Source organism: Stylophora pistillata, chromosome 6 (genome assembly GCF_964205215.1).
Source record: "Stylophora pistillata chromosome 6, jaStyPist1.2, whole genome shotgun sequence".
Lineage (NCBI taxonomy): Eukaryota > Metazoa > Cnidaria > Anthozoa > Scleractinia > Pocilloporidae > Stylophora > Stylophora pistillata.
In genome coordinates this window covers 30067594-30139350 of record NC_142524.1, presented here as the reverse complement: position 1 = coordinate 30139350, position 71757 = coordinate 30067594, and the positions used below count along the sequence as shown (strand labels likewise).

General features: G+C 39.3%; 3 protein-coding genes, 1 long non-coding RNA gene and 5 pseudogenes across 6 annotated transcripts; 3 read left to right on the top strand and 6 right to left on the bottom strand.

Moving 5' to 3' along the window:
* Positions 1–6958: 6958 nt before the first annotated feature.
* Positions 6959–8170, bottom strand: LOC111325508 (uncharacterized). The gene has a single exon (XM_022929333.2). It carries the CDS (start codon positions 8168–8170, stop codon positions 6959–6961), a length of 1212 nt encoding a protein of 403 aa, XP_022785068.2.
* Positions 8171–8915: 745 nt separating this feature from the next.
* Positions 8916–13654, bottom strand: LOC148729332 (uncharacterized; annotated as a pseudogene).
* Positions 13655–23732: 10078 nt separating this feature from the next.
* Positions 23733–25414, bottom strand: LOC148729331 (uncharacterized; annotated as a pseudogene).
* Positions 25415–27630: 2216 nt separating this feature from the next.
* LOC148729330 (uncharacterized) lies at positions 27631–29211 on the bottom strand (annotated as a pseudogene).
* Positions 29212–53604: 24393 nt separating this feature from the next.
* LOC148729329 (uncharacterized) lies at positions 53605–55928 on the bottom strand. Its single transcript, XM_088724745.1, has 4 exons — positions 55876–55928; positions 54903–55075; positions 54288–54711; positions 53605–53756 (listed from the first exon to the last, which is right to left on the bottom strand). The coding sequence occupies exons 2-4, from the start codon at positions 54906–54908 to the stop codon at positions 53671–53673; spliced, it is 516 nt and encodes a 171-aa protein (XP_088580871.1). The 5' UTR covers positions 54909–55075; positions 55876–55928; the 3' UTR covers positions 53605–53670.
* On the top strand, positions 55241–55676 carry LOC111340676 (uncharacterized). Its single transcript, XR_002695778.2, has 2 exons — positions 55241–55335; positions 55641–55676. It is a non-coding gene; the product is annotated as an uncharacterized LOC111340676 (long non-coding RNA).
* A 187-nt stretch (positions 55929–56115) lies between the features above and the next one.
* LOC148729328 (uncharacterized) lies at positions 56116–58341 on the top strand (annotated as a pseudogene). Its single transcript, XR_015988582.1, has 5 exons — positions 56116–56297; positions 56398–56583; positions 56663–56861; positions 56951–57176; positions 57706–58341. The product of XR_015988582.1 is annotated as an uncharacterized LOC148729328 (transcript).
* A 479-nt stretch (positions 58342–58820) lies between these two features.
* LOC148729327 (uncharacterized) lies at positions 58821–61747 on the bottom strand. Of its 2 annotated transcripts, none has more exons than XM_088724744.1 (5): positions 61466–61747; positions 60896–61128; positions 60237–60412; positions 59817–59897; positions 58821–59328 (listed from the first exon to the last, which is right to left on the bottom strand). In XM_088724744.1, the coding sequence occupies exons 2-5, from the start codon at positions 61120–61122 to the stop codon at positions 59093–59095; spliced, it is 720 nt and encodes a 239-aa protein (XP_088580870.1). In that variant the 5' UTR covers positions 61123–61128; positions 61466–61747; the 3' UTR covers positions 58821–59092. The 2 variants fall into 2 exon arrangements, with proteins under 2 accessions (XP_088580870.1, XP_088580869.1); XM_088724743.1 differs by having other exon boundaries at positions 61478–61746.
* A 3858-nt stretch (positions 61748–65605) lies between these two features.
* Positions 65606–66394, top strand: LOC148729326 (uncharacterized; annotated as a pseudogene).
* Positions 66395–71757: the final 5363 nt, after the last annotated feature.

Sequence of the window (71757 nt, the reverse complement as noted above, 5' to 3'; positions counted from 1 at the left end):
AACTACAAAATGCATGCAACACTTTACCAGATATAATGCATATTGCAAGCTTAAGGTCATGAGAGGCATCACTCCTTTTAAAACTGTGAGAGCATTTGGCTTTAAAATAGAACCCTCGTTGATCACCTTTGGTATAATTTCGTGAAGATACTTATCTTAAGAATGGTCTGTGCTTTCCTCAAGTTGGTTGGAACGCTTGTGCTCTCTTTGTTAGTAGTAGTAGTAGTAGAAACTTTATTAAAGTGTCAAAAACCGTCTAGCCAGGGAACAAATCCCTTACTAATTTGGGGACACCAATTAGGGGAGAATATACAAACTAAATACAGTAGTAGATAAAATATCTATAGTTAACTTATAAAGAGATTTATAGTAAAAAATACACAGCAAGTCAAAATGAACAAAGGCTACAGCCTGCGCAGCCATCATCTAAAAGTTCACTTATATTGAGTTGGCGTATCTTGCTTTTAAACGACGTTAGGGTTGTGACGTCCCTGATACTCTTGGGTAGTTTTGTCCATAGCTTAGGCCCTAAATATCTAATAGAGTGCTTGCCATAGGTGACTGTCTCATACCTAGGTATAGAGAAATCTGCTTGCCGCAGATTGTAATTACTATTTGGTTCTTTAAAGATGTTACTTATATATGCAGGGCACAGTTTATGCTTTGCTTTGTACATAAGGATGCACAGATCCTGTAAGCGACTATTTAGTAGTGTTGGCAGATCTGCCTTCTCTAATAGTTGTTCATAACTAGAATTATTATCCTTGAAAACCGCTCTAAGTCCTCTTTCTTGTAGTCTTTCAAGCTTTTGAGTGTCACTCGCTTTACAAAAATGCCACACTAGGTGACAGTACGTGAGGAATGGTAATATCGCGCTTTTGAATAATATTAACTTAGATTTCATAGGAATTAAATTACGTAGTCTCATTAGAACACCAATTCTCTGGCTGGCTTTTTTACAAATAGAGATTACATGCTCAGAGAAATTTAGCTTAGAATCTAACACTACTCCTAGAAGTATGATATTATCTTTAGTTTCAATCACAACATCATTCACGCAAATATTGCTGTCATTTTGAGTGGAGCCCAAGTTCAAAACTTGGTACTTTTTGAGGTTTCCCGCCAATAGGTTAGAATTGTACCACGTTGTTGCTAAGTTGGCACTATCCTTTAACTGGGAAGTCACAGCTGCCTGGTCTGCTCCTGCGTGGTAAATTTGATGGTCGTCGGCATACATAGACAAGTTCGCTGTTAGGCAGTAGGATAGGTCATTCTGGAAAATATTCCATAACAACGGGCCAAGCGCGGAACCCTGAGGACAGCCACGACTCACGAATCGGCTCGAACTAACATGACAGCCGATCTTTACTTGATATTTCCGTTCATTTAAGTAGCTGTTTAAAAGTTGAATAACGCTTTCCTGAAAACCGTACGCTTCAAGCTTGTTCAGAAGTAGTGGTGGATGTAACGAGTCAAATGCCTTTGACATGTCAGTTGAAAGTATGCTCACAACCTGTTTTCGATCCCTTGCCTGTCTCCAATCTTCTACTAAATTGATCAATGTTGTTTCGCAGCTGTGAGCTTTGCGATAAGCGGATGAGTGTTGGTAAATGCGATTACCGAAGCCAGAGTTGATCTGCGCTCCAACCAACTTCTCAAGAACTTTATTTACACATGGTAAGAGAGTTATGGGCCGGTAGTTTTCCTTTGCATTCCTGTCATCCTTTTTGTATACTGGGGCCCAATGCCCATACTTCCATTCACTAGGCCATGCATTCTTGTTAATACAAGAATTGAACAAGGTGGTTAGTGGAGCGGATAATTCATTAGCACCTATTTTTAAAGCCTTTGAAGGAATTCCATCAGTGCCGGTGGCTTTGTTTATGTTCAGCGAATCGAGAACAGCAAGGACTTGTCCCTGTGTAACCAATTCGATTTCGATGGTCTGAGTGGAATTCCTATTTTCATGTTGTATCCTCTGAACACAAGGATGGTCTCTAAAGTCCTCTATTGACTTTCTTTCAATCGCTGTACCGCCAATGCCATCCGCCAAGGTAGCAAAATGCTCAACCAATTCCTCAGCCACTTGTTGTTGATTTGTTATCATACTGCCGTTTATTTTTAAGTGGATGTCGTTTCTTTCAGTACAGCTCTTAGAGCCCAAAAATGGCTTGAAAGTTTTGAAGAACGCCTTGGGATTGATTTTCAAATCGTTTGACTTATTATACCAGTACTGTTTGATGGCGATTCTTCTTTGTTTAGTGGCCTCGTTTCTGGCTTCACGTCGTAATTCCCAATTTTCTGGTGTTTTGTCTTTCAAGTACTTGTCATTTGCTTTGCGTTTAGTTCTAATCGCACTTTTCCAATGAGACGTCATGTAGGGCACATCTTTATCACGCACACGCATTTTTTTCACAGGTGCCACTTCGTCCAGTATATTGTTCATAAGTGCATTCCACACGTAAACTTGATCGTCGACGTCATCAAACAATTGTCCAACGTGCCATGGGGCAGAGGACAAAAGCTGTTTATAATGTTCAGGGTCAAAGTTCTTATAGCTCCTAAATGTGATGACCTTTGGTTTGTTGTGATTTATTTTCTGCTTCAGGACACCGTAAACAAGGTCGTGATCACTTAAGCAAGGATGGTAATTACCAGATAGCTGGAAGCTATCCGGTCTATTAGTGAGAAAAACATCTATTAAACTCTCTGTTATAATTATTCCACGCTTTTCTATTCTTGTTGGCTTAGTAATTAGACATTCAAAACCTTGTTCAACTTCCAAATCGAGAAGCAGTTTACCTTCAGGTTTGTCAGGGCGAAGTCTGTTCAGATTTAGGTCGCCAGTAACTACAACAAAATTTCCGTTCAAGCTTGCCCAGTTACAGACATAACTGAGTTCGCTTTCCAACAGTGTTCGATATTCGCCACACAGAGCTCTCGGGGGACGATAAATGCCAACAATTACCATATTGTCCATATCTGTTTTGATTTCGAAGGCAATTATTTCCAGTGTCTTAAAGGATTTATCAGGTTTAAGCTGTGTCCTGACTAGCGATTGAGATATTAAAGCCATAATTCCACCGCCGCCCTTTTTCCTATCATTTCGGTAGAGGGAGTAGTTCGGAACTTTGAACTGAGCGTTGGGATAGCTCGCGTCGATCTTGGTCTCACTTACGAACATTATGTGGGCGTTGATTTTCTTGATTAGTTCGGTCAGTTCTTCAAATTTATTTTGGATGCTGTTAATGTTCAAGTGGGCAATTAAGAAATCCTTATTGTGATGTTTCCTAAAGAGTTCTAGCTGATCGTTTTCAGAAGTAATTTCTGTGACATTTCTATAAAGAAACTGCTCGAAGGCCGTATTTTGAGTTGTTTCCGCTTGATACTCCTCGGCTGGAATTAGTGTATCACCTTCAGAAACTTCTTCAAAGAAGGAGTCCGTTAGTGGCGGTAGAGCACAAGCTGGACAGGTCCAATCAATATCAGGCTGGTCTAAGTAGTACTGGAAAATAGTCCGAGACATATTGAGGCATTTAGCGTGTGACCAGTTACCACATGTGGCACACAAGATGGCGTTTTGGTTGTTTCTAACTGCTTTGTGGCATTCACTGCATGGGTATTTCAACATAGACTTCTTTCCTTTCGGGCCAGGATTTATGGCCACGTCCCCGCACAGAAGCACATCCCTTTCCAGATTGAAGCTGCTTATTCCTTTGACCGTGTGTAGGACCCTCCGTGAAGTAAATCGTTTAGCGCGAGGTTTAAATCTTCTGTGGTTTGTCAAATATGAGACGAATTCAGGTGCAATAAACGTCTTTGAGACGCTTGTAGCCTGGTAAGACCTTAAAAAGTCACCACTTATACTCTCTTGGATTAAAACTGCTGTTCCAAGCAGGAGTACTAGAAATTGTAGCGAGCTCGCCCAGGTCGGTCCAGCCGCCATGACAGTCACATGTGCATTGTTGGCGAGTTTTTAACCAGAATTTACAATGTGCTCGTCCATTTCAGCCTTTGTGAACAGTGGCATTTTCTCAAGAGAAGTACCCCAGTTTTCTTCGGGATATTTTACCGATCGAACTCAAGGCTCGCTGGAACAGTTACTAGTAGTAGACTTGGTCAAAGAAAGTTTTCTTCGCGTGTACAGTTGCACGTTGTACACTTCCACGCTGTTCTTGTTGAAGACATGTGGAGATTAGGGTTTATGGGAAGTGCTTCTTGACAAGGTTGAAGGTTTTTAACAACGTTGGTTTGGACATTTTTAGTTATGGGGGGTTGAAACAGATGATGTTTCTATTTCTTTGTGAGGGTGTGATTGATTTTCTTACAGTAGTGAATGTTTTTGTTGAATCTACTTGATGCGAGGGCTTTGTCCTAGAGAGGCTTCGCTTTGTCAAACGTGTCGAATAATTATTTAACGTGTTTATTCGATGACTCGTATTCACAACTGTCCTTAATCAGAAAGCACATGAGTAATTAATTTAAAAGTCTTGTGATCAACTGTCAATCATAAACGTCCTTTGAACTCTGTACAAACAAAACAGAAAACAAAACCCTCTGGGAGCTAATAAGTTTCACGACACACTCCCCGGTTTGGGTTACATTCTCAAACAAACATACAAAATTTTGAATGCAATTTCGTATTAAGTGCGAAATCCTCGCATGAGTTCACCCCTCATCGCAGCATTGCGACGTGGTCTAGTGTTCGCAGAAGTGTTCAGAGTATCACGAACAGGAGAACTGCTTGTCGGTTCGGCTCCGTACTCTTCGATTTGATTAATGTCATCGTTGCTGTTGACTTCAAGTGGAAACAAATGTTTGACACTTTGTTTTAACAGACGAGGAATACGATCTGCACTCGAGACTTTGATAATAGCAGCTCGGATGTTACCATCCTTTCCCGGCAAAAGTTGTTCCACCTTAGCTAATTTCCAGAACATTCTGTTTGATGTATCGTTCTTGAGAATGACTACATCTCCGATGGCTATGTCAGCTCCCTTTCGATTCTTTGGGACTTGTGCATGTCTCTCTCGAAGATTCAACAGATAGATTTTTGTCCATTGGTCGGTAAATTGACGAAGAAGGTGGCGATGTCTTGCTCTTCGTGTAAGCGATTCGTTGATGCTGACGACCTCAAAATGACTGTCGTTCGCAGTATTGGTTACTCGTCGCCCATTGTTTAGGTGCGAAGGGGAAAGTGTAACTCACGCCATCTTGATCGTCCTCCACGTAGGTCAGAGGTCTTGAGTTAACGACCGATTCGATCTCGACAACCAAGGTGTTTAACTCATCGTAAGTTAAGGTGGTTCTGCCAAGGGACTTTTTCATACAACGCTTGACGCTCTGAATTAATCTCTCCCAGAAGCCTCCCCATCAAGGGGCCTTCTCAATAATAAATCTCCAGCTGACACCATTGATGGCTAAGTAACGCAAGACTTCTTTCGACCGTGCAATCTTGACAATTTCCCTTGAGGATCCTCGGAATGTTTTTCCATTATCGGACATTAGAGTTGCAGGCAGTCCCCGACGACTTGTAAAGCGTGTAAAGCGGCGAAACGCTAACAGGAAAGACTCGACAGTGAGATTTGGCGTAAGTTCGAGGTGTACAGCTCTCGTTGAAGCGCATGAAAATGAACAAATATAGCACTTATTGTTGTCGTTTTCAGTAGTCGAATTACCACGTACGAAAAAAGGACCCGCAAAGTCTACTCCAGTATGAGTAAATGGTCGGTCTTCGGAGACGCGAACGCTTGGTAAATCGGAGACATTGTAGCTTGAGTACGGCAGACCTTCGAGTCTTCGACAAGTAACACAACGTTAAGGCACGCGCTTCACGGCCTGTCTCCCTCGTAGAATCCAAAATCTCTCACGAATAGTCGTCAGTGTGTTGTTGACTGAGCTGTGCTTTACTTTGTCATGAGTTTGACGGATTATCAATTCAACATAAGGATGTTTGGAAGGCAAAAGCATAGGATTCTTGTTGTCCGACGATAAGATTGCGTTAAGCCGTCCTCGACATCTTAGCAATTTGTTTTCGTCCAAAAACAGACCAAATTGATCCACACGCCGTGGTTTTGGTTGACACTGGTTTTGTACGAATTTGAACTCATCCTTGAACGAACTGGCTTGTACTGTCTTAATCCAGTGTGACTCAGCTCGGCAAATTTCTATTGAACTAAGTTCGTGATAATCGTCTCCTTTGGTTGATTCTTCTTTCTTTCCGCCCATGCGTGTTGATGTACGTTGCTTTAAGATATCCACAAATCGCAGTACGTAGGCTGACCTGTCGACAATTGATGAATTCGGCGAGATTGACTTCATTTGGGATTTCGTCTCTGGATGTTAACACATGGATCACATTCGGCGAGTTTTTCACAACTTCGGAGAGTGCTGCTTCATTGGTCTCGACCTTAGCTTGCTCTTGAGGCCACTCTTCTTGAGGCAGTTGTAAGAATTGAGGGCCGCCTCACCACATAGAATTGTCGACCATTTCATTTAAGGTCAACCCACGTGACGGTAAATCAGCAGGATTCTGCACTCCAGGACAATATCTCCAATCTTTCTTTGCTGTCATTTGTCGAATCTCGTCTACACAATGTTTGACGTATTGTTTCCAATGCTTATCGTTCTGAATCCAACAAAGCACAGCTCTGGAATCGACCCAGTAATTCACTCGATTCACTTGCTTCGGTAGCGTCTTCAATACGGTTGTCGTGAGTCGTGACAAAATGACAGCTCCAAGCAATTCTAAACGAGGGATAGATTGCTTCTTGATAGGCGACACTCTGGTTTTGCTTGCGACCAATCTCGTCTCGATGCGACCATTACTGTATATACCACTCGTATGTACACGACGGCTGCGTAGGCTCTCTCTGACGCGTCGCTAAACCCGTGGAGTTGTACATCAATCTTTGAAGTTCCAGGAAAAATAACATCTAGGTATTCTGACATATCCCAGTCATTTCAATTCTTCGAATATCAAGTTCCAAGTTTTGTTCATTTCTCCTCGAAGTGGCTGATCCCATTCGAGTTTCTTGCTGCATAAAACTTGAAACAATATCTTTAATTGAATGACGAAAGGACTAAGAATTCCTAAAGGGTCGAAAATCTTGGCAATAAGTTTGAGTACCGATCTCTTGTTGACCGGAAGTGACTTTCCGTATTTGTACAAATCGTCAAAGTTAAAGAATAGTTCGTCATTAACAGTGTCCCAGTTAACTCCTAGAACCTTGACTGTGTTCCCGTCTCTTGAAGTGAGGCTGTTCAAACTGGTACTTGTTTTAGCGTACGACTCGTCATCTTCCTTTGTGACAACGGGACAATCGCACGGTTGCTTACTTGCTAGGGTTTCATTATTCGGCACTTCTAATTTCACAATCTCTTCGATTAAACTTGCGGAGTTGGAATTCCACTTTCTTAGACGAAATCCACCTTCGGCCATTATTGTTTTCGACTTCTTGTAAATAGCAAAGGCGGTCTTTACGTCGTCGTCCCCAGTGATTAAGTCATCGACATACAGGGAATTTGCAAGCATTTTTGTCATTTCCGGTTCGCTTTGTCTGTAGAACCTCCAATGATGCTTGATTGTGGAGCACAAAATAGAAGGCGAAGGGCGTAGTCCAAACACTAAACGATTGAACCTGTGCTGAACCATTTCAGTGTTTTCGGCTGTGGGGTCTTCAAACCAAAGAATTCGAAGCATGTCTCGATCCTCTTTCTTGATTCCAACGTTCAAGAACGCTTTCTCGATGTCGGCTGTAAGCCCAACACTGTTCCATCTGAATTTCGCTAACATATCGAAGATATGTGGGATTAAATTTGGCCCTGTTTCTAAACAGTCGTTTAGTGATCTTCCTTCCCTTGAGGATTTCGCAGACCCGTCGTGGACGATGCGGACTTTAGTTGTTTCTCGATCCTTGCGGACTACCGCATGATGTGGCGAAAAGTGAATCCCTCTATTGATTTTTTTCTTGCCACAGGGTTTCTTTACTCGTTCAATGATTCCGTTTTTTTCCTGTTCTTTAATAATGTTGTCGTATTCGTTTAACAGTGCAGGTTCTTGACTCAGTTTGTTTCGTAATGAATTGAGTCGCGATGAGCACATCTGATAGCTATCGGTAGCGGGCACGCAGTCTTCCTTCCAAGGTAAACCCACTTCGTATCTCTCCATCGTAGCTTGGATCTCTTAAGAAGTCAACACTTTCTGTGGTTTCCACGTTAAAGTGCTACTGAAACGAAATTTTCGTATCTGAAATTTTTGCTCTAACCTGTAGTTTTGAATATGCTGATCATCGTGAGATAATTTGCTTTGGCCAAAAAGAAGCGAAAGATAACTTTTTCAACCATTCAAATCGAAAATTTTACACAAAACCATGTCTGGGCTCTGGTACCGAGCAAAACGGATTGATGACATCACTGGTTCACTCTGATAGCGTGGTTTATTTCACTCACTATTTGTTTGTATTCGTGGGCGAAGGAGATGGAAGACATTGAAGTTTTGTCAAGTGAATCTTCTTCTGAACGAAGCGAAGTTGTCTTCAGTAGCGAAGAGGAAGATGGTGGCGTCTATTTTGGGTTGAACGGGAATTTTGCTCCCTATCAAGGCGAACCTCTCGCAGATAGCCAAGATGCCGATATGGCCGCCGATGAAGAAGACGAGGATGGCAGTTTGCCTTCTGTTTTAGAGCAGCGTTTGGAGGGACAACTCGCTCTAAATGATTGGTAAGGGCGTATAAATGGTTTTTGTACCCCTTTGATAAATCATGGCTCATTTCTATGCCTCACATTTAACAGGTGTTCGTGTGGGAATTGCAACACAACACATTTGGTCGGAGCGCGTGAATATAGATGTTGTCTAGAGATATGCGAGGCAAGGAGGCAGTTCACGTTTATCGGTCTAGATGCACAATGTATTGTCAGTCATTCTGACTTTTCTGCCATGACCAACTGCACCGTCCTTGAGCAAGTCGGACCATTTCTTCGAAACATGGATGGTAGACATTACCGGAAATTTGCAATTCCAGCTTTTGTTTCATGTCACTATCATGAAACAAAAGCTGGAAATTCAACTGTTTACAGGCTAAGAAAATCCATACCAAATTCATGACAGGTTGATGGCAGCTACTGGTAATATGGATACGAGGTCTGTTTGAGAGAATTATTATTATAACGGCACAAACCAGTAAAAAGATTACTATTTATATACAGAGTGTTTTAACAATTGAAGTGCAGGCAAAGGTACATCTTGGGTTACATTATTTTACAGCATTCTACACTGTCATGTTATGGGAGCAGAAAAGTACAGCCAATATCTGTATGGGTAATATAAATAGCAACCAGACCTAAAGATACAACATTTTTCTAAACATGAAGTTGACATACCAACTGTGATCCATTTCCTAGGAGTTATGTTTTCATCGTGTGCACACTTTTCAAAGTTACTATCAAGATGACCTTTATGTTTATTTGAATATGTGGCGCATAAATGATTTCCACTTGGCCAGAATCATGTCGGGAAGGTCAGCTTTTGTTGAGGTTGAGCACCAAAAGATGTGATTTTTTACTCCCTTTATCCACTCAGAAATCACCTCACACCCTTTAAGTTTGCTTGCAGCCAGAAGTTTCTTAACCAGCCCTTTGGCTACATGCCACTGATCAAAGTAGTGCTTTACAGTTGGTTGCTTTTCTCTAATCCACTTTGCGATGCCTCTATAGTGATCGGACACAAAAACTTTTATGGCAAGGCCGACCTTCGTCAAATACTCAAAACAAAGTTTACAGCCTTCCAATTCCATAGCAGTGCTGCTGCCTACTTGGTTTGCCTGAAATCAAAGAGACATAAGTTGTGCGCATGCAGGACAAAAAAATGTTTTACAATAGAAGTGTTTGACAGCTTATCTCAAAGGAATAAATACAGTCTCGGGTACATACAGCATTTCATGTTACCTTAGAAAGTTAAATAATGTATTTACAAGGAAAATCTCAGAGCTACTTAGTAATCAGTTCTCACCTGTAACAACTCAAAGTGTACAATCTTCATAATGGGTGAGCAAAGGAGTGTATAAACCCCATATTTGGGCGAGTGTCCCATCGAGTCAAACCGACCATCGCCTGACTATGCTGGATCTTTGAGCTCCTTAATTTTGGCAATCAACACTGCCTGGTAGTTTTCCCAGTACTTTGAAACTACTGGAAAGAGCAATTTGCTTTGATGATAGAAGAAGGTACGTGATTCGTACACACTCAGGCCCATGTGTTTAAAAACAAGAAGAATTTTTCCAACAGAGGCACCAGCCATTAAGATAGCAAAGCTTAGCATAAGATTTCCTGCTGGATATCTTCCAAGAATTAATGGCTGGCTTCCCTACTTGAAATTTTTTTTGCATGATTGACAGTTTTGGTTAACAGTGACCATGGTTCCACAACTGTCCATCGACACTGGCGGGTTGCTGGCTTTGCAGTTGAAGCAGAAGAGAGAGAAAACTGCAAACAATGCACTGTAAAAAACAATGAACTTTGGTTCATCTTCACATGGAGTACCAGGTGTCATTTTGTTAAAAAAAGAAAGCAAACCATTAGAACTTTTATAACATTTTATAACTTTTATGATAGATATTGTTTTTATTGTGTAGTTTATTTCTGTTATCAGTATCAATATTATTATTATTAATTCTATGTTACATAATACTTCACTGGCATGTTTGTAACAATTTTGGCCATAACACTTGGTAAGTTTAATTCTTCGGTAGTTTTTTTATAAATTATTGAAACTGAATTATTATCAAACATTGTTATTATTATTATCAATACTTTGCAATAATATTGCAACGAACTAGCCACAACATTCTCATATACAAAAAATTATGTGACTTAATAGTAAAAAAATAAAATTTCTTACTTTATAGTATTTCTTGTGCATGGTGCATCCTTTTCTTCGTCATCTCCATCATCGTCCATTTCGGCTTCCTCCTCCGACAATTTCCATTCACGATCAGCGTCACCGAGGTTTTCCTCAAGTGGAGCATCCTCGCTCAATGGGTGAACATCGGCCAGGCTTTCGTCTGGATCATTCTCAGTGTTCGCAGCAAGAAATAATTCACCTGCTTCTTCCTCACTCCAGTTGGAAGACAATGAATCGTTTTGTAGTTGTTTTAGTTGCTTTAAAAAGAAAAAATGTATACTTAGGCCACCTGGATAAAAATGCAATAAAACTAACTCAGATAGCCTGCTGTAAATAATTTTTACCTTGCAGAGACCTTTGTTGATCTTCTTCAGCTGATTTATTTCCATCTGTAATACAACCCTTCTTTGCTTGACTTTCCGACAGGAATCTTGAAGCTGTTCAAAGCGCTCAGCATAGGTTTGGCATTTTTCACAGGTAACAGCAGATACTTCTAGCTCAGATGGGTTTGAAAGAGAATCAATAGGCACCGGATCGGGATCAGGTGAAGAAATTGTCAGATGGGCCTGAGCTTCAACTTGGTCGCATGGCAATGAAAGAGGAGCAGAGCAAATCTCATAATTTTGCTCCAGTCCATCTGGTTCTTCTGGATGAATCGTCATCTGCTTAGCAGCATTTCGAATAATCTATGAGTAAAGAATATATATAAGTCGAAATTGATGTAGTAAAAGACAACTTTCATGTATTTCAAACCTCTCGCACGCACCACACACACACACACATACCTTTCTTCGCTCACGTGGGGTTACAACATTCTCTTGTTGCTTCACAAGATCTTTAGTCGGCACAGCATTCTTTTTCAGCCATCTTTTTGTTTTAAACAATTCAGCATCACCGATATTTAAATCGAGCCGTTGCTCAAAATCTGATGCATTGAAATGTACCGAACAAAGCACTGATGTTTTCGATGGCTGCCAGTCTGCTCGTTGTCTTCGCACAAAACGAACCCATTTGTCACGAACTGCGTCTTCCCGAGGAAACATGTGCATGGATACGCCCTCTGTTTTGGAGTTGTTTGTGCAACTTACATTTCCTGGCCCACCAGCAACACAGTACTTGCCCGAAATCCTCTTCTTTGGCTTCCCAACATGCAAGTCACACTCCATGCTTTTTACCTTTCTTTTCAGAGAAGTACACAACCAGTGACGTCACAGGGCTGTTTTGGCCGCGCCAAAATAGCCGCCAATTTTGATCTCAGCCGGTCAACTTCGAATAGTTAAAAATGTACTTTCCGCTATGCGTTGGCCCAAAAAAAGTACACAGCGTTTGCAAATAACGTTCAAACTTTATTATATTGCAAAAATCTCGGATATGAAAATTACGTTTCAGTAGCACTTTAAGTTGTTCCTTAATTCCGATGGACTCGGTTTCCCAAAAATCCTTAACAGTATTCACAAGTTCGTCGTTTCCGTTCGCGTAATATAATGAGTCTATCTTCCCCGTAATCACCAGATGAGAACTAACCTGTTTGCTCGAGATTTTCTCCCCTGTGGGTCCAGACAAAAGCCAACCAAGTTTACTCTTGACGGCGGTAGGGCCTGATTCGCCATGAACTGTTTCCCCGTTCACTATTTTCCAGTAATAATCAGATCCGATGAGAATGTCTATAGATTCGTCATCGCTTTCGTCGAATTCTTCAGCAAATTCTAAGCCGTCTAGGTGAGGAAACTTGCTTACATCAATCTTGTTCGGCAACGACGAACATATCACTGGAAAGCCAAGAGCGCAAATTTTGATTTCTTCCCAACCAGCTCTTCCCAAACGGACTTTCACCACGTCACAGTCTTGTGTGCGGTATTGCTGTTCTCCAAATGTGTTCAAATGTAGCGTTTCTTTCCTCATAGGTTCGAGACTAAGTCGGGATTTTAACGTGTTGGTAACATAAGAGCGTTGGCTCCCATTATCGAATAAAATCCGACTTTGGATGATTTTGTCCCGTCTTCATTGGTGGCAACAGCTCGAGCAGTTTGCAGCAATACTGTTCCTTTCGTTCCGGAACTAGCAGTTGTTGTTTGTACAAGTTGTGGACTGTCAGTTGCGTGACTTAAGAGTCGAATTGTGCGTTTCCTGCAAATTTCTGTTTGGAGGAGATGGATAACGTTGATTGGAAATTGACTGGTGGCAAATTGACTGATGGTGATTGCCATGGCATCGGCGACAGTTCTTGCCGCATGATCCGCTCTGATGATTGCGTCTTAAACAAACAAAACATCTTCTATCTCTCTTGAGGATTTCGAAACGAGATTGCGGATCACTAACACTTTTACAAGAAGCTGAATCATGAATACCACTACAACAGACGCATTTGATTTGATTTACTCTTGGTGTAGGTCGCTTGCCGTCATAGGATAACAATGTTGAAGAAGTCGGCCTATTCCCGTTCGGTTTTGGTTTTTCTAAGTTCACATTTGTTTTCACACCATCGCTAATTTCACGGGCCTCGACTTCCTGTCGTATAACTTCTAATAGGTCGGACATCTCCCAGACCTCACGTACTGTATTTCTGGCGACTTGAATTCTGATTTCGGGCGGTAATTTAGACATTATCACAGGAATCAACAGACTTCCATACTGGCTAGAGCTAATGCCCAACGACTCTAAACCACGTATATTGATACTGATCCTATCGTAAACGAGTCGAAGCTGAGAGGCGTTGTCGTTAACACATCCTGGAATCTTAAGCATCTCATCCATGTGCTTAGAAATGATGTTCTGTGGCTTGCCAAAACGTTTATGTAATAGGTCGATTGCAGAGTCGTAGTTAGCTTCAGTTCTAGTTAAACCTTGGATTGATCGTGCCGCTTGCCCCTCCAAGAGCGAATGTAGATGATTGAATTTATCGATGTGGGTGAGTTGTGGGTTGATGTGTATGGAGCTATTGTAACTGTCCCCGAAACATACATACATACATATACTTTATTTAATCTCGAATTTGGAGTAGCTAAAGAATAAGCTAGTATCTTCGAGTTACAAGTATAATTCTAAATACTACTAAAATGTAAAATGTAAAATTGTAACATTCTAAAATTTAACTATGAGAAAGAGTCATACTGTAGAATCTTGCGCTTGAAATCAGAAAAGTCAGACGTTCTAAAAGAGTCCGGAAGAGAGTTCCATAGTTTTGAAGCCATATATGAAAAGGAGTGAAGACCATAAGTAGTAGTTTTTGTAGACGGTAGAGACAAAATATAATTTCAGCGTAGATTATAGGATACAGACCGGAAACTAAACATATTTTTTAGATAGCCTGGATAGTAGTTAAAAAACAAGCTCTTGTACAATATAATTAAGAAAGTCTGAAGGCGTCTTTTATACAGAGATTTGGAGTTAACTTTGCTAAGTAGAGAGTCATAGGGAGAATTGTAATCCTGCAAGATAACTCTAAGAATTCGCTTGTTTAAAGTATCTATCTTCTCAGTACTACGTGCACCACAAAAGTGCCATACAGACGAACAATAGTTAAAATGTGGCATAATAAAAGCCTTATACAATCTTAGTAGAGTATCTTCAGAGATAAGTTTACGAAATCTTAGCATTACATTGAACTGGCCATTTATCTTCTTACAAATACTTAATATATAATTATCAAAACGCAACCTATTGTCAATATTTATTCCAAATATATCCAAAGAATCTTTTAATGGAAAAGAGAAGGAGTGGCCTGTTTTTCCCGAGACTATAGCCTGGTGTTTTGTCTCATTTACAATCATTCCATTGCTGCGATACCACTTATTTGCAACTCTCACTTCCCGACAAATACAGTTCTCTAGAGCTACTGGGTCGACATCAGAAGAGTATAACTGATGATCGTCCGCATATGCATGAAATTTACCTTGCGTAACCGAGTAAAACAAGGCGTTGATGAATATGTTAAAAAACACAGGCCCCAAAACACTTCCTTGCGGAACTCCTCTTTTAACATCTTTCCAACTGGAAAAGGTGTCCCCAATCTTGACTCTCTGCTGTCTCCCCGAAAAATAATCCTTGAAGGGTGCTAAACTTCTCTCTCCCACACCATAAGCTTTGAGTTTTGCTAAAAGTAGATTGTGTTGAATAACATCGAAAGCCTTAGAAAGATCCATTGAGACTACCGCAACTAATTCCCCTTTATCGAGCATAGCCCTCCAGTCCTCAATTAACTTTAGCAGCGCCGTCTCGCAACTGTAGAACCTTCTGTAAGAGCTGATGGAATCCGACAGAATCGCTTGATAAAAGTCTCCCAGCTGTGCTATTAGCAGCTTCTCATATATATTGTTGAGTACAGGTAGGACTGTGACAGGCCTATAGTTTTCTTTTTTAAATTCATCACCCTTCTTAAACAGCGGTGTCACCTGCCCCATTTTCCATACACTCGCGTAGCAACCTTGAGCAATTGAGGCATTAAACATATGAGCAATGGGCTCAGCTATCACAGCTGCCGATGCTTTGATTAGTCGCGGCGGTATCATGTCGTGACCACTCGACTTGCTCACATTAACTTCTTTAAGCAATTTTTCAACCTGCACACCGTTGGTACAGTGAAAATCAAAAGAAAGTGGCGTATTGATGTCCCTATAATGTGTTCATGAATGGCCAAAATACTAGGATGATTTTCGAAGTCCTGTCCATAGTCACTGTCATTTATCCGTGCAACACTGTTAGCGACTTGAATAAAGTGATTATTAAAAAGCTCTGCAACGGCATTCTTCTCAGTAATGACAACATTATTTTCTTCAAGGATAATATCATTAGCCTGCTTTGTTTTACCATGTAGGTATGGGCGGTACGCATTCCAGAACTCACGCGGGTTCTCAGACGATGTTGACTTTTTCAAAAAGTGTTCTTTTATCGCTTTCCTTCGTAGTGACGTGCATTTATTGCGATGAATTTTATACTGTTCGTAATTTGTGTGCGTGCGATCTTTGGTAAATCTCAGCCATAATTTATTTCGATGTCTAATGGCCTTACACCATTGTTCATTCATATATGGGACTTGATTGCCCCTGACAATGGTCTGTTTAAGAGGGGCATGCTCCTCCAATATGTCATTGTACAGTTGTTCAAAGGCGAAAAGTTTGTCATTTACATCATCAAATAGATTCATTATGGTAAAAGGTGCTATGCGTAAATCCTGCACAAATTTCTCTTGGTTGAAATTTTTTAGGCTTTGAAAACATATTTTTCTTGAACGCGATCTGGGCGCAACAGACCGCAAGACAGTAAAAACCAGCGAATGATCACTGATTTGAGTATCCACCACACCGGATGTCAAAGTCTTTGTCTTGTTATTAGTCAGGATGAGATCGATTAGTGTCTCAGTTGTTTTGGTCTTACGAGTGGCTTTGGTAATTAAGCAATTAAGATCAAAAATATCCGACAAGTCTAAGAAGCTTCTACCATCTTTTGGAGGTTTGTCTGGATCCAATAAATCCGCATTGAAATCCCCGGCATATAAAACACAGTATCTGAAAGCATCGCCACTGCTTCAAAGAGTGATGAGAGCTCATTAATCCATCGAGATTTCGGTACAGATGGAGGTCTGTAAACACCCACAACTGTTATCCAGCCCTTTCCTAGTTTGATTTTGAGAACCATATACTCTGTTTTAAAGGTGGACAAATTTTCAAGCGACATTCCTTCGAGCTGTTTCACTGTTATAAAGTAAACATCACTTCTAACATAAATCATTAATCCTCCGCCGCCAGCCTGTCTATCCTTGCGACATAAGCGATAGCCATCGATATGAAATTGACTGTCCGGGAAACTTGCATCAATTTTGGTTTCAGAAATAACAAGAACGTCGAATCTTCCAGAGAGTAGCCAAGTTTTTATTTCATAGAATTTGAAACCACCAACACTGTTTACATTAATATGGCCGATCTTGAAGTTTCCACGGTGCTTTCGAGCAATGTTATCAAACTCTGTCCAAACTGATATTACTGTATCGTTTTCCTCTGAGGTTGACTCGGCGTTAGAAACGCCGCTAGAATTTAGACTTGTATTCGCAAAAGGAAGCTGATGTAACAGTTCCAAGCACGACCTACAGGTTCTCGAATTGTTGTTAGTGGACATCATGTGCAGATACTCTTTAGGTAGTACGCCGCCACATTTGATGTGAGTCCACGAAGAGCAGCCAACACACCAAGTTGCTCGATGATTTCGGGCCACAACTCGGTCACACTCAGAACATTTTTTTGTATACAGAGGCCCTGGATTAGTGCTTATATCACCACAGAGGCGAAGTAGCTCTAAGTTAAGAGTAGCTGAGCAGTTGCCGTTGTAATTCACTCTCGACTTCAAGTAGTTACCAGAACGTCTTATCGTCAACCAATTTCGGTACAAAGTACTCCCTTTAATCCATGACGTAATACTGTTTCCATCAAAAGGCACCTTGATTTTTCTTTCGTGTAAGTTGCACTGTTTACCAAGCTCAAAAACGTACGAAAGAGCGAGAAACAATACTGAGATGATAAGTAGAAATTTCACACGTCCAGCCGCCATCTTGTCTCTCTGTCAACTCCTTTGAACTCCTTTGAACTCCTTTGAACTCCTTTGAACCTTGCCATTGTGTAACATCTCCCTTGAATTTCTGCAAAACTAGTTTCGGCAATTTTGCCCTTGGTTGAGTGGCCAGGGGATTAGCGTAATTCGGAGAAATGACTGTGCTAACGTTACTGTTACTTGTTAACTGTAAATTCGTACCTGTAATATCCTGTGAATGCGATACATGGACTCCAGCGTCCGCTGATGGCGTGGGATTGCCGTGAAATGGTTGACTCTCATATCACCAGTTGAACTCTCCGCGATTTGAACGACTTGAGTATTTCCAGAATCCACATTTTCACAAGTACTTGTCGTTTGAAGCACTGACGCCGATTGTAACGGTGTAAAAGGAGCAGTTTCACCATTCGTTCCCTTTACTGAGGAGGCTCCTTTGTCGTTAGAAGTAGAACTCGTGGCTCCCTTAATAGATTGTAGCAGAAACTGCACACGCAGATTGATATCTTCAGATTCCTCTATTTCGTTGGCGATTTCATCCATAGGACAACCTTCAATAATTTCTTCATCGAGAGCTTTGACCAATGCTAGCTTTTCGTTCAATGAATCAGCGATAATCTTTAAACGTTGTTCGTCTATTTCATCAGCGTGTATAAGACCTTCGGCTTCGTTCAGAAGTTTTGTTATCACACCTCGATTTCCACCACGTTTGGCACGGGTACGCGCTAAATTTTCGTCCATTCTTCGTCAGGGTTGAGGTCACTGCCCCACGTTGGGCGCCATTATATCGAATAATTATTTAACGTGTTTATTCGATGACTCGTATTCACAGCTGTCCTTAATCAGAAAGCACATGAGTAATTAATTTAAAAGTCTCGTGATCAACTGTCAATCATAAACGTCCTTTGAACTCTGTTCAAACAAAACAGAAAACAAAACCCTCTGGGAGCTAATAAGTTTCACGACAAAACGTTTCTTTGTTGGGTAATAAGCCAGATAATCTGTGATTGATGGCTGCAGGTATTTGTTTAATGACAGTGGGTGGGTGTTTAGATTTTGTTGTTGTAAAGCAGCTTGTCATTGGTTTTTTTTATTTGTGTGGCTGGGAGAGTCGATTCGTCAAGTTGAGTGTTGGCGCGATAAAAAGTTATCCTTCTGGTCAAGGTTGAAACCTTTCCCCCCAAGCTTGTTGCCAGCTAAACGCAAGCATCATTTCTGAATGCAGGATGATTAGAAATACATTTGAGCTCATCATCATCATTTATGTCCTCATAATTTCTTCCCCTCTCTCGGAGGCTGAATGTATGATAAATGAGTATTACAATACAAGACAATAAATAGTTTATAAAGCGCAACGCTTCTCAAAGATCCAGCGGCGCTTTAAAATGGTAGTGATAGAAAAATATCGTCAATTAAGAATTTAAGTGAATTAAAAAACTAGTGAAAAATCAATGAGAGCAAAAACTGCAACTGCCTAAATAAATGAGTATTGTCCAAAAGCATTACAGTTGACAGTTTTGAGTGATGATACAACCCATTAATTCAAAAGTTTCATGATTGGAAATTTATTAAAATGATGTATTTTAAATGACACATCCCACATCTTAATGGGATAGAAAAGGGTTAGTTTAAAAGGTCTAACAAATCAGAGTTTAACTTGTTTGATGGTGGCTGCATAGTTATGATAACCAACAATGAAAAGAGATTAGTAAATGTACACTCTTTTCAAAAGTTCTGGTTCAGTTAACGAACAATCAAAAGGTTGTATTGTCTGGAAAAGTTGTTGGACATGCAATCATATACATTAAAACAGAGATTTTTTTCCCTCTGCTGTCAGTAGTAATGATTCAGTTAAGGTTCCAGGCTCCTGCTTCTCTGATTTTGTAACTGACCCAGGATGTGGCTCTTCTTCAGATCCACTCTTTTGGTACCATTTCCTATACTAATCAGTCCTTAAGCAACCCTTGATACCCTTTGCCTTTTTCAAAAATCTAAGATCAACAAGTATGCATATGTCCCCTGTTTGTTGTAATTGAATCAGGAAACAGATTGAAAATGGAATCTTGCAGGAAACACTGTTTTTAACAACAACAACTTTTTTTACATTAATTTACAAAAAAATATATTACAAGGAAAATGGAAGAGTACAGGCCTCCCGTAATAACCATTGAGGGCTAAGAAGATAGGGTAGCCTCACTTAGGTTATTGATAAAGAAATATTTTATTTGACCTAAATGTAATTACAACTTATGTTTTAAGAAAATTTGAAAACCCAGTTCTATCAGGGAACCTTTCAATTTCAAAACTTTTTTAAAGAAGTGAAAAGAGAGGATTAAATACAAAAGTTTATTTCCAATTTGCCCAACACTCTGCCCCTCTAGTTTGGAAGAAAGGATAGTGTGTCGCCTCGATCTTGTTTGATGGTTGTTTCTCATGATTCTTGAGGCTTTAAAATATGCCTTCTGCATGAATTCTTCAGGTCCAAATCTTTCAACACCCTCAATCCTTAACAGCCTTGCAAAACCTCTCAACAACACATGGCTGGAACATTGTGCCCTTACCAAAAACAATATACACTAAAAACATTACTGAAGTAAACTCGCTGCAAGAAATTTGCTAAGTGGAGTACTCCTTCTATGGGCTGCATCTATACCATCTATAGGTGCAAAACCGATCAGCTTACAACTAGGGTGGCATGGTTTTGGATTCATCAGGATTCAAAAAGTGACAGCTCTTTGCAGTCATGTTTGCGTTATCTTTATGATAATATTTATATGTGCACGATCCTTCGCAGTAAAGCACTATTTAAGCAATAGTGAAAATCAGACCTGAATTTTTTTCAGGTCTGATTTTCACTATTGCTTAAATAGTGCTTTACTGCGAAGGATCGTACACATATACGTTTCATAACCGCAGTTCATATATATGTACTTCATATGTTTGTTGTTTATGATAATATCTTACGGGTTTATGTCAAATTAATTTGATGGCCTGCTCCCAGTTGGCTTGTTAGCTCAATTGGTAGAGCGCTGCACTAGTATCGCAGAGGTCAGTGGTTCGAATCCCGTACAGGCCTGAATTTTTTTCAGGTCTGATTTTCACTATTGCCTAAGTAGTGCTTTACTGCGAAGGATCGTGCACATATACGTTTCATAACCGCAGTTCATATATATGTATTTCATATGTTTGTTGTTTATGATAATATTGTTGACATGAAGGTGTTTCATCGACAGGTGTTTTAGGTGCCATGCAAGTTTATGCAATTGCAAATTAGGCATGAAATCTAATCCTGCGGCAATCCTACCATCTTCTTGACGTTAGTGACCTTGTTAACACTGTAACTTACATGTTCGCGATCCATCATCAAGCTGCCATGCCTATTTCCTCCTTTTCAGCCCTTTCCTAAACTCTTTTTCTTTAAAAAATCGATAAAACGGTCAACGTTTTGAATTGTACTAGATGCACAGTGTTTGCTTGCAAAAAGCATGACACATATTTCCCTCCTGCTCCTCCTTTGTTCAAATTCATCAACCTGCAGCCAGACATATCTTTCAGGTCTGAGAAAGGGAGCATTAATGTCTTGAAATAGATGGTCAGTAATATTAGATATCAACTTAATCAACTCCTACTTTCCGAGTCTTGAATATTTTCTTGGTCCAAGTCTTTTTTCTTCAGCTCTTGATTCTGGAACATTCTTGTTCTCCATTTTTATCTTAGCTATTTTTTTAAAATATTATTGACATGGAGAACAAGCATTTGATTCCAATATGGTTACAAGACTTCAGGAAAATTGCTGTGGAATAAAATATAGAAACAAGGTTCCAAGCAAGAATTAAAAGCAATGCTCGGCTATTGTCCTGTGGTCAAGAGATGGAAGGTTGAGGTGAGTGATGAAATGGGTTCTGAAAAGCTTGAAGGGAGTGTGAAATATCAAATTCTTCCACCATTAAATATGCAATAGACCATCAGAGGCCTTTTGTTAAGAGGAGATCAGACAAAAAAATGAATGATTCATGAGAGAAATTTAATTTTTGTTATTTTAATTAAAAAACAATAATTATAATAATAATAATAATAATAATAATAAATATTTATACAGGATACAGTGGCAGATCCAGGGGGAGGGTCCAGGGGGCCCGGACCCCCTATAAGACCTGACGCTTACAACTTTGAGACGGGATCGTATATCACTTTTTACTGGCTGATTTTTTTTTAATGAATCCAAGTAAACAGTAAGCGGCCAAGGAATTATAACATGCAACGGCGACTGGTGGGAGGGGGTGTGGGGAGAAGTAATTTGCCTCAAAAGAGTCCAACAGTCCTTTCTGAACCAAAGTTTGGTACCAACCAATCAAAAATTCCTGGATCCGCCTCTGGGATAGCCCTTCAGTGCAAGAGCACTGTTATCAATGTGGCCGGCCTGTTCAAATAACATAATATAAGGATAAAAACTAGAGTAAGATAAGAATGACTACTCAAGTAACCAAATGCCTTATACAAAAAATTGATCTAAAGACTCCCTAAATAGTACCCTACTGCTAATTTGCTTGATTTTTAAAAGTACAAAATTTAAAGGTGAAGCGCCTAAAAAATAAAAACTTTTCCAAGCAAAGTCAAGTCTCACTTTCGGCAGAGCATTGATGATCCCGCTGTTCCTCGTATTAGAATTGTGGGTTAACAATTTATAATATTCTTTGAATGGACTACAAACATTGCCTGTTTGAAAATCTTCTTCTAAGCAGTCATCAGTATTGTCGAGAGCACATAAAAGCTCTGCCACTTCTTGCAGGTCTTCATCTGTTACTGGAAAGCCACATTTCTTACCACCGTGTTTGTCTGGGCACTTGTAAATATGGTCAGGAATTCCAGTGGGAAGCTCCTTTTGCCTATGTCTTCTTATTCTATGGTTATTCCAAACAGAGGTTTTAAATACATCGAGTTTTTTTTGATGACTGGGACATAATATTTATGCCAACATCATCCTGAAAATATCAAAAAAGAAATTAACAACACCATATCAATAACAAAAGCAATTAATAAAATAGATGCACATACATTTGATACAAAACTATTTTCCAGTTAGTATTCTTTTTGGCAGTTCTGACTGGTCTTTGTTTGCATTTTTTTGATTGGCCGAGAGTCAAAACGCAGGGAGCTGCAGCAGTTTTAAAATGTCAAAAGTTTAATTTCCATTGCCTGGTCAATTTCGAAAAGTTTGAGAAAGTGAGTGAGTGAGTGACACCAGCCCTAATATAATATCTCTTTGGTGTGTTCACACCTTTGGGATATTAACCAAAGAAACATGTAATTGTAGTAATATAAACTTAGTATTTTATCACCTGTCAGTTTCATCACTTGGATCATATAATGCCCATCCTCTGCAAGGGTTGACAACTGGGCTTTAAAAAATTTTTCCATACGCTCAAGCAATTCTCGCCACCATCTTTCAATCTTATTTTGTGTTGAGGGACCATACAGGATACTTTCTGTTGCATCTTCCAAATCTCCTTGCCTGCCTCTGAGATAGCTTTGAATGGTTGCCATTTCACCAGTTTCAGTTCCTTTGTCTATTCTTATTCTCTCTGGTAAAACTATGTAACAAGGAAAAAAGTCCATGATACCAAATACAGTTTTATGATCAATTTTAGTAAAATACTAATCACTTAGTACCAAAGCGTCAACCCGGTTTATTCATTGTACTGTACGAACAAACACAGGCAACCTGAGCCTGGACACGCCACACATCTCTTGTAAGGTTTTTGGACATTCCATTTTACCTTATCTTGTGGGGGGCGTTAGGCACAATCTAAGTGAACACTATCGTTTACTTATGTCGCGTTCCCGATGCCGCAGACACGTGGTGTTGTGCAGCAGAGTTCGCCAGTCTAACCACAGTGTTGAACTTTAGACAACTAGCAGCATCAAACTCTTTATTCACTTAAGCTGGCAGTCTTTGTACAGCACAGGCGGTAAATACTATACAACGGATACATGAAGGTTCGATATAAGGAAAACCGAAAGACTACGAAACTAGAAGTGATAAAAATGAGGAATATTACAAGCGTAACTTACATCAGATCTTGACTCCAGGGCAGAGAACTCTTAAGCTCCGTTTGGCTCCGAAATGGTTTCGCTACAATGACTCCTCGCAACTGAACTACTAGCTAATATAAGGCGAATTTAGTTCTTACACTTTGACGTAGGGGAAATAGAAATGAACAGTGCTTTGTGTAGCTAGCTTCGAGTGGATATTCACAAGTCACGGAATAGAAATCAAACAAAGCGCGCTAACAAATTTAATAGAAAGTCATTTAAAGTTTCTTAGTGTCTTTGTGCTGAAAACGGAAGAGTTACATAAGTAAAAAAGATTAGAGTTCGTATCCATAAACGTGACACTCCTCGCCCAAGGATCGTCTATGATCCTTGCTCTATTAATTGCTTGTCCTTTAATTCTCTGCCGTGGTCGAAGGGTCTGTCACTGGTCCTCTACTGGAACCAGCAGGATGAGCTCTTTGATGGGGCGTAGGAACGCTTTCCCTCGACACTCTCACAATCCTAAGTGACACCTTTCTTACTTTGTCATCTGCGCTCTTGATGGCCATCGTAACTCGACGCATAGGCCATTCACTGCGATTCTGGCCGTCTTCCTTCATGAGGACGACGTCGCCTGGGGCCAGGTCTCTTCGGGCGTCGTACCACTTTCTTCTTGGCTGGAGGTTCTAGAGGTACTCTCGGCGCCACTGTAACCAGAGCTGATCTGCTAGGTACTGGACCCTCCTCCAGCACCGGTTCGCGTACAGGTCCGGGGACAGGAAGTTGCCCCGGTGGTGGTCCTGGTGGGCGTGTTTTCATTGTAAGCAGCATGGCTGGTGACAGGGGCTGCGGATCGTTGAGGTCTGAAGGCAAAGCTGCAATGGGTCGTGCATTCACGATAGCGGTGACTTCCGCCATAAAAGTGCTCAAGATTTCGTGCGTTAGCTGTCTTGGTCCTAGCTCGACTAGCCATGGCATCCTGAACACGGCGGATGATCCCGATCTGTCTTTCCCATGCGCCTCCAAAGTGAGGAATGTATTGGTGACTGTTGCAGAAGTTCCTGGAAGAGTCCCCTTTGGCAAATTTGTGTGTACGCCTACTTGAAGGATTCCAATTTGCTTGAGGATAGATTCTCTCAATTGCTGAAACCTCCATCCAGTACTATCGTGATCGCAAGCCAAATTTGTGCGCATATCAGAGGGTAACTTCCCAAGGACTATTGGAACAAGGAGGTTTCTATAGGTCTCGTGTGACCTTCCGAGTGAGTCTAGTCGCCTTACATGATTTTCCATGGTATCGTAAAATAGTTGTAGGCTTGAGAGTTGGTAGGTAGGGTGTGGGAGATCCTGAAGTGCTTGCATGTGTGCACTGATCATTTTGTTCGGTTGACCAAAACGTTCCCTGAAAAGATTGACTGCTTGTTCATAGTTGTCATTTGTAAGTGGAAAGCCAGCCACAACTCTCGATGCGTCACCCACAAGTTGAGCTTTAAGGTAAGTAAACTTTTGCACCCCACCAAGGTTTGAATAGTGTGTACAGCTGCCTCGAAAGAATCCCAGAAGGTAAACCAATGTAGCGGGTTCCCAGAGAAGGTTGGCAAATTTAACTTAGGAAGATGACTACTGTTATTGTGGGGGCTGCTTGTTTGGACTGTTACTTATCTGCCAGGATGTCTTGTCGATTTCCTCCTGTAGGACCTTGGAGTCGAAAATTTCCTTCACTCTGTCGTCTGTTTCTTCGAGTAGAGTGGCGATCTTTTCGTCGAAGTCCCTCAGGATGTTTTTCTTTCGCAACAACTGCTCCAGAATATTCTTCATAGAGATAAGGTCTACTTCTGTTGGCGATTCTTTGTTCAAAATTATATCAGCTTTCTTCAACGTTTGTGTGAGATGGGATCGGTAGCCTCCCCGTGAAGCTTGAATTTTGGGTAGATTTTCGGCCATTCTCGACTGGCTATCGTGGTCACAGCACCAGAAATATGTCGCGAAGACAGAGTTATAGTAAAGGACGACAAACAATCGATCACCGTTCCATTAGAGTGTATTCAAACGATTAAAACGTTTCACAACAATATCAGGTGGTGGCCATGAACGTGAGCAAGGAAAAAACTAAACCATGTGTTTCCCACGTGGGTTACACGAGCTAGACATAATAGCAGAAACCGCTGACCACACGGGTAATGATTACAAATAATCAACTATAATAGGAAATAAAATGTTCTCAGGTCATAATGTTTAATGATTACTCTTTAAATCTTTTCGACACTTTCCTACCCACTCCCTTTGGCGCGTTGTTTGTTGCAAGGTTATGAAGGTTTCTGCCACGATAACATTTAAGGAGGCCAGGAAGCCTGTCTTTGTGCTTGGCAATTGCCAGGGCATGAAAACACAGGTTGTTTCTGGAAAAAAATTAACATAAACATGTTGTCTTCCCACTCTTGTAACAAATCACTTTATGTGGAACAGCAACACCACTATCTAAAAAGAACCTGCCATCTTGGAAGCCTTCTCTGAAGTGCCTATTGGCCATTAAAGCATCTGCCTTCACTGACAGACCTGAAATCTCTTCACTGCTAAAGAACTGCCATAGACTTTTCACAAAGTCTGCAGGGAATGCTCCCACTTGGGATTAGTCTTGGTCTTGATTCTTTAAGAAATAAATAAGAAAAGTCTTTAATAATTATACAAGTACAGAATTCTGAAACTTTAAGAAAAAATGGATAAAACTAAGGCTAGCCTTCCTCGGAACTTTAGTTTTCCCAAGAGCTTTTGTGTCAGCCAAAACCGAAAGCACTATTCAAACGAGACAGGAACAATTGGCCTTATTTATTCTGTAATCAATCTCTACTTGATGAAGAAACGCAAGGAACTTGGCCTTCCGCAATCTCAAGAAGCCCTTCTTATCTGGGATGTCTTCAGAAGTAAGAAAACGCAGGTGTGCTCGAAGCTCTCTTCGTTGAATATAGAAGTCATTTCTGTCCCAGCTAACATGACCCACTTTTTTCAACCTTTAGATCTAAACAGTCAACGGACAAGCCGAGAAGTTTTGCAAGAACAAGTTTGCGACTTGGCATTCAGCAGAAGTCCCAGAAACAAGTGGACAGTGGAATCAATTTTGAAGGTGTCGATGTTGACCTCAAACTATCGGTCCTTCGACCAAGCGATGCCACTTGGTTGGCAGAAAGGTTTAAGTTTTAAAAGGGTGGGAAAAAGCTGTAATAAAGAATGTTTTCAATGGAAAAGAACTGCTACCGCCTGTTGATCCGTATCAAAACATTTACGCAAGCAATTAAACAGCATCAGTCATCAAACTAAATGGCAACATTTTCTGTTTGGAGTCTGCAGGAAGGAATATTTAATGTACATGGATAATGAGGTCAATTGACCACTAAGAACGTGACTTGAATTCAGGCATGAACTTCAAACCGTGCCTTGTAGACACTATGAGAACAGCTTTCTTGTTACTGTTTACATATAGTCAGTTGCGTTTCTGTTTATTTGGACATTGTTCATTAAGTTTGATCAAATTCAGGGACATAAAAAATAACATTGACAAAGGAATAAAGCGTGTCTCACTTAAAAACGCGAAATTAAAGTCAGTCAAAATGCAAAATTTTCGCAAAATCGCGAAATTAAGGTGTCGTGAAATATGCGAGCCTCAAACTCGCGAAATTAACGTGTCGCGAAAATTTCATGGAATAAGGTACTACCAAAAACTGCACCGAAACCTAATAAACCAGTGGCATCAGTACATAGCTCTAAGTTATCTGAACTGTACCAGAGGTCCTCGAGAAAGGAGGACCTGCCATTGAAACTAGTCAAAAAAGACAGCCAAAGCTTCAAGTCTGCTTTGACCTCTTGATTTATCAGAATATAGTGACATGGCGACTGGATCCCAACTGTGAGATAAATTAATCTACGCAAAAATGCTCCACCAGGAACAACAACAGAACAAGCAAAATAAAGCGTACCCGTTAATGATTGAATTTCTTTCAGTGTCACCCTCTTACGAGTAAGAAAGTTAGAAATCAGACAGACATTTGTCTATTTTGTCAAGGGGCAAACGCGCCTCAAAAGAAAAAGAATCCAATTGGATTCCAGCAAAGGACAATGTTGTAACTGGACCCCATATTTTCTCTGGTGCCATGGGAATGCACAGGTCACCACAGGTCAAGTAATAAGTGCAACTGATCCTGGCATAATGATCGTGACTGGGCGATAATTAGAAAATCATCAAGTAAATGAATAATATGATTAATCCTCATCTTATTCCGAGCAATCCATTCGATTGCAGTACGAAGGGTTTCAGATGTTTTACAGCTACTAGGGCACCCTATGGGCATACACCGATCGTAATAATACAAATTTGTCCATGTCGTACCAAGCAAGCTATAATCAAGAGGATGAATGAGAATAATCCTAAACGCATTTTTCACATCGGTTTTGGCTAAATAACATCCGTGACCGGCCGCCTTAATGTGATGAATGGCATCCGCAATAGTCGCATAGGAAACGCTGGTATGAGTTAGAGAGATACCATCATTAACAGAAGAACCCCGGGGATGAGATAGGTGGTGAATCAATCTAAACTCCCTGGGAGTCTTTTTCGGAACAACACCCAGGGGAGAAATCCGAAATGGGTAAAAGGGGGGAGTGAAAAATGGTCCACCTAGACGACCTGCGTGGGGCTCCTTACGAATTTTAGCATCTTTTACATCGGGGTTTTCTGACGTTAAAATTAAATTTTTGGCATCTGAGCAACCAGGGTCACCTTCATAATGTAAAGGAAAACCTTCTGAACCATGATGAAAGAAACTCTGCGATAGACTGGTTGTACCCAGTCAGAAGAAAATCTAAACGCTCAACGTGACGGGTGTTGGCAAATTACGATTTTTTAGGTTGGGACTTGGCAGGCAGGCAGGGGCTGGCTTAAAGAGAATCTGAGCTTTCCTCGAAAATTAAACCTAATTACTGCATGAGGACCTTCACACTTGTAACACAAATGATTAAAAGCGCAACCTAGATCACAATCCACTCCCTTGTGAAATTAAAACAGTACCCCTTCGGGGTACTCTGATTTTGGGGCTTAGGATGTCCCTGACTGATAGAAAAGGATGGTTTCCTAAAAGAATGTTGAGCCCGCGTCCACAATTCCCGATGAATGAGACCCCATGGGAATGACACAGGCTGTGCTTGCCTTAGAAAACGGAAGTTCTCATCATAAGATTTCCAGTCAACACCCCTGGCTGCCAAATCCTGAACCTTTTCCCCATATTTCATGAGGGCGGGGGCCTCATGGGGATGCCGACTAGTGTAAACCCCAACAAAAATATGAAAGCAGCTTAGCCAGGTTTCGATTGACAAGTGCTTCCTAGCCTTTTCGAGAGACTCTAACATAATAAAGAAATTTTGTCCTTGTCAGAATTTTAAATCGTTACCTGGTATCTATTCTCCATAACTGGATTAAAAAGGAAAGTATTAAAATCAAAGTACTCATTATTCCAGATTTTGGCACGGAGCTTCTCTGATACCCTAGCATCTACTGGAAGACTTGAGGATGAGAAAAGCTGAGTGGGTACTTGCGTCTCACCTGACAGAGCTGTTTGCGTAGTGTGTAAGGACCCCTGCATTATAGCTCCCAACATTCCCGTAGTTCTAATAGATGCGCCAGGCACAGGGATAGGGCTGACTGATCTTGATGAGGTGGAATCTAGGGGCAATTCGGACAATGCACTGGGCATAGAGGTGTGGCGGATGGAAATGAATCTGGGACGTAATTAATTATCATTTTTCTTATGATGATCCTATTTGGAGTTGTGCTTAACGAACATTCCAGATAAAGTTCTTTTCATTAAGGGTTGTACAGGGGTATTCTTTTGATGCATAATCAGCTGATTTTCTTTTCTGTATAACTTGAATTTTTCAGCTGCCTGCCTGTCTGTGCCCTGATGGCAATCATACACACGCTTTCCAGTGATGATAAAAGGAACTCCATCATATGTTATCCTTGGTTGAGACATTGGAGTATTGGGATCTTCAAGAAATACCTTTTGTCCTTTCATTTCAACATTCTCTGAAATGAATGAAAGAGGCATTACAAGTTAAGAAAACATGCAGGCATGCATATATTCAATCAATCAGTCAGTCGGTTAATCTGTCTGGCTGTCTGCCTATCAGTAGGTCAGTAAGTGAGTCAGTTAGTCATACCATCATAGTTAGTAGAGGGAGCTGGTTAGGAAGCGCGGCGAACTTCAAATAGCGCTCCTTTTGTTTGCTGGATGAACTTGAACGTACCCTCATCCATGCGTGACCGTGCACACGGTCTTTGCCAACATGGCGGATAGTACGGACTTTAGCGAACTCTATATCTTTGGAGATGATTTTAATGCGATCTTAAGTATTTTGGAAGAAGATGATGACCTAGAAAGTCAATTTACTGATGCTGCTGTTGAAGTAAGTTCAAAATGTGTCTCAGTTAAGTAATAATTTAGCTAAAAGCTGTGGTTTTTTGACTGCAGATTTATCGATGGCGTATTACAGTACAGCGTAATAGGTAACAGTTCTGAGTTTGTGTGTGGGTGTGCAAAGAGTGCTCACCATTTATTATTAATTTAGGTGGCTGATTGTTAAAGAACATTTATCAAGATTTAGATATACTTATGCCCCCAGTGGTCTAAAATAGGGCATGCTTTTGGTACTCTGCCCTGGATATGGGTACAGTGTTGAGATAAAACTCATTTTCCTCTTTAAAAACAGGAAATTTCAATATGCATATATTATTTTGGAGAAAAGCACTAATTTACGAATGTCTTAAGTAGGGTATCGAATTTTGGGAGTGCTATCTCCCTCCAAGATAACATCATACAAAATAATATGGACTTAATTATTTACTTGCGGCATCTTCTTAGCATTCTAAACACAGCCTTTGATACCGTTAACCATTCAATCTTACTAAAAAAACTTGATCATTATGGTATCAGGGGCATCATTAATGACTGGTTTTCCTCGTACCTTCTTGGTCGTACACAAGTGACTAAATTAGATTCTAATCTATCCAACATTAATAAGATCTCGTGCTGTGTCCCTCAAGGCTCTGTTCTTGGCCCTTTGTTATTCTTAATTTATATTAATGATTTTCATCACTCTTCTTCGAAATTTTCGTTTTATCTTTATGCAGATGACACAAATTTGTTGTATGCCGATAAAAATCTCAAGACCCTTGAAGCAACGGTCAATAGCGAATTGGTCAAAATTTCTGATTGGCTCAATGCAAACAAACTAACTTTAAATGCTAGAAAATCTAACTTTGTCATTTTTCGTCCTTATCAACATAAACTGGACCTTACAGTCAATATTCAAATGTTTGATAATAGTACTAATTCTTTTACCTCTCTTGAATGTAAGGATCATATAATATATATGGATGTCTTATTGGATAGTCATTTGAGTTGGAAATTTCACATTGACAATGTGGCACTAAAAATAAGTAGAATAATTGGAATTATTTTCCGCCTTCGGCATCTCGTACCCTTAACCACTCTATTAACTATTTATCGCTCTTTGATCTTCCCTTATCTATCTTATGGCGTGGCTGTTTGGGGCCAAGCTGCTAAATTCTCGTCCTACAAAAACGTGTTCTTCAGCTGATATATTTTTCTGAACCCCAGAGCACATGCGGTGCATTTATTTATCTCCTCAAAATTCCTCCCCATAAATATGTTATACGTCGAATCAGTTTCCTCAATCATGTTTGACGTCTCATGTCTAACTGTACCTACTAACATTAGTAATCTTTTCATTAACGCTACTGAAAAGCATAATCACGATACCAGGTTCTCTTCTTTCGGCAATTTTTATAATAAGCCATCGAGACTGAATCAAAGCCAGGGCTCTTTTGCTAGCTTCGGAGCTGAACTTTAGAACTCCATTTGCGATACTCTTCGTCAACTCCCGAAGAGAGCTTTCAAAAACTCTTTAAGGACATGTTATTTTCGTTCCTAGAGGCTGAGGATTACTATATTGAATCGCCCTTCTATTTCAAAAAATTACTAATTATAAACTGGCTTTATAATTTATATTCTACATTTTGGATATATCAACAAAGTTGAAATGGTAAATTGGCCATAGTAACGATTACAAAAGCTGACGTTTCGAGCGTTAGCCCTTCGTCGGAGCGAAGGGCTAACGCTCCCACGAAGGGCTAACGCTCCCACGAAGGGCTAACGCTCCCACGAACGGCTAACGCTCCCACGAACGGCTAACGCTCCCACGAAGGGCTAACGCTCCCACGAAGGGCTAACGCTCCCACGAACGGCTAACGCTCCCACGAAGGGCTAACGCTCCCACGAACGGCTAACGCTCGAAACGTCAGCTTTTGTAATCGTTACAGTGGCCAATTTACCATTTCAACTTTGTTGATATATCCAAATTATTTCGTTACTCCCACCGACACAGCCTCAAACAGTTTCTTTCGAAACTATCAGCCTATATTCTACATTGTTACAGCGTTACTATTTTCTTATGTTTAATGATGCAGTCGCATATACGAGTTTTAAGTGGCTGTCTTTTTCTGGAAATGTTATTAATTTATGTTTAAGCTTTATTTGTAATCTATCACCACTGTTGTACCTCTAATTCTCGCCCGCCTCGACTAGCTCCTGCTATTTGCGGGCGTGAAGGGTCTTCATGAACATGAAAGTGTTAACTAGATTAATTTGTCATTTCCTATTAAGCTTTCTTCTTATTAAGCTTCAATAAAACTTCGTTCAATAAACTTCGATAACCACAAAATCTCAGCTGTAATGCTTTCTTAGGGTGCGTTTCTTTAACAAAATCTGAGATTAGTGAGAGACAGAATATTGACAAGTGGCAAGACCCCTAAGATCTCCTCGGGAATGACGACTTTCCCAATGAGGTCGGGCCTTCGCCAAAAAGTACGCATTTCCTACTTGAGAGGATGGCAATTAACAATTTGCTGAGGTGAAAACCTTAATTTCCGCCGACGGTATTGGCTTCTTTGAACAGTCAGTAATTAAAAGAAAAAGACTATTTCTAGCGGGTAATTATAACTGCCACGGGCGACTGATTCTTTTATTTTAGGTGAAACAACTCTAACAGTAATGAAATATGATAAATGATAGTATAATCACTGATATGCAGCCCTTTGATTCGCGAAATACCTCTAAAATGAAGATATAATTACTCAACAAAACATTCCTAACATCTACAATGAATAAATGAATTGATTTACTACTAGTTCAGAAATATATGTTTAACGTTCAAATTAAAGAGCATGCAGAAAATTAATTAACTCTTAAATGTTGATTCACAGAAAAAGGTCGTCATTTCTTCGGGAAACTTAATATCGTTTATGAAAATTCCGACAATCTCTACGTAGTCACTGGCGTTATTCCGCGCCAATGTCAGTTTTCCTGTTTTTGCTTGGAGTTTTCATTGACGTTATGATAATGTCACCCTCATGTGAAAACTTCAGTACAGAATCATCATTTAGTCCAACAACTTTCATGTTGGTACGTAAACCAATTTTGTCAAAAGTTTATGTGAAATCTTAATAAATCTATGGCCCCTAAGAACTACGTAATCTTAACATTAAAAATTACTAACTTCAGCGTATATTCTTTCAAAGTATTTACCAACTAAATCCTGTTTTGCATAATTGCTGTGTATCTAATCTGTTAAGTTTGAGATGTTGTAGGTGCTTCAACTGACTTAGCGATACTTTCTCTCCGAGATTAGAGTGTAGACTATTCCCAGGGTAAGGGTAGCACCACTGTAACTAAGCTATTTTTGAGATAATTTACGGTATGTTACAAGGATCGGAATTGTCTGGAAAGTTCGCGAAAGTCAAAAAAATAGAGTTTATTGTAATAGTTATAAATAGTTACTATTGTAATGGTTATAAATAGTTACTATTGGAATGGTTATAAATAGTTACTTTTGGAAACGTCTAGACTCTCTTCGGATGCTTATATAAGCAGCTCGCTAGTCAGGTTGTTGTTGTGATTTGGGACTTCGTACCCTGTTTGTGATCTCTAAGTGATACTGTGTGACAAGTGAAGGGATTTTCCCGTTCGGATGTGAGACTGACATTCTGCTGTCAAGTCCAGAGTTGTTTACCGTGGAGTGCGATACTGCCAAGGAAGTCTTCAGGAGATTTCGCCAGAGAAAAGGACAGTACTTTGCTTGTGGTCAGATAAGCGTAGAGAAGTACATAGTTAATTTTAGTTGGATTGTTCCAAGAGTAGTCGCTAGCTCGTGTTAAGTTATCTCCCGTTGTTTACTTACTTACTTAATCCTCTTCGTGTCGTGAAACACATAAGGCCTCAGCCAAAGAACGCCATTGGCTTCTGTCGGGTGCTTGTCGTTCCAGGTGACCCCATGTCTAGCTGTTTTCCTTCATCTCTTTCTCCACTGTCCTCCTCCATGTTTCTTTCGGCCTGCCTCTCTTCCTTCGACCATCAGGGGTCCATCTGAGGGCAACTCGTTGTAAAGCTGCTAAAGGCATGCGCAGCACATGCCCAATCCATCTCCATCTCCTTCGCCGGACTTTCTGTGTAATCGGTTCTGTTCCAGTTCTTCTGCACAGCTCATAGTTTGAGGTTGTCTGTGGCCAGTATATACATAGAATCCTGCGCAGGCACCTGTTCTGGAAGACTTCAAGCTTGTGACTGATGGTTTTGGTCATCTTCCAGGATTCTGCGCCATACAGCAGAGTGATTTACAGGAAAAGGGCGCTTCACCGAAGAGGAAGTATCAACGAACGATTACAGAGCCAGAGCCTGTCAAGAAGCGTTCACTGGTTGTTGTAAAGTCTCAGCAAATCTCGACTTCACTAGTAATTGCTAAGTCTTGCTAAGTCACGTGATGGAGCGAAGTCTATTGTGGTGAAATAGAATTTGATTGGTGGAATGCAATTCAAGCACGTAAATCGCCTAAAAACGCCTCAAGTCGCCTTAACTCGCCTCAAGTCGCTTTGCTTTTTCTGCCGAGTCGCCTTAAATTGCCAAAAGTCACCCAAAGTTACGAAGTTATGGCTACTTAAATTCCCAGAGTAGACCTATTGGAAGAGGGTCTGAACACCAGCTTTTAGCGGGTGATCTTTGTTGAGCTCGTTTGTTACAGCAGTTAGCATGGGCAAAAACCCTGAGCGGCCAGCATGGACGATAAATAGAGTATTTTATTTCACTTTAAAACCTTAGATTTACGCTAATATAAATTGCAGATGTAAAAAAAAAGAAATTAAGTCTTCGGAACGGTAAGCGTCTGTGAAAAAAGTCGAAGGCTATAAAACATTTGAATAATTAACTAAGAACTTCATGACAGCATGAAAGCGAAGATGAGAAAGCATATGTAGGTGTATTTAGAGTACTGTTTTCGTGACATAAATTTATCATTGATAGCATTCGACTGATACATTTTTCAGATAGACTGTGGAACTACAGAGCGGGTGATAAGAAGTCATTAGCTGATGTTCACTCAACAGGATTCCTACTTGTGAAACTTTGATTGTCTATTTTACCTAATCCTCGCACTAAAAAACATAATACTTTGAAATAGTGAGAAGAAGCGCTTTGCATATGCTACATAGCTACTCAATTTGAGGGATGATAGTTCCACGGAATTCAATAAACACAAACGCAGAACACAAGATGTTTCCGGGTACAAATTACAAACTAACAGTAAACCAAACACCTACCTTCGTTTGTTTGGATTTTTTCCATACTCGGATCTATCCATGGTTCTAAGAGGTCTATCTATAGCTTCCTCTTCTCCTCCTGCCCTTATTAATTTGACTTTGCTTACTATTTGGTTGAAAGTTAAGGTAAAGCTCTCATCTCCTGCGTGATCTAGTACTCCTGCTGCAGCATCGGCCATTATGAGGTTTCCTAGAAGCAGCTTTGCCGTCACGCTCAATTTGGCATCAGCGAGTACACTCATTTCAAAGTCAAACGATTCTCACCGGCAGATTTTTCCTCGAAGAAGCATTCAATAACAATATTAGTACGAACTAAAGATGGATCAAGTTGCGTCAGTTGTGAGTTTATTAAATATATGCAACCTTTTTGGTAGTCTCCCTACAGAATGATCCATGACAAGAATTCCATTCTCTGTTGTGTAACAAATTGATTTGCCTGTGCACATTCAAGTACGGGGGAGGGAACCGGAAAAACATTTCACTGCATTAAAAAAAAACTGAATCTCTAAAATAATAATAATAATAATAATAATAATAATAATAATAATAATAATAATAATAATAATAATAACAACGACTTTATTAGTAGTACTTCCACAAGGTGCCTCTTTGCCTACACACTTTACACACACACTTTATTTTTATTTTTCTTACAAAATAATTTAGATTATGTTGACCCGCAGATAGCAAATTTGCTATTCGAGGCGGGTCAATCATCAACAAACATTATTTACAATATATAAAGAAAATTAAAAACTAAATAATTAGATATTGTTAAGTTATAAAAAGAAGCATAGCTGGCAAATACATCAATAGTTGTTCAATAAAGTATAGAAGCAAATACATTAGTACTGAAAGCAATCGGATCAATTTGTTTTAATTATGCAGTCCTTAAGTTTAGAGGAGATCTTTTCTCAAGATAAGAATCTTCATTATCTAGTATCTGAAATAAAGACGTTTTAATTTGTTTATTAAAGGAATGTTTTGATAACGTTTTGAATTCTTTCGGTATCTTATTCCAAATTTTGACACCAACACGCGAGAAAGCCTTTTTTTGTAGGTTAAGTCTAGAGTACTTTGTACTAAAGAGCTGCGATTTGGATGATCGAGTATTGTAGGTATGAATATGAGATGTTTTAGTAAATAGTTTCAAAATATTAATGGGAGCCCTCTGGTTGTGCACGTCAAACATAAGTTTACTTACGGCTTCATAATATAGGAACGTAACAGGCAGAATTTTTGCTTTGGCAAATAAAGGGATGGCATGCTCTCTTCGATCGGTGAAATAGATTAAGCGCAAAACTCGCTTTTGAAGAACTAAAATCTTGTTTAAATAAGCATTTGACGCATTGCCCCAGGCAAGGAGTCCATAAGTTATATAAGGTAGAATTAATGAATTGTAAATATTTACAAGGATAGTAGAGGGAACGAAGTACCTCAGCTTTGCAATCATCCCTATTGTTTTACTTATTTTTACGATAACAGAGTCAACATGGTTTTTCCATGACAAATTTTGATCAATTAAAACGCCTAGATATTTGATATAACTTTTTTGCTCTAAACTAACTCTTCGGTTTGTCTCACAATCTAAAATACCTATTTGTGGAGAAAAATGCAGGACCTAGCTATTTTAGCTACATTTCACTGCATTAAAAAAAAAAACTAAATCTCTAAAATAATAATAATAATAATAACAACGACTTTATTAGTAGTACTTCCACAAGGTGCCTCTTTGCCTACTAATGACCTAGCTACAGTATATTATTACAACACTATAACATTATTATCACAGGACCTAGCTACAGTATATTATTTCAAAGAAAAATCGAACCAAAAAAAAAAGAAAAAAAAAACGGAATGGTTAAAAATAATGATAATCAGTTATACGCTTACTCCGTCGGAGAACATGAGCTTCTTCGCTAACCTAAAGAATTTGTTATAATCAGGCTCTTTCCTTAAGCTATCAGGTAGAGTATTAAACAATGTCGCTGCTGAGGCCTGAAAAGTGCCGCTTTCAGTTGGAATAGCCAACTTTGGGGCTTCAAGGGATCTTAAGTTATAGGCGTTGACGGTATGGAATTTAAGGCGTAAGTAATCAGGCCAGACATCATCGTAGAGGGCTTTATGAGTAATTTTCAGTAGAGCTGGGTCTCCCCTTTTAATAACTGGGAGCCAGTTTAGTCTCTGCAAGTCCTCTAAAGCATACCGCCTAAGTACGTAGCTCGCACATGTTGATTGAGCTCTTTGCAGCCGTCTCATTTGGTATTCTGGAAGGGGATAGAAGACAACGCACCCATAGTCCAGTTTTGACATCACTAATGACTTCACCAGCTGCTTGCGAACATGGTATGGTGCGAGGTTGCGCAGTTTCCGGAGTACCGCTAATGCTGCATAACAAGATGAAAGAAGCGCAGTCATGTGGTCAGTCCATGTTAGATGTTCGTTCATGTGGGGACCCCCAGTATCTTAGCTGTGGTGACACGCTCTAATAGCTTCCGATTACAGCTCACAGCTGGGTAATAATCGTGTAACGCGTGAGCTCGAGACATCTGGCGGGTGGAAATAAGCATCCACTTTGCTTTAGCTTCATTCAATGCGAGGTTTGATTCAGATGAGTAATCCCCCAATCGTGATATTACGTCATTTAATTCCGTGACACCATTAGCTAAGACCTTCGCCGTTGAGTGAACGAAGAAAGTTGTATCGTCCGCATACTGGTAACAGGGACACTTTGTGTGTCTTTGAAGATCAGAAACATATAGGTTGAAAAAAAAAGGTCCAGGTATCGATCCCTGTGGGACACCAAACTGTACAGTCTCGATAGACGAGGTCTTGTCATCTATCTCAACAAACTGGCGGCGATCAGAGATGTATTGAACCATCCAAGTAAGAAATTCTTTTGAAAAACGTAAAGCGTGCATCTTGGTTAGAGCTGTCTTAAAACAAACTGTGTCAAAGGCTTTAGAATAGTCTGCAAAAACATCAAGCTGACTTCGCCCCTCTTCATAGCTCGCAGGAGATCATCGCGAATGCCTAACAGCACAGTTACTGTAGAATAGCCCTTGCGGAAACCAGATATACTTAGTGCCAGTAATTAAAGAAAGCTCATCAATGTAGGCAATTAATTGTTTCAGCACCAACCGCTCGAACACTTTTGAAAAAGCCGGCAGAATAGTTACTGGACGGTAATCTCTTTCTAGCTCTGTGGATGATCCGTCTTTGGGATGGGTGAAACCCGAGCAGTTTTCCAAGTTCGAGGAAACGTCGAAGAGGCAATACAGGCATTGATAATGTGAGTGAGAGGACCGGCAATATCCTCACTTACTAACTTAATGAATTTAACAGGTATTTGATCGACACCGGTTGAACAGTCTGAGCGGAGGTGGCGTATTTCCTTCATGACGTCATCACAATTATTCCACTTACGCTTGTTGGATATGAGGGGATAAATAGCCAACTTAAAAGTGTCTCTCTCTAAAAGCGGTCCGGTCAATTTTGCTTGAGACACAGATTTCCCTCAATACTTGTGGGTTGTAAGACATTCTTGTGCCTATACTAAAACCACAATCCGTTTGATCGGATCTCTTTATTTTTCAAAGTTTTACGGAAATGAAATTTCACTCGAGCGAAGGCCTGTCGTGACACTTTTCAAGACTTTAATTTGACACAACTTTGGAGGACAATTTAAAAAAGACTACGGAACTTAGCAAAAAACAAATACCACAGTCATGCATATTAATTCTATCTTATCCATCGAGGCGACGTTCGTGAACATCACATTTCAATCAAGGAAACAGGAAGACTTGAATGACACCTTATCGATTTGCTTAAGTCACACAAGCGAAAACCGATCAAATTCAAGGTAAATTTTTGAAAAAGTGCGGCGTTCTTAACTGATCCAACTAACATAGTTAGGAAGTAGATGCCATAGAAAAGGTAACTACAGAAAAAAACTTTGCGGCCCGACCTTTACGAAAACTTTATAATTCCACGAACTTACCTAATTTTCGGCAATCTCCAAGTTTGGCCGCCATTTTGAGGGACTTATCGACATGAAGCGTTGCAGACACAAATCGAGCAGGTAGATCTAAACCCGTCAGAAATACATGCGAAAGCAATTCAAATAAACTTTACTTTCTATTCAAGCAGCAAAATGTGAAATTATTCGTAATACTTACCATTCCTACATTTCCATGCGACCATTTCTTCCAACAATTCAAACACAACTAGTGTTCAAATTCCCCTCGTCAGTCCACCATAAGAAATTACCTGTGTCACCCAAGCTTGGACTCAAATGTGAAGTACGAATCAAATAAAACAACTGCTTCTTCTTCGAGGCAATATCATGCTAGTATTTTGATTTTCTGATCGACAAGAAGGGTGTTCAGTAAGGGATCGCCATGTGTTTACCTCATACACTGACCGCTGGCCAGCCGCTGTGTGAAAACAGAACGGTGTGGGGTGGGGTGGGTGGGGGCTTATTGTCATAAGATATTAGAATACATGCTTAAAAAACTTTGGGACTCCCAGTCTAAACCGTGAAGGCATGCTTAGTGGTACAGCCTATTTTTATTTTGTTCACATAACTTTTTCCTTTAAATGAGGACTGGTATTAATTAATAGAGTTATCGATGTATTTTCAACCGGAGTACCCATATTACTTTTTGCTTGTCTTCTGTGGTATAAAATAAGGTGTCTATTTTACGAGAACCTTTTATTTATGTCCCATTGCACAGAATGAACACTGTACTTAGAATGTTTTTTCTAAGTCATTTCTGCTGTTCCCAAGAATGCATGCAAAATCATTGCTTTATATACAAAGCTGAATCTAAAATATGATTTTCCGCAACAGTAACCAATGTCATTTACGTAAGGTGTTAATAAAACAAGCCGGCAATGTACAATTTTTAGTGTTTTCCACTTATAAGCTCGACATAAAATTGTTAAGTGAGTCGTGTTAGTCTCAGCTCATACCTTTAATCGATCTGACCTTTTATCACTAAACCCTATTCTTTTTGAAATGTTCATCAAGCAACCGTGAGCGATAATCCTACTCTTGTACGTTGGATCAGCCATGATCTAATCGGCCCAAAATAACGAGTATAAATATAGAGGCAAGACCGATACAACGTGTTCAGGCACCAGAAGAACTTCAGCCTTCTTCAGGCACCTGAAGAAGGCTGGTTTGGCCAGCCGAAATATAGTGCTCCGTCTTAAAACTTATCTACGTTGTATCGGTCTTGCCTCTATATTCCTATTCCGTTTTCATTTTCAAATTTATTGTCCATTTTTTTCCATACGACAACGACAAAGATTTTTATAAGTAAACCGAATGTTTGGTGTACCACGCTTTTATTTACAAAAACATGGTAAAGGCCAGCTAAATAAGCTCCTCCCCTCGGCCTGCTCCTAATTTTTGGTTACTTTCGCCCCATGCCTCTGCACGACTCCCTGTTGGCTAAAAAGAAATTTGAAAGACTACTATGCAGGCCGCCTTTTCTTTTTCATTTCAGTTACCCTCTACAATTCTTTATAAGTATGTTTCGTGTTGAGATTTGGAGCAAACTTTCTCCGCTAACCCGGCTGACCTGGGGTCCACGAGGGATCACGAAGTTTATGAGGTGTGGCCTGAATGTCATCAAAACAACCACTGGGCAAATACATGGGGCGCAAGTGTTCCCTGTTAAAAAAAATACAGGTGTGGTTGGACAACAACGGTGTTTAAGGAGGCTCGGAAAGGTTTTCCGTGGCCGTGGTGTTTTTGAAACGATGACAGGTTACAAGAAAAGAGCTTAATCGTGTGGGCAAACTATAAACATCTTTGCAACTATATTGTTGGGCAAGACGTAAGGTCCACAAACAGACACTCAATTTTCAGTTATTGTAAATATCTGAAAAACTAAGTCGGTTACCTACCATTTAGTTTCTTTGTAGGAAAGCTCCCGAATTTCTTTAACTTCTCAGAAAGTATGAAACAAATTTATCCAGCAGATTTTGAGACTTCTTCCTGTACTTATAATTGATGTAAACGTGATACGAGTTCGGGAGGTCTAAAGGAACTCGCTCTAACTTTGTATACTCGATACGATTTCACTGATTTCCGCGCCAAGGGAGCAATTCATGAGTGGTCTGTGGTTACGCTCGCTAGGCAAAGAATGGGTTTGTGACCTTCTCACTCAATTGAAGAGACTCGCATCACTCCTATGAAATAGTTAGACAGAATACAGACTGCGAGCAGTTTCTTATTTTTCTTTAATATAGTGAGATCACGCGTATCCTATGAGCATGGAGAAGCCGCGAGATTGGTGACTCGTGTGTCGCGTCTTTGCCGCTCCACGCTCTTCGGAGTTGAGCAAAGACAAGAAACTTTACCACTGATGCGATACAAGAGGTTCAATTGTTATCTCGATTATCTGAACACATTTATTTACAAGACAAGGTAAAGATTTGTTTATAAATATATGAACTGATGCCGATCCTTTTTGAAACGAAATGTATTTAAAGAGAAAAAGAATACCCGGAGCAAAACAAAAGTTGTCTAGATCTGCAACACAAAGCATGCTTTTGCACAAAAACTGAGAATCGTAATGTATGTTATGATGCTTTAATAAATATATTCGAATGTTCCCAAAAATCTTCTGATAATCTGCCCGCACCCACCCCACACCCTCCCCCTCACTACTGAGCCGTACTGATTTCACTTAGCGGCTGGTCAGCGGTTCGTTTATTAGGTAAACATGGCTTCGTGATCGTCGTTCTTGTCGATCAGAAAATAAAAAAAACTGGGCTGATATTGCCTCGAAGATGAAGCAGTTGTGTTTGTGATTCGTAATTCACATTCGAGTCGAAGCTTGGGTGACGCAGGTTATTTCTTATGGTGGAATCGACGAGGGGAATTCGAACACTAGTTGTAGTGTTTGAATTGTTGGAAGAAATGGTCGCTTGGAAATGTAGGAATGGTAAGTTTAACAAACAATTGCAAATTTTACCGCTTGAATTGCAAGAAAAGTTCATTTGAATTGCTTCCGTATGTATTTCAGACGGTTTTTAGATCTACCTGCTTGGTTTATATCTGTTACGCTTCATGTTGACAAGTCCTTCAAAATGGCGGCCAAACTCGGAGATTGCCAAAAATCAGGTAAGTTCGTGGAGTTATAAAGTTTTCCCAAAGGTCGTGCCGCAAAGTTTTTTTCTTTAGTTACCTTTTCTGTGGCGTGTTCTTCCTAGCTATGTTAGTTGGATCAGTTAAAAACGCCTCACTTTTTCAAAAATTTACCTTAAATTTTATTGGTGTTCACGTGTGTGACTTAAGCGAACCGATAAGGTGTCATTCAAGTCTTCCTGTTTCTTTGATTGAAATGTGATGTTCACGAAAGTCGCCTCGATGGATAAGATAGAATTAATATACATGGCTGTGGTATTTTTTTTTTTTTTTGCTGAGTTCCGTAGTTTTTTTTAAATTGTCCTCCAAAGTTGTCTCAAATTAAAGTCTTGAAAAGTGTCACGACAGGCCTTCGCTCGAGTGAAATTTCATTTCAGTGAAACTTTGAAAAATAAAGAGATCCGATCAAACGGATTGTGGTTTTAGTATAGGCACATGAGTGTCTTACAACACACAAGAAATGAGGGAAATCTGTGTCTAGAGCAAAATCGACCGGACCGCTTTTACAGAGACACTCTCTTAACTCGTCCCCAAGGATCTCGTTGGCTCTATGTCGTCTCGTATTCAACAAGCGCTAGTGGAATAATTGTTTTATTAAAAACGCTGCAAAATAGAGATTGAGCCTCTCAACTTTAAAATTTTTAAGCTCCGTTATAATTTTGAGCTGACGCGTACACTTGCCACATTTGTAGAGCATGGTCTAATGGTGCATGACCCATTATGGCTAAGCCGATGAAAACCCTTTAAAAATTGTATCATCCAGTGATCCACTTTTTTAGGAAAGACAAATGGAAAATTGGATGGATGGATGGATGAATAGATATAATTTGAATATATCAACAAAGTTGAAATGGTAAATTGGCCACCGTTACGATTATAAAAGCTGACGTTTCGAGCGTTAGCCCTTTCGTATGGATAGATAGACAGACAGACAGACAGACAGACAGACACATCTGTTAGTTCGATCCTTGATGACTTTTGTCATCACAATCATATGCTGAATTACGTTTAGATTGACAAAATTATGTATAAAAATGTCCTTATAAAAGTAAATGTGAGAGTGTTATCTATGAGTTTGTACACGTGGTGATTGAAGTTTAAGTCAGGAGGGGATTCAAGTTAAGTTTAGAGTAGACTGTGTTTTGGTGCAGTAGCTCACTCGTAATCATTACCGTTGCAAAGTCTCTTAAAAGAGTGATTTGGATGAGATAACTCTATAGGTTTCTGTCAGTTTCACTATACTGTAACCAAAATTGAGGCCGTGTGGGAGAAAATTATACTGTAGAGTTCATTATCCAATGTGAAGAGGAGGGGTAATTACCTGATAACGTAGTCGTAGATGTCAAGGTATCACAGTTAGAAAGTATGCATTACATCTTAGAGCCTTACGAGGTGTCTTTAAAAAATATATTTTAAGAACTTGAACTTAAACAAAAACAAAGTGGAGCTTATCTCCTTGGAAAAAGACGGTGAAGAGGTAAAGAAAGCAATGAGGAAATATCGAATTAAAGATTTCATTGTTAAACACCTCGAGAGTGTTAACGATTCTGAAGAAACACAGTTGGAGACATGAAGCATAGAACTCGGAGACAAGAAAGCTGGAGTCATAGGTAGAACTTTAAAAGTTAGAATGGAGCGGCCGGAAAGGCTTAAAAGAGAGTTATTATTAGCGGTGATTTAGTGGGGTAAATTTAAGTGTATAGTAGATTGTGTTGTGTGAGAGTCGCTCCTTTGTAACACTTACCTTACAAAGTATAGACAAACAAATTACTTAAATGGTGGCTGTTTAGGACATTTTCCCTTTCGGATCAATTATACCGCAAACTATCTCAAATAATTTAGTTAAGTGATGCTACCCTAAGGAATAGATACACGGCATTCATGAAAAACAGGATTTAGTTGGTAAACAATTTGATAGAATATACACTGAAGTTAATAATTTTTAATGTTAAGATTACGTAGTTTTTAGGGGCCATAGATTTTTTAAGATTTAACATAAATTTTTGACAAAATTGATTTACATACCATAATCATAAGTCAATGTAAACTCCAAGCGAAAACAGGAAAACTGACATTGGCGCGGAAAAACGCCAGTAACTAAGTCGTGATTGTCGGAATTTTGATAAACGATATTATATTTCCCGAAGAAATGACAATCTTTTGCTGTAAATCAACATTTAAGAGTTTCTTAATTTTCTGCATGCTCTCTAATTTGAACGTTAATTGTCTATTTCTGAACTATTTGTAAATCAATTCAATTTTTGTAGATTGTTAGGAATGTTTGGTTGAGTAATTATATCTTTATTTTATAGGTATTTCGCGAATCAAAGGGCTGCATATCAGTGATTATATTATCATTTATCATATCATATCATTACTGTTAGAGTTGTTTCGCCTAAAATAAAAGAATCAGTCGCCCGTGGCAGTTATAATTACCCGCTGGAAATAAAGTCTTTTTCTTACTTACTGACTGTTCAAACAAGCCAATACCGTCGGCGGAAATTAAGGTTTCCACATCAGGAAATTGCTTTTTGCCATCCTCTCATGTAGGAAATGTCAACGTTTTGGAGAAAATTGGGAAGGTACGAGCTGTTTTGAACAACTGGTCAGCGCGAAGGCCCGCTCTTCTGGGCAAAGTCGTAATTCTCAAGGATCTTAAAGGTCTTGCCACTTGTCAATATTTAAGTCTATCACCCACCTCCCAAATATACTTCTTTAAGAAAAATCTTAATTTTTTTTTTGATAAGGTAAGACTCATTCAACGGAAAGAATGTTACTGATCGATGTTCACGAAAAGGCAGGTCTTGGAATGAAAGACATCGAAAAGTTCAGTCATGAAAGGGTTGAAGTCATGTCTGACTGTTGAATAGCTCTTGAGCTCTTTGATTTTCACGTCCAAAACCTCGCGTTCTAATGAGTATGAAATGTCTACTCCAGTGGTACATGGTGCGAAATTGTTAAAAAAAAAACGTACTCGAAACAGTTGCTCTATATAAGCAAGTGCGTGGAACGGCCCTTCACGTCACTTCCGCTAAACATTAAAACCAAAAAATCTCAAAAAGTGATCTTGCTAATGCGCTGGCAATGGGACAAGACCTGAATGCACAACCACCGCATTGCAAGTTTCTCGAGAGTGCATCACACTCAGGTAATAAGAAAGAATCAAAGTTAGGGCGCATCATGAATCTACTGAAACTTTAAATTATTTACCAAAACTGATAGAGGTGAATCAATTGTTTACAAACTCTTACTACACATGGAACCTAATCAAAATTCTCATTATTTGACGGTCAATTTTTCGATGCGTTACCTGCTTTCCATACACTTAAGCTTTACATTTGACTCTTTACTCCCTAAAATCGGTATGCTTATTCTCCATACTGTCCTAAATACATGTCCCAAGGTGCTGACAAGGAGAATTTGGTTAGCAATCAAGAGCTTCTTTAGTTTGTGATCATTTCCTTTATTCTCCTGACCTTAATGTATGATTCAGCGGTGATATTGTAAGGAGAAATTAGATGGTTAACACTCTTAGGGAATAAAGGGTTAAGACTCTGCGGTTGCGCCATAACACGGCAAAAAAATCGTCGTTCACTGTTAATTTAACGAAATGGTGAATGTCTGAGAAATTCAACATTAAACTAACGTTTTCCGATATCTGAAAACGTACGGCAAATTCACTGCCCACCCTCAGTAAAACTCCGGAAAAACATGAAGTTCATCTCAAGTTATCCAGCACCAGGAAAACTCCAATCATTAGCCTGTTCTCCTGAACATTCTTCTACAGTTTTCCCGTGCGCGCGAACGGAGCATTTACCAAGCGTTTTCCCACAAAATAACCAACGGTGAATGCCATGAAAACTGGATGTTTGTCGATTGTTTTCCTGTTCCACGAAAACGCTAATGTATAGCTTGTTTTCCTGAACATTTTTCTATGGTTTTCCCGTGCGCGCGAACGCAGCATTTTCCAAGCGTTTTCCCACAAAATAACCAACGGTGAATGCCAAGAAAACATGATGTTTGTCAATTGTTTTCCTGCTCCACGAAAAGGCTAGTGTCTAGCTCGTTTTCCTTAACGTTATTCTATAATTTTTTCAAGCGCGCGAACGCTGAGTTTTTCGAGCGTTTACCCGCAGAATTGCGAACAGTAAATGCCATAAAAACAAGAAGTTCGCCGATTGTTTTCCTGCTCCACAAAAACGCTAGCGCAAGCTTGACTTCCTGAACGTTTCCTCTAGTTTTCCCGAGTTTTCCCGAGCGTACGATTGCTGCATTTTCCAAGCGTATTCCTAGAAAATTACTAATAGCATGAAAACATGATCTTCGTCGATTTTTTTCCTGCCCCATGAAAACACTAGTGCATAGCTTGTTCAACCAAAAGTCTTTCTCTAATTTTCCCGAGCAAGCGAACGATGCTGTTCTCTCAGAATTATTCATGACCGTGTTTAAGCAATTAAGATCATTGCTGTTCGTCTCTTGCTTTCATGCTCTATCAAACACTTGTAAAGAGCTTGCATTGTTTTCCTGTAATATTTCGTTACCCCCACCGACGCAGCCCCAAACAGTTTCTTTAGAAACTAGCAGCCTTTATTCATTTGTTTTCTTGTAGCTTTTGTAGTTTTCGTAAGGACAAGAGTACTGCAATTTCCAAGCGTATTCACACAGAATTACTAACGGTTAACGTCAAGAAAACATGACCTTCGTCTATTGTTCTCTTACTCAAAGGGAAACGCTGAAGTAGAGCTCGTTTTCTAGTGCATAGCAGATTTGGTCCCCTCGCGGATTTAAACCCCCCGGTGCTAGTCCGCCAACAGATGTAAACACCCCTTCACAGCCAATCTAGAAGTAGCCGAACTGCAGCTACAATCCGATGGAGTACGTTAATATGATAGTAGTGTTTTTTTTGACAGCCTTCGCGGAAACAGTTTCGCCTAAGTTTGAATATTTTACGCTAATTAAATGTTTTTTCCCAATTGATAGCCAATTTCAATGAAAAACTTCTTCGAAATCCTTTTGGAATATTTGTTATATCTATCTTTTTGGATTGGTTTTTTTCTTCTCAAGGATCTTTCTATGCCGCGGACAAAGCTGAGAAAAAGTCTGTGCGTGGTTCAAGCCCCCTCATAAAAAGAGCAAATTGACGACGCCATGTAACTAAATAAGTTAAACGACTCAGAGCTACCTATTATCCGTTAAAATCCATTACGTTTGTGTTGAAATATTAGAAAGCATAGGTTTCAATTGCTATGAATAAGTCTGTGTGAATCTTAAGCTTGATTTCTTTCCCCTTCAAAAATCTGTTATTCAGGCAGTTTGGACTACTTCACGGAGAATTCGTTCGCTAAGAGTGAATTTTTCACGGCAACCCCGTTCACCGGGTTTATCTTCCTTCCTCTTGGGAGGAAATACTCCACCAATTGAGGGAAAGAGAAGCACCTGAAAACGACGCTGAAACTATGGTAGGATTGCTCGCGGCGTTTTTCATACGTGAACTCTGGCTTTTTCAAGGCTGACGCCGGTCAATATCAGGTATCTCAAACCGGAACAAGAAACATGGATCGAAATCTACCAATCACTACAAGGAACATTACTTATTGAACCCTAAAAATATCAATTGTTTCTGTAAAAAAATGAATTTGGATTAAGAGATCTCAGTTTTACAGTCGGCGGATCTTTGCATGGTAATCAAAAGCGCAGGAAGATGTGAAATAATGAGAAATTACCTCATTGTCTTCCAGTGTTTGGCCTTTTTTCTTCCTCTCTTTTAAGACTTCAATTTCCTCAAGCGTTTTTTCTAGTTTTCTAGCTCTGGACGTGTATTCTATATACTTGTCAACATCAACTGATGTGGCTAGCCTCACTCGAGAGCTTTCATGTAGCGATGTATCTTTTAATTCCAAAGAATATTTCACCCGATCTGTTCTCGTGTTTTTAACGTCCAACGCAATTGGACGTGGCCAGCTGAATCCCAAGTAGAAAGATACTTCTTCCTTCGAGAATCCTGCCTCGCGATGCGAAGAATAATAAACATCGATCATTCTACTCGGATCCAAAGGATTCTTTACCTTTATGATATTTCTACTTTCCACTATTCCTGTGAGGCGTTTGAGTCTCGATCTGATCTTGGGATTTTACCAGTCCAAAGGTCCTCTAGCCTGAGCAAGCTCATTTATATGAACAAAAGCATCTAGTCCTTTACCTTGTCCTAGATAAAAAGGGGTTGTATACTGTCTGGTCTCTTTCTTAAACGACATGTGCTTGTACACTTTTTGTGCAAGGGTTTTTTCTGGGTCTACGGGTACCTTGCGTCTACTCTCCCATCTCGTGTGGAGTTTCTGCAGTGCATCATAAAACTCTTGAGCTCGATAACGGTCTAGTTCGATATCTGGTCGAGGCCACAGGAACATTACTTTAAAGAGATGTGCCTACAATCTTCTGAATCTTTCATCGCGCTCTTCCAACGCAAACAGCTGTTCCACTAGTTCGTAAGTGTATATATTCTATATTCCTGCTCTAAATGAGTCGTAGATGTCTTGTTGGATTTAGTCCCAAATGGAGAGTGGAGAGCTACACTGGTTGTTATTAGGAGCAGGAGGTCTTTATACCGATCCGTCTCAACCGGTTCACAATAGTTTTTGTAGGCCAAATCTTTGAGAAGAGAGAGTGTTTTCTGAGGAGTTTTCAGAGCTGTTTGATCGCGATTAATTCTAAAAACAGTTGAAAAAATTTCACCAGCTATGTACTGGTTGATCTGTTCCCATCTGAACTCCCAGTTCTCCCTGGGGGTTTCAGGACTCCACTTACATTTACTTTTGCCAAAGCAACTAAGATATTTTGCCTTAAACTGAGCAATTTGTATAGGTAGAAGATTTTCCTCTACATTGTTACCCTTGTAGACAGTGAACTCCTCCGCTAGTCATTCCATACAGTCACTAGCACGGTTTTTCAGGCATTTTAAAGGCTCGTGGAAGTTTCTCCACGGCTCTTCAACTTCTTTCGGTATAATTTGATTATAAGAACGATACCCCTGTAACTTTGTCAGTCCCTCTTCTCCCTTAAAGACTTCTGTTTTACGAATTATCTTGAGGAGGTAGAAGATAACGCCTAGCTCACCGCGGCAGCCGCACTTGTTCTGGTAATCAACTGAGGCCTCGAAAGATTTCTTAAACCATTTCATTGCTCCAAATGCATGGGGAAGCACTTCAGAAACTTTCTGTATAAGTATCACTTGTTTTCCAACGAGATAGGGACCAAGCAAAAGTTTCATTTTCGCTTCGTAAATGCGGCCCATAGTATCAAAAAGGAACGAATTATCTGGATTCATTTCCATTGCCATGTTACAATACTCAAATGCCTTCTCAAAACACATGTTTATCGTTGATTCGCTGAAGGCTTCAGCGTTAACATAGAACAATCTAGCCATTTGTTGAGCAAGCATAGGGTGCCCAAACAAACTGAATCCCTCTCTAAGAACATCTGCAGCTTCTTGTATACTTTTCTCTGTTGTTTTCTTCTTATCATCTGCATACAGGATTTTCTCTATCAATGGCGAGAACTTTGTTTGTACGTCATCGCCGTACTCATATTTTTTACGTTTTTAAGCATTCTGTTGGCTCCATCTTGAAGATGGTTTGCCGTGAACGATTTTGGTTCTCTCTGTAACAGTGAGGACTTTAAGAACTCCAGAACAACTTCACTCACAGTTGTTTTCTCTTTGTCCACTATCTGATCAAGCAGCTCACCAGCAATAATTGGATGGATTATAACAATGGCTTTACCGAATCCGGAATGTGTGCTGCAGTCCACCTCTCGCAAGAAGATTCGCGCTGAAGGGGTAAGAATTTCTACCCAATCCATGAATCTATAACTTATAAATCATATTATGGTCTCTCTAATGACTACCCGTTAATAACTTAGTTTCGAAGCAGGAACACAGATACAATCTAAGAAAGGTTTTAAATATAAATATCACTAGACAAAAACGGAAATGGGAAGACTATCTTTTAAGCATAGGGCAGCTATAGCTTGGAATTCTCTTCCAGGTCGCATTCAGGAAGGTCCCTCTATTCCGAGTTTTCTGAAAGAATTGAATGAAAATAAGGACATTTTGATGAAAATATCATATGCCAAAGAGTCATCCATGATTATAAATAAAAATGATGATTTTCTATTTTTAAGCATACATCATAATGAGTTCACGTGATAGCAACTCTTATATTTGTATTTTCAGACAGGTTTATAGTAATAGCTTTGATGTTTATACACCTTGCATCCTTGTATCTTTATATTTATAGATTTCTTGTCCAAACTGTGATTATAAAGTTAATTTAGCGTGCAGGTCCACATCAGGACTTATGGTGTTGCCTATTTTAGTAACCTGCCTTGACAAATAAACTTGTTGTTGTTGTTGTTTTTGCTTGTTCATATTTTCAAAGGGGGGGCAAATTTCTTCTGTCGATCAGTGGGCTTTAACCCAGTTCAGGCAGCAAAAGATCTGAAAAAAGGGAAGAGTGTATGAAAATCTTTCAGTAATGGGAAATTAACCGAAACACATAACTGATGGTCTGAACATTTACAGAGGCGAAGATAATCTTTGTTAAGGTACATATCAATGGGTTGAAAAACTTTACCGTAGACCATTTCACACTAAAACTGCTGTCGTTGTAATTTGGGGCGTCAAAAATATCATCTTCCACATAAGTTACATTAAAGACGCTTTTGATTACTCTCGGCAAACCACTGTCAAACTTACATTTTTTCTATGCTCACTCGCTAGCCTTCCGAGATTTTGCAACCCATGGATAAACAATATATTCGTCATTCACATTATCAGGTAACCAAAAATCGACAAATACTCCAATTGGGAATCTAAAATAAATTTTATAACTAGCGCGGTTATTTGATCCAACCGAAACGAAATTTAAAACTAACCAACCCACTTTTGGTTGGCACAAACCTCTCCTAAGTTTAATTCCACGCGGTTATATTTGTTATCCTCTCTGCTTATTTTACTAGACTATAAATGCCTACCTGTAAGAGCAAGTAATTAAAGAAATTCGACAAGGAATGGCGAGAAAGTGTAAATGAAACAGTTATGGGCGTGTGGTTTAAGTAGTCTTCGATCATCAACCATCAACGAATTCTTAAAGCCTTGAAATCGAAATTGGGGGCGTATGACTTTTGTGGGAGTTTCCCTGAGACTCCTCAGGCGTTTGTAGTGGTCAGTGTTTACATAGTTTGACATGTGGTCACCCAAAGGGGTGAAACTTCAGCAAACCCGTAGAAGGGAATAAAAGCTACTTCATTTGTTATGCGAGAGTGCCTTCTTTGAGATAATTGTTAGAGTATGAAAACTTGACAGATTTCCCTGAAATTGGCCCAAACACTCCCACGATAACAACCATTAGATTAATTCAAAAAAGGCGTTTGAACGGCGCATTTAACTGCTGCTGAAGATTACAATCGAAATAATAGAACCGTGCTAAAAATGACATAAGGCTATATGTCCTATACGGATGAATCGTCGCGGATATTGAAAGTAATGAGGAATGTTGATAATGTTAGCCTCAGTTGATTAGCTCACGCTTGCTGCATGTCAGTTCTAGGCTTGAGGTAGATTTTCTTTTTATGTTTGCGTTTTCGTTCTTCCCATGTCTTCTGGAATTGCGAGACAATTACAATCAAGAAAAATTTGCGGTTTGTTGGAAATACCGCAGAGTCACGCTAGAAACTAATCCATCACATGTGGGCTATTTTTCAACCAATTTTTGAGATTGTTTGGATTTGAATGTCTATGGCATGTAGGTGTTTCTGTTATAATCAGGTTGACAAAAGCACTAGGCCCAAAAAACTTTTACTCTGTATATAGTCTGTAGTGTCTAAAAGTTAATCCGGTGCAAAATAGAACTGAAAAATGAGTGGGCAGGTATTCATACCACGCAGCCTAGACAGAAGACACAGAAAATGTCAAGTGTTCTAGTTTACGTTTGGCATATCTATATAATCATCCATAGGTATATATTTCTGTACAATCATGTTTCTTGATTTCATTCAAACATTTCAAAAGTTTAAATCCGTCTTCAGGAGGAGAGGTACTGAATACCACCTAACGAGATGATTTCCGCATTAGTAACTAAAATAACAAAAGCCATCTTCTTGTAATCTGATCCGTTTACCTTGTTTAGAAATAATGTTACCTATATTTCTAACTTGTTGACTGATAATAGCATTTCCTTCTCTGGCTTTATCCCAAGCAACTCACAAAATCTCAATGATGCATTTTTGAGATGTAAGACACATTGCACATTGCGTAAGTATCAACGTCAAGGACAAATTGAATATCCATGTTGGTTCTCCACGCACCAAGGTAGGGTTAATGTAATAATTGACCCATAATTGATTCATTTGGTTTTCTTTCCAAAAATATGGCGGGTAAGTTTCCTATATTCTCTCCCGTATTCCTCTTTTGGAAACTGGAAAACTTGAAACTGGAAAAATAGACTCCAAGGAAACTTCGATGGTACAGATAAAACTCCTTCCATGAGGAAGAAGTAACAAAAGTCATAGAATTAAACAACCAAGACGCTTAAAGCATGCAGGCACAACCAACTGGGAAACCGTGCTACAAAGCCAAATGATGTCTAGTGCATTGGAAACAAGTTACGAAATAAGCATCAAAATAAACACAATGGAATAACCATAGTTGTTGCCCATTGCAACACCTATCATCCGATTATTACTAATTATAACTCTAAAAAAGTTGAGCTGATAAATGAATATTTTGTTAATATTGGAAACGAACTTGCTTCAAATCCCAACCACGACCAGGAAGAAGAACCAACCGTAGAAGTCCTGACAGAGATTTCCGATATCGCATTGCTTAATTATGACAAGTTAAACTACTACAGCGAGCACACAGAAAGTCAGGACATGTTGTGTTCGTTCAATGATACTTCAATACGATTTCTAATCGTTTACTAAACACTGATGTGCCATTAAAAGAGGAAGATTTCATTTCCGAAAGTTCGCGCTTTAAGAATACAGTAGAACCACGCTAATTCGAACTTTCCAAGGAAACGAACATTTTTGATTGGTTTGTAAGATTTAATTTTTTTTTCAAGACCGTTTAGGTTAGGAAGTTTGGACAAATGCTTTACATTTTCACAGATTCGTTCGTTTCAATCGTGATTAAAGATAAAGATGTGTCAATCTGCTAAGATCTTACAGCCTTTGACGTTTATCGACCGACGTTTTTACTTAGTTATCAAGATAAATTTGAACCAAGGGAAGAATAATTAGTTGCGAGTTAGCGGAGAGTTCGAGTTAGTGGGATTTTAGGTTGTTTATTGACTTTCCTTCTACATTCATCTTGTAATACATTGACACTGAGAAAATGTCCTCTTTGAGATCTAAAAAAGATATGAAATGTATTATTTTCGTATCCACACAGGTATAAGAATTTTTCTAACGGCCAAATCAACTTATGACTGGCAGTCTATCCCAGTGCAAAACAGTGCTTTAACCTATAAAGCAACAAGACTAGCGAAATTTAAAATGGCCCCTTTGATCAGTCGGCAGGCATAACACTTCTAGAAGTTTGATCAACCTCTATTTCGACAACCCTTACCGCATTAACGTCCTTATGGTAAAATGGCAAAGGTTAGAGAAAGAAACGAAAAGCCCAATTGGAATTAATAAGCATAAAAAATTACATCTAGCCAATTTCCCGTCAGCCGGACAATTTCCACAGAATTTTCTAGACTTCTTGCGAGTCCCAGATGCTTGCTCACAAATGTCAAGCTGCTCCGAAAACTGTTAGTGTCCTTATTAATTACATACTGAGTAAATCACTGCTATTTTTTGTCTTCAAACTAATGCAGATTTTAACGACTGAATAAATCGGCAAGCAGTGACACAAGATCTGTATGTAATGTGTTCACCTGAAATGCGTTCTTCAATGCTGTGATAACCATTCGATTCGTTTCCATCATCGTCCACACTTTCACTTACTTCATGTGTTGGTTTATTCTTTATCTTACCTAATTCCTCATTCCATCGCTTCAAAGCGATTCGGGCAACCTTCTTAACTCGTTCATCATCAAATGGGCCAGTCACAAACTTGATATGCTCATTACCCTTTAAAAACCTCCAGTGACTTGCAGCTTTCAGTTCAGCCTGAAAATTGTATTCTTTAGGAGTACTAGGGGATGTGTCGTCTAAGTACATGAGAACAGCTCGAACAAGGACGTTTATATTCATTGCTGACAGTCCTTCATCAACGGTGGGGATCGTACATTTTGTCCACATTATAGACCTCAGTGATTTTTCTAACTCTTTACTACTATCTTGTGCTCTGGGTGTATCCTAAATAAGTAAAGTAGAAGGCTGAAGACGCGCACATTTTTCATGAAAGTTACTATTATAATCACCATTGGTATTGAGACAGAAACAGAGACAGGCAAACAGAGAGGCAGACAGGGGGAAAAGAGAGAGAGAGGGAAAGAGAGAGAGAGAGGTAAAACAATTCTTCAAAATCATGCTTGTCAACATCTTACTTTCATCTTCACGACAACAACGTCCTTCAAACTGGGATGTTGTTCAGGTATAAGAGAGTCTGGAAAAAATCTGATGAACGTTCTCCACAAGCAGATTTGCTTTGCTCTTGTATTATACCTTCGCTGTTCTTCGTTTACAGGGCTAAACAGGGCGGGATTTCTTAACAGCCAAACTGAAAATTGAGCACAGCCGCACTTAAACAAAGTAACCTTCGTTATATCTCTGTTGATGCACGTCATTTGCGTGACGGCGCTTTAAGTTACAGTTACACGCGTCACTTGCGTGACAGTGCTTTACGTTACAGTTAGGTTCTTTGGCTATTTTTGGATGTGATTGATTTAGTACGTGCGGAGCGTGTGTGTGGAGTAGACATTTTTTGCTGTGGTCTACAAAAAGAGATTATAAAGGCCTACGGTGTCGCGGGACAGATATGTAAGTTCGTTTCATCGTAATTTATCTTTATTGCTTGTGGTTAGCCCAGTTCGCAGTTCGATTAATATATTATTCATTTTATGTGTGATCATTGTGATTTTACGTACCGCGACGTCGTGGCCGCGTGGATATCTGAGTCGATTTCTTTATATTAGTTCTATAGTTTCGCTCGTTTCTGGTTGTTTGCATTTAGCCTGTTTAGTTCTATTTTGTTGCCTCTGCGGGTTTTCATTTGTCGATCGCTAGTGCCTTGTAACGTTTGTTTGTGCAACTGCCTTACGCTAGTCCTTCATTGTTTATTTCAGTTTACGAGATCAATTAATAAATGTGATGTGAATGTCGCTTCGGTCTCTGTAAAGTTCCACCCGTTCTGGTATTTTTCTCCGGTCGCGATTTTCACGGCAATACATTCGGCCTTGATGTTCGCCTGCCGTTACAATCTCGATAACAAAGATTTTTGTAAAAGCCGTAAAAAAAATACACGTATAGAGGAGAGTTAATACGGCCAATAAATAAGAAAAGTTTGACATTTAAACTTACCTGCGTTGTCATTTATTTCAAAGGACGGTCTTTCATCCGTCCCAGCCCTGTACAATGGATGTGTCAAAAGCAATTGTTTACCTTTCCCCAAAACAAGAAAAAAAATATCATCCTTGGATACGAGCAGTAATTATTATTTATTACACGACTCGGGCAGTCAGAGGGCCAATAACTAAAATCAACCAAACAAAATGCTCTATTGCCGGTCCAATATTCTCTAAGTATTGGACCGGGCACTAGAGACATTTAGCACCAGGGTTTTCGAATTAACGGCAGACCTCAAACGGCAGTTCCAGGTTAGGCGCTTGACGTTTGACGTTTATGGCTCCTACAACTTTAGCTACACTTCTCCAACCTCAAGCAAATTTACGTAGAAAACTAGCGAATTATGGGAACTTCCAGAAAATGGCGGCTGCTGCAAGGTTAGTTTTTCTAAGCTGATGTATTTCAGGATTTTTTGGAGTTCTCAAACCTTCATTTATCTGTAAAAAAGAAATAAATGTTTTATTCTCCATTTCTAAGGCATGATTTTGAGGACATCCTTGCTGTAGCTCTGGCCTATGACAGCAGTTCTTCAGATGATTCGAGCGATGAAGACGACCTGGATCTTCTTCTAGTCGATGCCATGTTCCCTGAAACTAGCAAGCCCGACTATATACGGCTCAATTTGGAAGACTTGACTGAAATTCAGTGTGAGACGATGTTTAGGTTGGTTTTTTTTCCCCGATTTTGGACATGATAGCCTTTCGTTGAATTACAAATTAAAAAACATTAACTTCAATGACAGGTTCCAAAAACACGACATACAACGCCTCCTGACTGCATTGGAAATCCCAGAGTATTACATTTGCGTTCAGCGAACACACGCAACTGGGATGGAGGCCTTAATGATCTTACTCAGGAGATTGGTCTACCCTGCAAGATGGTGCGATCTGGTACCCTTTTTCGGAAGGTCTGGGTCTGAGCTCAGTCTAATATTTAACACGGTATGTTTTTATGTAATATTGAGTTTTTTTGCAATTAAAGACAAATAACAAGCGCAAAAAATTGACTAAATGAATATTTGCATTTCTAGATAATGGATGACCTCTATGACCGGTTTCAACACTTACTCGATTCGTTAGATCTAGTGTGGTTGGACCCCGAGTTTTTCTCTCAAGTCATAAACAATAAAGGAGCACCGCTCAATCAATGCTGGGGTTTCATCGATGGGACAGCGAGACCTATTGCACGCCCCATCCGCAATCAGCGCATCACGTTCAGTGGACATAAAAGGATACATTGCTTGAAATTTCAGGCAAGTATTATCACCGTTCTTTAATTCGGTCGGATGCATCTTAAAAATTCGTAAGAAACCTTAATTACTCCCCACCCCCTTCCAGTCTTGGTTAAGGCACCTTAGTCATATAATTAAGCCTCCACCCCCCCACCCCCCCCCCCCCCCACACACACACACACACACACGCACACACTTCCTGAAAATGTCATTTTTCTAATAGAGTCAAGTATCATCAAATCTTGGTTTTAAAACCTTGGCTGTCACAGTTTTGAAGGCCTTTTATTCTTAGAACAATTAATTTTTACATGTGCAAATGGGCATTTGGCTAACGAGTTTGGCAGGTTGGGAGAGGAGTTGGGATAGTAACCAGGATTTTGCAGTGCCAGCCCAGGGCTTATACAATTTCCAAGTACTTTTTGGTCCTAAAGAAATAAAAGCACAATGGAATCAGGAGAAAATGGGAATGTAACCAGGGGCTTATAAGAAGGATTTTGTGGTATGTAATAAAAGCTGTGAATTATGGTGTTAACATGGGTTATTTTCTCAGTCAGTTGTGGCACCAAACGGCCTGATTGCACACGTTTGGCCCAATAGAGGGACGTCGACATGACGCATTTATGCTTGGTGTAAGTGGACTGACAGACAAGCTGAGCAGATTCCAGACACCCACAGGAGAGCCATACGTTGTGTATGGGGACCCTGCCTATGGTTTAGCACGCAACATCATTGGACCCTTTCGCGGAGCCCATATTACTGATGATGAACAAGCATTCAATACAGAAATGAGCAAAGTCAGGACATGTGTGGAGTGGGGCTTCGGTAAAATTTGTCAAAATTTTGCCTACTTAGACTTTAAAAAAAATCTCAAGGTTTTGCTGCAGCCTGTTGGGAAATTACTTAGTGGCAAGTATCTTAATTAATTGCCATACTTGCCTGTATGGGTCACAAATCAGCACATTTTTTGACCTTGATCCCCCTTCATTGGAAACATACCTTTCTAATCTCTAATGCAAACAATTTTTTTTTTTTTGACCATTACTATCTTTTTTTGGTTTTGTAACCAAGCTTGAAATGGCAATGCATAGTGAGTGGGCCTCCCCATACTGTAATTTTGAGGAGGCAGCTTATAAAATGGAAAATCTTTAATGAAATATACTGAAAAACAAATAAACAAGCTAACAAGTCAAGTTGAAGGCTTTTTGCTTGAAAATCATCCATCAAAAAATCTTTTAAGCAAAGATCAAAGCCAACCCAGCCACATACAGCCTCAGATGTCTTGCACTAATTGGCGACCAGAAAATGCACTACTGAGTCTGCAAATTTTGCTTGCACCTCATGTTTGCATTGCTAGAGAGAACCCAGCTATAACCCTGTCTGGACAAATGTAGAGTAAGTAAACAAATCATTATATGTAACTGTAACCAGGGCTCGACACTGACGATAGCATTCTAGCCAGACTAGTAGAAATTCAGTTTTGGTTGGTGGTTTTCGATTTCAACCAGCCAGTTTAGCTAGTAAACTAACTGAAAGTGTTGTAACATCTAACATGCCACTAGCCACTTGGCTAGTAAGTTGAAAAGATAGTGTAGAGGCCTGGTAACTGTCTGAGTCTGTTTAGTCAGGAGGTGGTACCAGGAACCCCCCTTCCCCCTTACTCCAAACAAAATTCAAATGAAAAGTTGAAATTTAATTGTTACTTGGATGAAATAATTATGTTGTGAAACACAACAGCTGCCATATGCAGGCACACAATTTAGTGATAAACATTCTTTGTAACATGCCTTCACAATATTTTGGCCCATGTGAATAAAGTTGACATCCATGAAGTGAAAAGTCCAGTCAAGGAAATGCCCAATGGTTTGCTCACGGTAAAACAATGGAACATGCAGTGGAAAAATGGACACAATGCTACAAAACATTTTCTTTCCCCTTTTTCTTCTAAAGATGGTCTTTCAAAAGGCTAAGAATTGCCCTCCTTTCTTGCATTTCCAAATCTAACTTTGCCTTTCTTTCTTCTGCCTCTGCAGCATACTTTTCCTTGGCAAATTCCAACTCCATTCTTCTAAGTTCTAGCTCATCCTTTTTAATTTCAGCTTTCTGAGAGTATTTCTCTGTCAACATATCCATTGCTGAACATTTAGTTGCATGCTTCTGGGCCCTTTTTCTCTTTGAACCTATAATGATCAAAGATTGTTGTTGCTTTAAATTTCTTTCAACGAAGTTTGATCTTTTATCTTATCCTATCTTACACTTTATTACCAATGCAATAGAGTGAAAGTAGTATTTCAGAGAAATTCAAATAACAAATGTACAAACGTTTGTGCAATTTACTTGAAAATTGTTAAAGTAATAACAACCATCACACTATTTATAGGTGTTTCACTAAAATGCTGTTTGCACTTTTGAAGGGGTTTAAAATCAAATTGGTTTGAAAATTTTTGAACCCCCACAAAATCAAACCACAAGTGACAAATGCTGTTTCATAAAAATGCTTAGAAATAAATGTCTCAGGCACTCACAAAAATACTACTGTTTGAAAATAGCTGGCCATTGTCTATTTCTTTATGTAAATGCACTATCAGCCACAGCTATTACACTGTAATCAAACAGAGGTTTTAAAAGATCAATCAGCATTGAATATTTATATGCTACAGTAATGTACCTCTCAAAGAAGTGCTTCTATCACCACTATCGGACCCCCCTGAATCTTCATCAGACTTACTAAATGTATCACTGCGACGCTCTAAAAGAAAAAGAGTTGAAACTAAATCAGCTTTCAACAGTGACAATTTGATCAGGATTCATATATGAGCTACTTTTGGCTGCATGTTGTACAATGAATGTGTGAATGATCATCGCAGTTATGAACACTAATTAAGCTGTAGTGAAAATATAGCCCAAAAGAAATTCTGGCTTGAGTAGGAGTTCACCCTGTGACCTCTGCATTCCTGGTGCAGAGCACTGCAGCAGTCATGCAGAGGTCATGGGTTTGACTACTGCACAAGCCTGAATTCTCTTTTTGGAACAGTTGGATGATTAATACTCATGGTAATACAGCTATCAAATTATCATGTATATTAACTTGCTAATCTTTCTACAGCTGCCTTTCTCATTTCCTCAGCTTTCTGTCTGTCATCTTCCTCTTTTTTTTTCTTTGCCTCCTTTTCTGTCTTCCTCATCTCTGCCATATCTCTTCTGTATGTAATTATGTCCTCACAGAGCTGCTGCAGCTCAGTCAACTCCTCTTCTGTGCCTGACCTTTCAAAGTCAAATTACAGTCAAACCTGTGTAAAATGGTCACCAGTAGCTTTGTACTGGTTGATTGTTTAATGAAGGTTCAACATCTACAGTATAAAGAATTTGACATTGTTCAGCCCTACCTACATTTTTATTGATCACTGTAAGAAATTTATATTTCTTGCTCATTTGTAATAAACTAAACTACAGCTTTTGAGTACTAATTTAGCTATAATTGATTGCACATTCGGATGGTACCTTCTTACTCTATGAAGTGATTGCTTGATACAATAAAAATACACTCGTTGGGACCAAATTGCATTGTAAAAGGTGACCGCTTAACAGAGGTCACAATATTTGGAATAATAAGTAAGGGAGAAATTTTCGAGGCTATCAAAATTGACCGCTTAATACAGGTTCGCTTGATACAAGTTTAACTGTAAATGTAGAACATCAAAGATGTAACCATGTACCTTTAGCGAATGAAAGTGTTGGGACAGTTACCTTTTCAAAGCTTTGGTGTCCTCCGATTTGTATTTCTCAAGTATTCTATCCATCTTTTCTCGACATCCTCTCCCTTTGACTTCTACTGGTTTATCATCAGTAGAAAAAGCATTGCTGAGTATTTTTGCAACTTCGTCCCACTCTTGGGGCTTTTCAGGTAAATACTTTACCACCTCCTTTGGAAGGGCTAACTCGTGCTTCATTTCTGGCCATCGGAATGGAGCCATGATACCCTGGAATTATAAAAAATTTTAAGCTTTCTCAGATACCATCTACTACTGCTTGAATAATAAACCTTAAAGGTGAGGAAAACCTCATTTATGAGCTCACAAAAGGCCACTAGCGACCGAAAACTTCGACAAAAACATGAAATTGAAGAGGCCGCCATATTGAATTTCCAGACAACAGCAGTGTTTGATTTTCAAAGGGCAACAAGAAGTCCTATTTTCACTCATTCACTAAAAAAATATGTCTGAACTTGTTCTTAAAGGACTGGTTTACATAAATTTCTGATTTATACGTGGCATAAAAACAAAATCAGGATAAAAAACGTTCAGGTAAATCACTTACGTGAAAACCTACCTCTTGCCGTTGAAAACGCGCGTTGAAAACTCCGAACGTGACCGCAGGGCTTGTTCACGTGACCTCCACCGGTTTGCCGTTCGAGGTTTCCGCTGAAAACCCTGGTGCTAAATGTCACTACTGTCCCGAATGGTCCCGAATGATACTGCACTTGTGTCCCTTTGAACTTCAGTCGTATAATAAATCTCTTATTAACCAAGCTTGCTCGGGACCGTACTGGAAGAATATCGGCCCTCGGTCTTTTTTGTACTGACCTCGCTGAGCTCGGTCCGTACTGTCAAGACCTCGGGCCGATATTCTCCCAGTACGGCCTTTACGCTTTGTTAATAAGATTTAGTACATCTTGTAGTGATTACATGTCAGATGTCAACTTGGTGGTGAGAAAACAAAGGAAGTTAAAGTGCCACCAACCCCATACAGTTTTTTTCGACAAAATAAATGTCCTTGTCCTAGTGATAACACAGTCGAAAAAATTACTTTTGAATCTATTCTAATCTATCCAAAATTGGCTCCCTTGATGTTCACGACCGAGAAGGGGGAATGGGGTGGGTTGGCTCATGACATCATCCCGAGGACTGATTCAACATGAGTCAAATTATTTAGTGAGAAAGCAATCGCTCTACAACCAAGGAAAGAACTATCGAGTTATAACTAAAAGTAGTTTTTTTGGAGGCTGCAGCAATACAGCTTCCTTAGAAGAAAGTTCGCTCTTCATGTCATCCTCTATTCCGAGGTCAACCGCCATAAAGCGCAGAAACGCAGAAGATACTAGGTCGATTTCTCTCAAACGAGTTGACGGGCTGGCGTGACACCTGCCAACGCGCAAGATTTTAAATCTTCTGCCTGCCTACTTTAGCTCTGACCAGGATGTCTTTTAAGGCCTTTCCTTTTCGATATCATAATTGGGGTGGCTCCTTAACTCATTGCTCTTGAACGCGGTTGGGTTTGAATCAAAGTGCCATCTCTTCATCACTGTGTTCTTGAAGTAAGGTAAAGCCAAATGATATTGTGTTATGCAGGCAATGTACTTGCAATTCAAAGTTGAATTTGGTAATTTAATATCAAGCTATATATCCATGAAAAATCTCTTCAGGGTGAAGTTTTAGCACAAATTAGCCAGAAATTTGGACTTGAGGTAGTAAAATGTGACAAGTATTCAAGTCGCGTTTGTAATCCTTCTACCCTTTCCCTGGGTGCTGTTAACTTTCCATACTTAGTCCTCTCGGGGGCGTTGCGTCTGGATTTGAATGTCTATAAACACTGCAGAATGATCGCTATGCTTTATACGTAGGAAACCTTCGAAAATTCTTAGCTTTCGTCATTGCCAGGGGTCTATTCACCATTTCTTTTTCAAATGTTGACTTTACCTAGTGTATTCATTTCCCCAGTTTTGGTCACTTCAGTTTGGGGAGACGACCAACTAATTGATCTCTTCGATTACATTAAATACTTAAACAAACAGCCCTCTAACCCCTCGTGTTGTGCTATCAGTAAAGTTTCTTGGCCCCTCTCCAAATCCTTATATTTCCATGCATCGTTAAAACTGACAGAAATTTCCAAAGTTCAATTCAAATTATGTCACCGCTACAAAAGAAGCACAATGATCGAGTAAAATACTATCGATAAAATACAAGTTGCCTAAATAAATGCATGTAAAGGTACCTATCACTTGGTATTAATTTGCAGCATGTTTCTGTTTGAAGTCATCCCTAAGTTGTCCTCCTCTGTCATCAGAAAGTAATTTCTGGGAAGCCATATCTTAGGACAGATAAAAAAACAGGATGAACATCTACGTTACAGACGCAAGAGTCTGGTACCACCACTAGTATTACCACTAATACAACTCCTTCTTGTACCTCTAGTAGTACCGGGTCGTTCCGCCTACAAGGCATTTCGCTGACGACCAGTTCACTAACGTCTTATAGGTCGTTCGCTAAAGTGTTAGGAAATAGTCAGTCTATAATGCATGTGGTTAATGATAGAGCAAAAAGAAAGATGTGAAGTTTTTGCAGACTGGAATTGGATAACCTTGTTAAAACCAACATAGGCTGCACTTGTTTCCCTATATCAGATTTCTTTTCAGAAAGCTAAAAGGTGCAGGTAGGAAGGTTTTACAATTAACAGTATTAAGGAGAAATTACACTTTCCTATGATAGATTTATTCTACTCTGTACCAAAAGAGTACTTCGATTACATGCACTCTGTCAAACACCTGTGTAACAAAAACTATTTAATTAATTCACAGACTACAAATAAGATGTCGAGTCTGAATGCACTCCTGTTTACAAGTTAATGAAAATACAATCATAAACTTATACAGAGGTATATCCCAAGTTAAGAGTACCAGAAAAAACTAGAGAAAGCTGACTTAGAGCTTCTCTAAGGCATAAAGGCCTGTAGCCTAGATTACGACGTACATATAGTTCCGGTATACCACTACCCAGTCAAAAGACTTTGACCAGTAGTTATAATAATGTGCGATGAACATACCAACGGCTAATGCCCAGAGACCCAATGAAGCCTTAATATTCAAATTTCATTCCTGAACCCTGCTAAAACCTCACTCTCAAATTAACTGAAGAATGGAAAGTGAAAACAAAGGACCAGATTTGTAACCTCCAGTCTCTTAAAATTGAAAGTTGACTATGTACATAGCGTGGCCCTAAAAATATAATTTTAAGTACACTGCATTAAAATCACCACTGAACACGAACATTACCTAACTGCTGCAACTAGCCAGGTGGTACTTATTTCGGGTATATCAAGTTTACAAAATGTGTGTGGTACAATCGCATGTATATGTAACCCGCCTTTAGTCTTTTTAATAACGATCCTATGGTTGTGCGAGCACCCTTTGGACTAGGATCATAAAAGTGAGAGTGAAACACTTTGAGATTGCCACTAAAATCGTCAAGCCGTTTTTTACCACCAAAAAAATAGATAATCCCGAATAATTGTCCGCATTTTCTTGACGTCAGAAACTAAGCACTTGACATTTACGAATAGAAATTTAAAAATGTACGTTTAAGAAAGTACCAAAAAATGGTGGATGAGTTGAAGTAGTTCGTTTCACCATTAGTTAAAGACTTTTTCAAAACTGACCAAAATCTAAATATAATTCCTTTCAGCTCTGAAACACGTCACTTCAAAAGGTTTCAATAGAATTTGGATTCTACCAACTGATTAGATGAACATGGCCACATACTTTGCTCAAAGATGAAAATAATGTTACATTTCATTACAAAAAAATTATTCAATCAAGAAAATTGTACAAATATTACCAATAGCAAAGTAAATTGGAATTAAAACAATCCAAAGGTTATCAACAACTACTAACAACTTCTCTTTACTTTCAACAGATATCCATCGGAAGATTCAACAGAAGATTTTTTTTATCCCAAAAAGATGTGTGATGGAAGACAATCCAACTCTTATAGATTGCTAGTTAGTCTGTACTAGAGTTAAGTGAAGTTAAACACGAAGGCGCGCTATAAAATGGCATTAGCTCCTCGGGTTTTACGAAAACGAAGACTCTCGAAAACGAAGACCTAAGACCTAAGACCTAAGACCCGGTCTTCGTACGAAAACGAAGACCGGGTCTTAGGTCTTAGGTCTTCGTTTTCGAGGGTCTTCGTTTTCGTAACACCCTTAGCTCCTCACCCTAATTTTGAACACCCAAAAAAATAAAGATGGCGGACGATGAGGAGAACCGCAACGAACACTTTGTATTTGTTATACTCGTCAAAAGCAATAAAACATACCCACAAACGGTCGCAAAATATCAGTAGAGTTATTTTTCTAAGTAGTTTTGGTTGGAGTACAATATTTCCTCGTTTCGTGTAAAAAACTTGCGTTGTTACAGTCAAATGCGAATCGCCCGCCATTTTGAGCCTCCCCTACCCAACAGGCTATCCGTGGGGCTATCTTTGTCTATTGTGAGTCTTCATTTCACCGGTTCAGTGGCAAGCAGTGTTCCAGTGAATTTATGCGCCAATATGTGATATATTGGAGGCACGATCGGGCAGTGACGCGAACGAAATAATCGTGATTTCGCTTCGAAGTTGTCTGAGAGAATTTCTCTTAGTGTGAGACGTTTTGTTGAGGTTATTCTACGATTCGACTCGAAAAATGGACAGTTTATTCCCTCCAGATAAAAAGAAACGTACAGAAATCAACAAACGTGCAAATGCACTGCGAGATCCAGCGGAACGAAACCCACATTTCAGTCTGACATTTGAAGTAAAAAAGGATCAGCAAAGTCGTTTGGAAGCTATCAAACAGAGGATAAGCAACGCTAAATCGGCTCTTGGTATAGATAGAAAGACTTCTACCACGCAAAATGCTGATTTAATGGAAAGACTTCTCTCGTATTTTGAAAGGATTTGTTCAACAGCTGTGGAAAGTAGCTCTTCATCCATCACCAAGACTGATGTGCTCGAAGGGTCGAGAACTGCTCTCTTTCAACCCGTTCAGCCATGATCTAGTTCTGTTGAGGTGCGTGACCGACGACAAACTCGAAAAATACAGATATATGTGGATTCTACAGTGGATGATGGACGCCATGTGTGCACGAAGTCATCTTTGCAAGCACTGTGTAAGTACTTTACCATAAATCCATTGTGTGAATTTTGTGACGAAGATTACAAATAGGCTTCAGCTACTTTTTCAAGTCAAGGGCACGTTTGTAAGATTGAAGTTCCCTGTGTGTGTAATGACTCAGTTACTTGGCTCAGTTCTGGAGTTTTGGGACACCCTGCAAAGTACTACGCCAATGTTAGGTGAGTATAATATGTACATGACCTACTTTGCAAGTAAGCATTATCGAAGAAAAATATCCCAGGAAAGTTTCTCAAATATATATATGATAAGTTTACATGTACAGGTATATCCTCTTCGATTATGTAAATTATGGCTTTCCATTCTGCTCTCCCGTGTTTTGTTTCTAGTAATAAATCTGCGTGCAACTTAACAGAGGTGGCCCATGACCGTGTCAGATTTCTGAAAATAGAAGATGATAGCCTGGCACTGCTTGACGAGGGGAGAGCCGCTTTGATGAAATCATATTTCTCCACAGTAGGAGAAAAGTTAACAGACGAACTTCCACCGTCCCCTCCTGTAATTGAATGTAGCGAACGGAAAGTAATTCGAAATATGAGTGCTGAACTACCTCCTTTAAATGAAATCACGGTATCGCAGGGATCAGTATGCAAAAAGTCCGACTGCTGAAAAAGAACATGTCAACTGGTCCTGATCATATTCCTCCGAAACTAATAAAACTTGCAGGAAAAGCAATTTTTCCTGCTCTAGTTGCTCTTTTTCGATTTAGCAAAGAACGTGGGGTAATATTCTCGTCGTGGAAAACGGCTCGACTTGCACCGATTTATAGAAAGGACGACGAAGCAGATATCGGAAATTATCGTCCGGTTTCTCATCTCAGCGTCCCTGGCAAGATTATGGAGTCAGAGATTAACAGCAGTCTAGTACAATACATCTTCAAGAATAATAACCTAGCTTCGGACAAGCAGTGGGCATATCGTGCCGGGCATTCGACCGACTTCTGCTGATACACCTTACAGAGTCGTGGAGGAGAGCTGTGGACTTAGGAATGGCAGTCGCAGCGGCCTTCATCGTTTTTAAAAAAGCGTTTGATAGTGTGCCTCATGACATCTTGTTGAAAAACCGGAACTGTGAGTTCGGAGTCAATGGTTCTCTTCTCGACCTAATGTGCAATTACCTCAGTGGAAGACAACAATTTACCTTGCTAAATAGTGTAAAGTCGGATTTTTTACCTGTATTGGTGGGGATACCACAAGGATCGGTTTTAGGACCGACATTGTTTGTGTTGTTCACGAATGACTTTCTTCTTCTGTGCCTTCTGGGTCGGTTTATATGTATGCTGATGATACTAACACATACTGTGTCGGAGAAACAGTAGATCTGGCGATCGATCAACTGAATAAAGCTTTACGAGAGTTTTAAAACTGGTTTTTAAACAACCGACTAACGCCACATCCCAGAAAGAGCGAGGTTATTCTTTTTAGCAAAAGGACACCGATGGTGCTTATTGCTCCTATATACCTGAGAGACTCAGTGTTAACTTTGGTTACCAAGTCGAAATTGTTAGGTCTGATAGTAGACTAGAAACTCACCTGGGTGGCCAACGTGCTTGAAACAAAGATTTAAAACTAGATTTACTTAAACGTTCTCGTTTTTTGCCAAGAGCAGTTTTAAAAGACTTTTATTTTAAAGTGATTCTTCCAGCTGTTAAGAATGGTTTAGTTTTGTGGGGTTCGTGTGGTAATTCTGATCTTTTTAAGTCAATAGACAGGCTTCACTGGAAAGCGGCACGTATAATCTACAATTTATCTAAGGATATGCCATCAGAGGACGTGCTAAGTTAGACATGTTCAGTGGCCTACCTTTTTATTTTTTACAAGTTGGATGTCCTTAGACTTTTTATAGAGCACAAAACGAATCCTTACCTGATATATAATGTATGAGAATATTGACCTAAAACGATGTTGGCACTTACTTCACTCGAGACCAGAATCGTCTTCTCGTACCAAGGCACGAGTCAAGATATTTGAAAGACTCTCTCTCATACAGAGGAGCATCGTTATGGAACTTTGTTCACTACAATAATAAGGAAGCATTGGCGACCCTCAATTTTAATCAGCTCAGGAAGCGTGCCAGTTCTGAAGATTATTTTAAAGACTTTAAGTTCAAATGTACATCTGCATCTGCTAGAAGATGCAGACAACATAATTTTATATATTATTGAACATTGTGTCTATGCGACATTTAAAAATTATATATATGTTTTTTTGTATAAGATTATGTTAGCTTAATTTTTAAACACACGACCCCACAAGCTTTATAGCTTTAAAAATCATCGTATTTGAATAAAGATTATGTATGTATGTATGTACGAAATTTGTCCATTGCATTGATCAATATTTTCTACTATCAAATGAAATTCACTCTATTTTTAACGATAAAAATGTTAATTTACAGCTAACTGCACATTGTACAGCTAGTCAATTTAGATATATGAGAATTGAAGGTATCCTTGGAGAAGTTGTTCATTGTGTTTTCTTTTGTAGAATATGGTGACACTATGACAACTTTTGCGACCTGTGGTAATAAGTGGTAAAGAGGTTTTGCACAGCAGCCATGTTGCATGGCAGGAACAATTGATTATTTTTCCCATGGGAAAAATTTTCTTTCTTATGCAAAATATTTTCATTGTTCCTGCCATGCAACATGGCTGCCATGCAAAACCTCTATTGCATCACCTACAATTGTAACATCAAAATGGTTAATATGGTGAGATCTACGTTGATAGGAAGGTTCCCCAAAGTACTCAGAAAAAAGTCTTCTGAAATGCATGACACACAACTACATGCTTCGACACACACTGGATCGTATTTGTGACTCCAAACTCATTTGATTGTCTGTTTAGAACTAGTATTAGGCATTTGAAGAGGAATCTTTTATCTAGAACATAATTTTCCTCACTTGTTTTAAGTTCGTTAAGCAAGGCATACAATGAGATATCATGACCCTTCTGTTGTTTTAATAAACTTCCAAGCCTTCTTTGTGTTTTTCCCTATAGTTCGTTCAGTTTTGACATCAAGTCCTGAATAATTGCTGGTTTATTTTTTCACTTAAAATTATTTCCGTTATGTCTCAATCCATACAACTTTTAGTAATCAGCAACCTTTTTCTTTTTTCTAGCCAAGTGCTTTGACCTGTACATCCACATATACTTTTTCAATTTTTCATTGTACGAAATGGTACAATAAAGATCAATCCTCGATTTGTTAAATGCCGCAAGTTAAGGGTACAGTTGCATTTATTTCGAGGTTCTACTTCATCTTTATGAAAAATACAAGATTCCAAAACATTGTTTGGACAATTGATATACACAATTCATTTTATCAAGGTTTTCCATTTAAAAAATTATTATTAATTCGTGCTAAGCATTTACTCCTTAAAAAATAGTTACTCTGCACAATTTCAGTAACTTTCGATGATTTGAATATTGACCTCTAGCTTTCCTGTCACAACCTGTTTTATAATACCGTCAACCTAAGTTCTCTAAAGGGACCTATTGTTCAAACACTCTGGCCACAAGTTTTCATTTATTTGATGGCTTCCACAAATCGTGCTGGGTTTTTTTTCAGATTTGCTTCCCCTTGGGCTACTATGTTTGAATGATGGTTTGCAATAGCCAACACCACCAACATCAGTAATGGGGATAAACATCTTGTGGGACATGATGATGTACTGTTTTTGAAAGTCTCTGTTTTTATCAATGTTTTCAGGCAACTTTATTAGTGCGGACGACAGGCAAAATGCATCACTGAAAAGTATGTAATTTCAAACCAAACTGCAAAGGTGTGGTCAGTGCTTTAAATTAGAGCAAAATTAGTACTATTTCCTTCCTTAGAAACTATTGTGTTCATGCGCGCAAGTTCACAGGACTTGTGCGTTGTAGATAAAACAGTAGCTGTGGTCACACTAGAGACTTCTACTACGGGGAAACCGATTTACCAAGGGAAAACTTTGCCTGAATTCACCTGTGGTAAATTTATCTTAGATTTCAAATTCCCACAATCAAAAGGTCACACCAACCTTTGCCACTAGTGTCTTGGTTAAAAATTACCAAACACTCAAAACGGCAAGACATTTTGGCCCGCAAATCAAATCGCATACATGCTTCAAACTCAAGAATATCAAATATAATTTCTCTCATTGCATTTTAATTCTAATTCTATTTTTTCAACGAGGATAGCGATCAAAAGTTATTTTTCTACAAAATGTTTGACAAGGGTGACGACAGTATCGTGTGTCTCTTTCTCGGAATGTAAGCTGTTTCTAGGACAAAAATTAATATTTGACTAGGCACACACCAAAAAGGTTTTGAATAACGAAATAAAAATGTGAATAATTCAACAACGGAAGATACCAAATTGCATTATACTCACACGAGAGGTCCAAATCGCTGGCGAACATCATGTGAGTCCCACATCAGCCAGCAACGTACTCATTGACAAGAGCTGATTAATTGGTTTGTTTGCAAGGGATTCTATTTGTTAGGGAAGCTGTCGTGGGTAAAAGGTTGTTCTCCTGACAGATCTCAGCTCCCTAAGCTAAAATTTCTTAAGGTGATTAATCTAGGTAAAAATTGTTCACGCTGGCAAACTTAAGTTTCCTGTGGGTGGTCTGCCATTAATTGACCACCCCCAGTATACTGATAATACTCTTAATTACTTTGTTGCCAATTTGATGGTCAAAAAATAAATGGTCCACTAATCCCCGACCCACTTCCTACCAGTTTGAAGAAAACTCATGTGAAAATTGACCGGTATATAAGTAAAATGTTTTGAAAAACTCAACAGTTATCTTGCAGGAAGTGTATTTTAAAGAATGATAGCATCAAAAAGGCATATCTAATTGCCAATAATGCTAATGATAACAATAGTAATAGTAATGATAAATTTTAGGGTAAATGGTTTGAATGATTGAAAAGATTTGAGAGGCTTCCGAGCAAACTTTGAAACACTTGTTTTATAAGTATCTGACGCAATCTGACACCTGTCACTTAGCGAGCGCGTAAGAAACAGTGCTTGTACTCTATTGAATGAACCAGTAAAACTCGAGTTACATAACTATCACGACAACTTTTTTTTCAAAAAAAAACCGTCAGTGATCTTGAGGAAAGTACTATTCACTTCCATGGACAATTAATCTACAAGGATTTACTTCTGTTCAGGCAGGCAAAGTCATGGTGTGTTAATGCAAAATTAACGTTTTCAAGATGTGAGAGTCTGTTCGTTTGTTTATTGCAATGGCGTATATAAATCTTGTCCTTGCTCTTCCGAAATGCTTAAGTGAAGGTGAGGCACCGCGGATCGCTCGTTTCAACGCCTAACCTCTCTCCGTCTGAATTTACCGAAGTCTTGACCATCGTGTTGACTGCCATAGGTTGATTCTTGCCGTTTGTTTTGTACACCGGCATGTGTAGGCGAGTCTTCATTGAATTTGAACTATCCCGCTTTTAATTTCTCAGTTCAAATGTACATATTCAGTGTGTATTGCTGGAGTTAAAAGCGAGCATCGATGATTTGACAAATCACAAAACTGAAAGAGGAACAGCTAACTGAATTTCTTCACCGCAAGGAATCCTACTACTCAGCATTATAACGTCAGTGAATACTTTGCATTGAAGACATCTTCAAATAGAAATGATCTCGTGAAAAGCACCGCGTTGAAGA

Bases quoted from the DNA above. Each gene is read 5' to 3' on its own strand.
- LOC148729327 (XM_088724744.1), bottom strand. From the start codon at position 61,122: ATGGCTCCATTCCGATGGCCAGAAATGAAGCACGAGTTAGCCCTTCCA. The intron at 60,413-60,895 runs GTAACTGTCCCA...TGACTTTGAAAG, and splicing joins GACACCAAAGCTTTGAAAAG to GTCAGGCACAGAAGAGGAGT. The intron at 59,329-59,816 runs GTACATTACTGT...TGATCATTATAG, and splicing joins TAGAAGCACTTCTTTGAGAG to GTTCAAAGAGAAAAAGGGCC.
- LOC148729329 (XM_088724745.1), bottom strand. The intron at 53,757-54,287 runs GTGAACACATTA...TATCTTTTTTAG, and splicing joins CATTGAAGAACGCATTTCAG to ATCTCAAAGAGGACATTTTC.
- LOC111325508 (XM_022929333.2), bottom strand. From the start codon at position 8,170: ATGGAGAGATACGAAGTGGGTTTACCTTGGAAGGAAGACTGCGTGCCC.